This window comes from Colius striatus, chromosome 4, assembly GCF_028858725.1.
Source record: "Colius striatus isolate bColStr4 chromosome 4, bColStr4.1.hap1, whole genome shotgun sequence".
Taxonomy (NCBI): Eukaryota; Metazoa; Chordata; class Aves; order Coliiformes; family Coliidae; genus Colius; species Colius striatus.
The window spans coordinates 23431448-23503536 of record NC_084762.1 but is presented as its reverse complement, the minus strand read 5'-3'; the positions used below and the strand labels follow the sequence as shown (position 1 = coordinate 23503536).

General features: G+C 40.5%; 2 protein-coding genes across 2 annotated transcripts; one reads left to right on the top strand and one right to left on the bottom strand.

Annotated features, from left to right (window-relative positions):
- Positions 1–18404: 18404 nt before the first annotated feature.
- On the bottom strand, positions 18405–32503 carry UPP1 (uridine phosphorylase 1). The gene is made up of 8 exons (XM_061995850.1): positions 32417–32503; positions 28335–28399; positions 25436–25553; positions 24776–24934; positions 23663–23777; positions 22977–23186; positions 21415–21561; positions 18405–18889 (listed from the first exon to the last, which is right to left on the bottom strand). The coding sequence occupies exons 2-8, from the start codon at positions 28385–28387 to the stop codon at positions 18750–18752; spliced, it is 942 nt and encodes a 313-aa protein (XP_061851834.1). The 5' UTR covers positions 28388–28399; positions 32417–32503; the 3' UTR covers positions 18405–18749.
- On the top strand, positions 28665–53744 carry LOC133625300 (sterile alpha motif domain-containing protein 1-like). The gene is made up of 3 exons (XM_061994946.1): positions 28665–28688; positions 32090–32611; positions 53412–53744. Exons 1-3 carry the CDS (start codon positions 28665–28667, stop codon positions 53430–53432), a joined length of 567 nt encoding a protein of 188 aa, XP_061850930.1. The 3' UTR covers positions 53433–53744.
- The last annotated feature ends 18345 nt before the right edge of the window (positions 53745–72089 follow it).

Here is a 72089-nt window from a genome sequence, read left to right as displayed (position 1 = left end):
CCTTAGTCAACTAAAGTTCAGTTGGCTGTTTGCCATTTCCACCATGCAAGTTTTTACAGTATTAATTTTCTCTCTATTTCTTTTACTTTTATAGGTTATTTAGATTATATGATACTACAAACTGGTCCATTGTTCTTTGCCTATGCATGCCAACAAAAACAGTATTATCTCATTTTTTACTTTCAGCTGCTTCTTCTGATAATCTGAAGAAACACTAAAATTCTTAATTTATCTACCTTCATTCTTTAAGTCACCTTTAAAAGAAAATCACTGGAACTGAATGGATTTTTTCCACCTTGTAAATTATATGAGTTCAAGTCAGTACAAACATAGTATACAAGTCCAGTGCTGGTTAAAAATATAACTCTGTTGTGGTTTAGCCCAATGTCCACCAATGTCATAAAATCACTCCCCCTCTGTCCTTGTGAGTTAAAGACAGAGAGACCACTCGGCAATTAGCGTCATGGGCAAAACAGACTCACTTTAGGGAGAAAAAGGTTTGATTTATTAAAGAAACAATAAGAGTAGGGAAATGATAAATAAAATTGTCTTAAAAACACCTCCCCCACCCCTCCCTCTTCCCTGGACTCCCCTTCCTTCCCACCCAACAGCACAAGGAATGGTCAGTTCATTACAGGTGGACTTAGCCACTGCTTCTTGTCAGGGGGAGGCCTCATCACCCTTCCCACTGCTACACTGTGGGATCCCTCCTATGGGAGACAATCCCTCACAAACTTCTCCAGTGTGGGTTCTTCCCATGGGCTGCAGCTCCTCATGAACTGCTCTGGCATGGGACCTCCCAGAGGGGCAGCTCCTCACACCCTGCCCCAACCGTGGGTCATCCACCAGAACAGTCCTTCAGGGACAGACTGCTCCAGCCTGAGTCCCTCACAGGATCACAAGTCCTAAAAGCAAACCTGCTCTGTCGTGGGCATCTTCCCCAAGAACTCTCAAGTCCTGCCAGGAACTTCCTCCAGGATAAACTTCTTATGGAGTCACAGCCTCCTTCAGGCATCCACCGCTCCAGTGTGGGGTCCTCCACAGGTTACGAGTGGGTCTTTGCTTCCCGGTGGTCCTCCAGGGACTGCAGGGGGACAACCTGCTTTACCATGGTCCTCACCACATATCACAGGGAGTCTTTTCAGTGCCTAAGCAACCTCCTCCCCCCTCCTTCTCCACTGACCTTGGTGTCTGCGGAAATGTTTTCACAGTCTCCCTCCCTGTTGCTGCTGCAGTTTTGCAACTGTGCAACAGCTTCTTTTATGGTCAATAAGCTGAGAATTTGTATCACAGTAACATGACAATTTGCAATGACAAACGTACCTAAATCAATGAATTATTCTGCCCTATACCAGATTGGTATGTTCTAACTTTATACCCTACATGTGGGGATGCCTATTTGGCATAATGTTCACTTTGAGCCAGGTCACATTTCTCAGTTCATCACTCTTTTGAAGTGATATTATTTAATAGTGGATGAAGGGACAAAAGTCTACGCAGACCTTGCACAAGACTATAATAAAGTCCCCTTGAATGGTTTCTTTCTTCCTACAAAAATCTGACTTCAAAAGACAAATGCTTGCAGCTCAGATACCTCAGGAGTTCTTAGCTACCCTTTCTCCTGAAATGCCTGAAAGAAATCAAACATCAGCAAGTCCTGAAAATTACAAGTTTTGAGCCTGAAGGAACCAAAATACATATTCAGGGCTCCACTGTCCTTAGGACCAAAAATTAAGGGTAAGTGCAATAAGCACAAACAACTTGCAGGCTTACTCTTACCATTCCATAGGCAAGCACAGAGGGAAGTAATATACAATCACAGAAATACAAGACTTCAATGAGTCTGCAGCTATCATTAGGGTTATCAAACAGTGGCTCTATATGCCATAAACATAATGAGCATGCCTAAACTGAAGCTTTAAAAAGTAGTTGTGTATTTGCATAATCGCTAAGAGACTCAGTCTTTAATGATCCAGTTGTAGTGGAGAAGAATTTAAGCACTTAAGTGAAAAAAAAAATATATAGCTATGTAAATGTGAGATATGTACATGTGTCTAAATTCTACATAAGATTTTGGAAAAAATTAAGGAAAGTTGTTTGAAAATTCAGTCAATGAGCATAACTATTCCAAAAGGTGCACTGAAATCCATTCAACTAAATCGCTTCCAGGTGATTTCTCTCATTACCATTTATTAGCAAGCTAACAATAAAGGGAGTTAACACTACCAAAGAAGCAGAATAATAAATAATCTATAAGTAGTTATGATGGTCCGAAATGCCTGTGTTTATAGTCACACTTTTCATGAACATCTTGTAAACGTTTCTACAAGTGGAACATTAGTGACACCTAGTGGCCTCTTGGTTGACCTGACTATCTCAACTGTACCCCCCACACTTTTCAGTCATAAAAACATTAACAGAAGAGAGAATCTATAAATTTGTCATGATTTCTACTAACCACTGGTATTATAGGAAACTCAGAAAAATTTCACAATCCATCCATTAGACAATACTCAAGAGATAACAAATAAACTGGAGGAAAGTTACTGTGCCTGTAAGAAAACATAATCTGCGAGGAGCACGTGAATCAACAGATCAGACAACTCCATACTACAAGGACCAAAGGTGGGAAGATACAGAGTGATTTCTCTAGGAATCCTCACCGTTTCTACAGTAGCAAGACAGCAAAGCTCAAAATCTATATCAGCACAAGGAGATAAAACACCATTGAAAATAATGAAGCAGAACTATTTAGACCAGAAGGCTGGTGATACTACAAATTGATCTCTTAATACTTCATACTGATATTTTTGAAGTCCTAAACCTTTAACACCATTGAAGCTTGAGATCAGTGGAATTACTGAGTTAATGTAAATGACAATCAACTTAATAAAACGATTAATGGATTTTCTGCCAAAATAAAGGAACAGTGACCACTTGATGTGTTCAGAAAGAAACTCGAGGCTGCAATATCCTTCCTAGCACAGTTCGCAACCACTCTAATGTTTTCCTGCGTCTCCCAGGAGCCAAGCTTCCAAGCATTCTGAGCAGTAGAGTACCAGAGAGGTATGTACCAGGAAGCAATCTGAGAAGTAGCAGAAAATGCTTGGATGTGGGAAGACAAAAAGGGAGAATGGGCTTTTACAATCCTAGGTTGTTGCCTATTCTTGGCCTATTCCATGCCTACCCTTCCAACTACCTTTCTGTTTATGGTTTTGGAAAATTGTTGTAACTGGGGGGTACTCAAAAGCAAAACCCAAGGTTTTAACCTTTTAATCTTTCCGGTTACTGGTTATAATACCTTACTCCAGGCTGGTACCAGTCTAGATCTTTATGTTTTAAAAGATATAAAAAAGTAGGAATTATCCTGTGGTAGTTTGACCCTGGCTGGATGCCAGGTGCCCACCACACCGCTCTATCACCCACCTCCTCAGCAAGTCATGGAAGGGAAGAAAATAAGATGAGTCTCGTGTGTTGAGATAAAAGCAGTTTAATAAAGAAGCAGCAAAGCCGCGTGCGTGAGAAGGAAAGCAAAAGCAAATAAAGCTGATACTCTCTACTTCCCATCAGCAGCAATGTCCGGCCACCTCCTGAGAAGCAGGGCTTTAGTACGCGTAGTGGTTACTTTTGGAAGGCCAAAATTGAATCTCGCCTCCCCTTCCTGCTCCACTACCCCAGTTTATATTACTGAGCTGACGTCATATGGTATGGAATATCTCCTTGGTCAGCCTGGGTCAACTATTCTGGCTGTGGTCCCTCCCAAGATCATGCCCACCCACAGCTATTGGTGAAGGTGGGGGAAGGAATGCTGGAGGGACAGCCCTGATGCTGTGCAAGCAGTAGTCATAATATTGATACCAACAGTAAGCACAAGCACTGTAAGAGCTGCTGTGGAAAATCATTACCATCCCAGACCTACTAGATATGCTTCTGGGAAAGGAAACTGTACACAATATGATTTTAAAATATAGCAGTTACAGAGACATAAATGTTCCTCTTTGGTTTAAATGATATCCCTACCCAAAGCCCTCCTTTATTTTGCACAAAACACTTACATGGTTGCACTCAGCACTAACTGAGGAGTTAAGCTTCCCCCCTCCTGCACAGTCACTGGAAAAGGCTTTTCAAGACCAGTCAGAAATATATCAGTCTCTTTACACCAGCAAAAGCATGACCCTATCCACTTTCACAGTTATATCAGAATAGCTCCAATAACTTCAGAAAGCTTTCATAATTTTCAGGGAAGGAAATTGAGGTCCTGTGTGTGCTTCTAACTATGAATGCTGTAAATACATCTTACACTGTCTCCATAAGCAACTGTCGATTTAGACAGGTTGGGATGAAGTAGAAATAGGTTGGAGGATTCAATGAACCATCAACATGTGCAGATACTGAGCAAGTTTTTCCTGGAAGTGAGAAGTAATACTACTATATAAAGCATATTCATGTTCAAATAAGGAAGCCACCAACAGAAGGTCTAAAGGAAGAGTATTCAAAAGTATGAGGACCAAGGAGAATACAGAATGAAGATTAATGTAACCAACGGTATTCCTCCACCCTAAAATGTCTTTCATAATAAAAATACATCACTTGAAATCATTGGAGAAGACATTCTCTCTCTAAAACACAATTTTATTTAAGTGAAATATTTCTGAAATGAAAAGCTGTATGATTATTGCATTGAGATAATCCTATCCAAAGCAGCCAACATGCCTCATTGCAAATCCTCAGATCATGACAGACAAGGTAAATCAATGAGAAACTATTAATTGAAGTGACTTTTTTTCCATAAAAATGTTATCTCACTTGAAAAAATTCACTTCCTTCTATATTAAACTAAAAAAATTACATCAACCACAGTAAAACAAACAATGACATCTCATCTCATATTTGAGTGTGATTTTAATTTTGACTGCTGTTGAAGTAGCTGCCACAATCTTCTGTATATTAGAATTGGAGAGTCTAAATTGTAGAATGGATAAAAAGGAAAATTTAGAAGTATATAAAATTTTAAAATACAATCCTTGCATTCCTGACATCTCAGTTTTGATCCCAATTATGCAAATTTTTTTACATTACCAGTGAGTACCTGTAATGTCAAGAAAATCAATTTTCATCCTTGTCACTGCTACAAGCACTCATAGTATCTAACGATAATTAAAAGATAAGTTGTGGCCCTTCAAAACTTTTATGGGACTTACTGTCTTATTTGCAACTTGGGGAGCATAGCTATATTCAGCCACTTTATAATTAAAACATATTGCTATTTTCTACTTATGTTTTCAATAATGAGGAGACCAAATAACCAGCCTATCTTTAACAATCTGCAGTGAAAAAGGAAAAGAAGTAGATATACTATTTCCAACAGATAGTAAACCCATGTTTTTAAAAAGAATATATTTTAAATCTCAGAGTAGAATCACAAAATGATGATTTCGTGACATTTAAAATACACTTTTTTTGTCATTTCCAAAAACTCACATGGCAGAGCCAATTCTTCCAAAATAGAGCCTTGAACTGGTATACAGCATGCCACATATCATCTTTTCTTTCCTTCATCCACTTGCAGAGTGGCTTCTTAAGGACATTCTGTTTTTGGTTTGACCCTGGCTGGATGCCAGGTACCCACCACACCGCTCTATCACCCACCGCCTCAGTAAGCCAGGGAACGGGAGAAAATAAGATGAGAGTTTCATGGGTTGAGATAAAAGCAGATTAATAAAGAAGCAGAAAAGACGTGCGCATGAGAAACAAAGCAAAAGCAAATAAATCTGTTACTCTGCTTCCCATCAGCCGCGATGTCTGGCCACCTCCCGAGAAGCAGGGCTTCAGTACGCGTAGTGGTTGCTTTTGGAAGGCCAAAATTGAATCTTGCTTCCCCTTCCTGCTCCTCTCCCTCAGTTTATATTACTGAGCTGATGTCACATGGTATGGAATATCTTCTTGGTCAGCCTGGGTCAGCTGTTCTGGCCATGGTCCCTCCCAAGAATGTGACAACCCACAGCTATTGGTAAAGGAGGGGGAAGGAATGCTGGAGGGATAACCCTGATGCTGTGTGAGCAGTAATCATAATATTGATACCAACAGTAAGCACAGCGCTGCAAGAGCTGCTGTGGAAAATCACTGCCATCCCAGATCCACTGCAGTCTCCACCCCTTATTCCATACCATTTATGTCATGCTCAGACAAACCATCTTAACAACCCATATACAATCTTACATACTCTCATTAACCAGTACCCCTACTCTTCAACAGACAAACACCATTCTTGTATTCCTTCTTGCATCTTGCATAGAACAAACAAACAACATTGTTGTATCTTTCATCCTCTGTAGATGATCACTGGAGCAAGCCGTAACTTAGGTCTCATCCATCAGGATGGATATCCAAGCCAGGGGAAACACTGTGCTCAGTGTTGGGCACCAGCACCGGCCTGGTTTGTCCACTTGTCTGGTTTCATACCTCATCGTCTACAACAGACAACTCACATAGCAGTTTATTTTTCCCCCAAGGTTAAATCTCCTTGAGGTACACACAGAGTTTCCCCATCCTTTCTCATCACTCATCAAGTACACCCAGGCCCCTGGTCAAAGACAATCCCATGAGTGGGTTTGCCCTTTCCCATGGGAGGTGCAACCCATACTGCCTTCCCCATCCACTTCCCTGGGTGCACTACAGGGACCTTATCTCCTCCCACAGTATGTAGGGGTTTGGTTTGGGCAGGACCAGGATGGTTAGTTGAACCTCTGCTGTTAACCAGCTAAGTGGCTTATGGTAAGGTTGTATCCCACTGCTTCCATGCCCTACTGCCCAGTGCTCTCAACATGGTCTTTAATAATCCGTTATATCTTTCAATCTTTCCAGAGGCTTAAGGGTGACAGAGGATGTGGTATATCCAACTCACTGCAGTGTTTCTTTGCCCAGGAGTTTATGAGATTATTTAAAAAATGAGTTCCATTGTCTGATTCAATTCTTTCTGGAGTACCACGTTGCCACAAAACTTGCCTTTCAAGGCAGTGGCATGGTTTACAGGGTATGTTTCTAACCAACCAGTAATTGCTTCCACCATGGTAAGTATATAACACTGGCCTCAGTGTGTTCACAGTAGTGGTCTAACATAGTCAATTTGCCAGGCCTCACCATATTGAAAACTCAGCCATCGGCCTCTGTTCCAGGGAGACTTGATTTGTGTGGCTCGCTTGATTGCAGCACGTTTCACATTCGTGGCTGACCTGTGTAATGGCTTCTTCCATGGTCAAGTCCACCCCTCGATCACGAGTCCATCTATATGTTGCATCTCTCCCCAGATGTCCTGGTGTTTCATTGGCCCGTCGAGTTATAAATAGCTCACCTTTACAGTCCCAGTCTAGGTCTAACTGAGCTACTTCAATTTTGGCAGCTTTGTCTACCTGTACGTTTTTCAAATGTTCTTCAGTGGCACAGGTTTTGGGCTCATGAGCATCTACATAATATACCTTCAGAGTCATGCTTTCCACCCGAATGGCAATGCCTTGCCACAATGCAGCAGCCCAGATGGGTTTACCCCTGCCTTGCCAGTTGATCTTCTTCCATTGCTGTAGCCATCCCCATAGGGCATTAGCCACCATCCAGGAGTCAGTGTAAAGATACAGTACTGGCCACTTCTCTTGTTCTGCAAGAGCTAGTCGGATGGCTTTCACTTCAGCAAACTGACTTGACTCACTTTCTCCTTCAGTGGCCTCAACAACTTGTCATGTAGGACTCCACAAAGCAGCTTTCCACTTATGATGATTTCCTACCACATGGCAGGATCCATCCGCAAACTAAGCATAATGCCTCTCATCTTCTGATGGTTCATTATATGGTGGTGTCTCTTGGTCATGAGCTACTTACTCAGGCAATGCTCCAAAATCTCTGCCTTCTGGCCAGTCCATGATCTCTTCCAGGACTCCAGGTGATTAGGAGGAGATAAGCTTCTGTGCCAATGACTTCTGAAGCAGCTCAAAGTCCCTCATATGCTGCTAGCATTTCTTTTTCAGTTGGGGTGTAGTGGGCTTCTGATCCTCGATATCCTCAGCTCCACAACTCTAATGATTGACCTTTGGTTTCTCCAGATGTTTTCTGCCAGAGGCTCCAGGTGAGACCATGCTCTCCAGCTGCAGTGTAAAGTATATTTTGCACCTTTGGTGCTGTACAGATGGGCCCAAGGACCAGCACGAGCTATTTCCTGTTTAATTTGTTGAAAAGCTTGTTGTTGGTCAAGGCCCCACTAAAACCAGTTCTTTCTGGTTTCTCTAAAAAAAGGGCTCACAAGCTGACTGTAACCTGGGATATGTATCCTCCAAGGCCCAGGAAAGCTTGTGTTTCTTTCTTATTAGTTGGTTGAGACATAGTCGCTATTTTATTCACAATATCCATAGGCACATGCCGATGACCATTCTGCCATTTTACACCCAAAAACTGGATCTCTTGTGCAGATCCCTTTACCTTGCTCCTTTTTATACCAAAACCAGCTTTTAGAAGAATCTGAATTATTCTTTTCCCCTTCTCAAACACTTCTTCTGCCTTGTTGCCCCATACAATTATGTCATTGATGTACTGTAAATATTCAGAAGCATCACCCTTTTCCAGCACAGTTTGGATTAGCCCATGACAAATGGTAGGACTGTGTTTCCACTCCTGAGGAAATCAATTCCTGGTATATTGGACACCTCTCCATGTGAAGGCAAACTGTGGCCTGCACTCTGCTGCCAAAGGAATTGAGGAAAATGCATTGGCAATGTCAATAGTAGCATACCACTTGGCTGCTTTTGACGCCGGTTCATAATGGAGCTCTAACACGTCTGGTGCAGCAATACTCAGTGGTGCTATCACTTTGTTCAGGCCACGATAGTTTACTGTTAATCTCCACCCTCCATCAGATTTTTTTCAAAGGCCACATGGGACTATTAAATGGGGAATGAGTTTTGCTGATTACTCCTTGAGTCTTCAGTTGATGAATCAACTCACAGATGGGAGCTAGAGAGTCTCTGTTTGTGCGATATTGCCTTTGGTGTACTGTCCTGGTAGCAATTGGTACCTGTTGCTCTTGAGCTGGCAGCAATTCCACAATTAAGAATCATCTTGCAAGCAGTCTGAACGTATTATTCAGCCACTAGAGAATAGTGCAAAAGAGTTGTTTGCTTGCTGAGAAAAGATATTCTATTTCTGCCTTTTATCTTGCATTCATTGAAGAATCTCATCTTTCCGCCTGTTTCTCAGTGCAATGAACAGCAAAGATATGGGTTTGTATAAATGCCTTCAGGGTGATTTGCTTCACAGTATATACTCTGCACTCGTGTCTACTTTGCTGGAATAAAAATTAATGCAAACAAGAGGAAAAAGAATATGTAACATGCTTTTTCCATTGTAATGTCTTTTTCCATTGGTTGGTCACTTTCTATCACTATAGTGTTAATGCCATTTTGCATGTGTATGCTTAGATTTCTTTAAAAATTAAAAATAACAGCCCTGTAATTGTCCATACACCTCTAGAACACCCTATTAAGTACATATCTACTGAATCAACATGTGACTGTTTAGTTTTAACTTTTAAAGGGTTTGTGTTTGACATTTCCCACTTTTTTTTTTCAGTATACTTATGTAAAGGTGAAATATTCACACATCAGATTCACATATCAGAAAACTACATTAATTACCACACGCCACTCATGATGAAAATCATGCTTCCGGCATCTTCTTCAACAAAGAGGAGGGAGGACAATTCCTGGAGCTGTGCATTGGGGATCTGCACATACCTGTGGCAGCAGAGCCACTCAGAGACACAGCAGGCTGTGTCAGTGCAGAGCTGGGCTGTTTTACTGAGCAGTGAACATGACTGCCCTACTGATCAGGAATGCCATCTCAAGCAGAGGATTAAACTTTCTGTATGTTTTCTTTTACTCAAATGAATTTCCTACTATAGAATCTGATCCCCAAAAGCTCTCCCTATGGTTAATGGAGACATATAACATAGTGATTATGGAGGGTTATTCAAATCACCTAGAATCTGAATCATGGACAATGCAATGTTTGAAAAAACTTTCTATATTTCTTACTGTTAAGTAAGTCAATGTAGAGGAATTTCTTGCTAATACAGGACATGGAGCATGTTTACACAATCCAAGCTTTGATATAGTTAGCAAGGAAGTTAGGAAGAGGCTGCCTAAAAACAGCGAGAAGCTAAGTAAAAGCAGGATATTTTTAACCACAGCTATGCTGAGATATTGCTTAAACTAAGAGTGTGAGCATTAGCAATTAACCAATTAGCTTGTGCCAAGTAGTGTATGGCTTTGTAGATGTAACCAATTAACATTATGTTGCTATCTCCTGAATTCTGTACTATTGTATAAATATTGATGTGTATTACTAATAAACGAGCATTGACTCTACCTCCATTAGGATACGTCTCTGACTCCGGAAGATCCTGCACATCAAGTCAATTGCATCATTATACTTCCTGCAAAATGTATTACTATTGAAGAAAAGAAACAATATTCACAAGTATTTTTCCACGCTGAGGCAAAAATCTAAAACAATTCCGTACACAGAAGTCACCGACCTCCACTAGAGTTAAGCTAAAGCAACAATCTAAACAACTAGTAAGTTTGATACTTCTGCAATGAACTGCACTTCTGTAGGTTCTGCCACCACGGGCTGGGGTTTACCTGGTGTCCTAAGTCCAATGTCTGAGCTTCCCTTTGCAAGCTTTGGAATCGCATCATCCAGCAGCAGTTTTTGGCCCTCCATAACATATTGTGAAGCTCAGTTACTACATGCTAAACTAACTGATTAATGGGTTAAAATCTTTGTATTTGAAATGGTGCAAGTTTGTGTTCTGATTTTTACATTTCCCATGGGTTCAAGGAGTAGAGAAAAACAGATTATATAGGTGTCATAAATTTTAAAATTTTTACATACTGGTAAAAATTACCTCCCAGCAAAGCAAAAATCATTGATACAGTCATGGAAGAATATGACTAGTTGAATGCCTTTATTCCTCAAATATGGTGGGATCTCCTTTTATTTTCTCTCTATTGAGACTGAAAAATTATCTAAGTTGTAATTTAAATAGAAATATGAAAGCCTTCAGCACATACTAAAAGACTAAGTAGTTCAGTGTTTACCTGAATGGTTTTAATTATGTCTGTACCTCTAAGGCAGGATTAATTATGTATGAAGATGGGTCTGTCAAGCACATCTTCTGTTCTTCCATTACCTCTTGTTTCTCGCTCCACTTCTCCATCATGGTACTGACAAAGCGCATACCTCCAGCTGTCAAAAAGCACGTTACCGTCTTTCTACTTCCTCCAGTGTTGAAGAGCAGCCCTTGTGCTGTGCAGCACATACACGTACCCCATGTCCCACCTCTCCCATCTTCCCCACTCTGGGGCTCTGCTAATGGCATGCCCAATGATGGCACAGTGTAGCTGGGCAAACAATCCAAACAAATCATACTTCACCAAGGAACTCTGCTTCATGGATGGCTGGCACTTGCACAAGAGATGTTTCTGCATTTAGTCAAACAATGCTAAAATTTCTGCTGTTTCAGAGTATGTATAGTAATTTTGATCAGAAGGACCAAACGCCAAATTCTGAGCTAGTCAAGATGAAAATTCTGTGCTCAAAGTGTGCATTTTTAAACAGATATTTGCCAATAATTGAATATTGTGAGTATATGTATGGGTTCACACAGTCATTTTGGAAAGCTGGGGAGCAGACGGGTGTGTGATCTGCAGGAAATGCTAAACTAATCAGTCAATAAAATGAATTAAAAGCAGTTATGTATCAAAGCTGCTGATATGGAAGGCAGTTCCCGACAAGCATGTAAGTAAAAAAACACACATGAACCATTTGCCAAATTATTCTGAACAAGTAATTCTGCTAAATCTCTGCTCATTTGAGTGTGTCATGTGCATAATTGATTATGCTCGATATAATTACATACTCATAAATTTTGTGTCCTACTTTTTAATGCTAAACAGCTTTTCATGGATACAGAAAACAACTATTTTGTATGCAATTAGTATTCAGTAGTAATGAACTACTGGCTCCTCATTTTACTATCTAAGACACTCAACAGACACACAACTTTCATCAGGTTCTGTTAATTTCATTTACCCTCATACTTCATTCTCTTTCGGAAATAAACTAATTCTTGCCAAATATGGTGTTCTCCAGTAGCACACTTGCATTTTCTAGAAAGTAAATGACTTCATAAACGTCCAACCAGACCAATCCTTGAAGTGGCATTCTGGGAAATTACTTCTCAAATTCTGGAAAAAACAAGATGTATAAACTTGATTGCATTATTTGCAAATCCCCTTCCCCCTGCAACAACCCTTTGGCACAAAAGACACCACATTAAGCATGAAGGTGGGAAAAGCAAATCAGTCCAGAATATTTTAGAAAGACGCATCAGCTATATTGCTGCCACCCTGGCAGCTCTTTTGAGTGATCTAGGTTTCATTAGCAATGTGTCAAGCCTGTGGAAGTACCAGCCTTAAATAGCAACTTTGTTTAGGAGTTGCATATACAAAGAGCTTAAAAGGCTTCAAATGCTTCCAGGGCTCCTTAACTTAGTGGCTGTAGCCAACAGCAACAACTTGAATATTGTAGGGCAAATTAGAATGTCATATATTTCATTATGTGCTTCACTCATTCCTTCTGGAGTGGAAAAAAAAAAATGCTCAAAATCAGATCTCCAAGCAAGGACATGCTAGTGATCTGTACTTCTCTGCATCTGCTCAGCTTTAGTAGGCTTTGTCTCAGTTATAACTTAAAACTTTATACTTAGAATATGAAAGATATTCAAAAGCACTGTGGCAGAAAAAGTGAAGAACTTCATCTCTGGTTTTAAAACTTGACTGCTTTATGTTGACACCATCAACATGCCACATCTAGCCTACAGTTTTAATATGGGCTAATTAAAGTAGGTTGGCAAGTACTTCCAAAGAAATATAGTTTTATATGTTAAATAGGTTAAAGCCCAGGAGTCAAAAATTCTTTTTGATAGTCAGGAATGCACACAAATAATGTGATAATATTGCTGGGAAACTTGTATATTTTCCTACCACCATCCACAATTTCTTTCACCACATTTACTGTGTGATCATAAGGCTTTCCTTTTAACATTAGGAGTAGTACTTGTAAACATTTACGTGGCACAGACCTGTTTTGCAGACACAGTGCCTGAGGGATGACATCAATTAGTAGCACCTTGCCCCGGAGACACTTTCTGTGTGCAAAGTTAGGGTATGATGAAAAATGTTAATAGTGGGCAAGGTCAAATAAGAGTGTTGATTAAAATGGAGCTACACAATAAACAAACCAAACAAATCCAATCTCACTAGGAGGCCAGTGGTTTGTTTGAGCTTCTAGGTAGCTCTAGGAATTTTGTTCTTGGAATATGACAGATTGACAGCAAACAAAAATTTTCTTGCAGTTACAGGCTCAGCACCAAAAAGAATCATCTGGAATCAGGTTCCTGTGTCACGTAAAATCGACTCTGTCTTTCTGCTGCTGTGTTTTGTTTGCAGTCCGAGCAAAAGATTTGCCCTTGTCAGCACTACTCTTTCTTCTACTATTGTACCACAGGGTTTCAAATTTAATGCTGCTCTGTTCAGTGACTTCCTTTCTTTTCAGTCAGAATACTATTTAAATTGTAATTTAATTAATAGTCTGGACTTTAATATTAAAAGCTAACTATTTTAGAAAAAGAAAGCATGTATCTAAGTCACCCTGAATTAAAACTGGAGAAACTTTCATGGAAAGCAAACCTCAACGTCTCATAACAAACTGTAATAGTGTCATCAAATAATAGTACTATGGCTTTTTGTATTCGATTATAGCACACGTATTCAACTCCCAAATCTCAGTTTGCTTCTCACATTACTGAGCACTGCATTCAGAATAGAAGTGACTGCCAATGGGAAAATCTATAAACAGTCAAGCTTCAGTTTCTTTTACCTAACTTGTCAATGGAAATGAGATAGATCTCATATAATAAATAAATATTTATTTAATAAATAAATAAATAAACTGTGTATTTATTTAGGAATATATTGAGATCCAAACTTGAGTAGAAAAAACAGTTTTGTTACATAATGCACTGAAAATCCTTTGGAAAGACTTAGGAAGAATGGTAAAAAAAATATATATGTCATATTAAATGTATATATTTTCAAGAAATACTAAATTACTGAATGGCTTGGTTTTTAAAGAATGGATAAAATCATTTACACTGCAAGCGGTTCTGGAAATAGGTCGTTCCAAAATGTTCATTTTCAGGATTTCTTATACCTTTCATTAAATCAAATCCTGCTCTGAAGTATACTAAGATGCTGGAAAAAAAAAAAAATCCACTCCTTCAAGTCACTGATCAAGCTATTGCACATTTTTTGTCTCTTGTTAATGTGAAACATTTATCCTAGTCTACTTCCACTTTGGTCTCAACCTTTTCTTTAACAAGAAGACAGGAATAGGCCAGAACACCACCATGAATCACAGAAGAAATCATGGTAGAAACATCCATTTTCTCTGTTCGTACTTCCATTCTATCCATATCTTCTGTCTCCTTACTTTGCTTTTATTCCTTCTGATCTCTGGAGTAAACTGATTCTGCAGAGGATTGCTAAGAGCAGGACGGCATACAGAACAAAAGTAGGACTTTGATTGGAATTGAGGATTGGGGGATTTCATGGTTTGGCCCAGCAGCACCATGACAGTCTCTTCCTTGGTGCCCCCATTCATCCCCACCCTCGTTAGGATGGTAGAGGCCCCAGCAAAATGGGAGGAAAAAGATAAGCAAGGTTGTTGTGGATTAAGACAAGGGCAGGGAGGGCTCACTGCCAATTACAGACTCCAGTACATGACTTAGAAAGTAGGAAAGTTTATTCTACAAGAAACAGAATGGAATAAAAGCAAAAAGGGAGTAGGATGATGAGAAAATTACAACCAGTACTTTAAGATCTCCCTCCCTCATCCCTCCTTTCTTCCTGGGCCCAGCTCACTGCTCCTGATATCTCTACCTCCTCCTGCCTCAACAGCTCAGGAAGGCAGGGAGTGGGGAATGCGGTCAGTCTCTCACAGATGGGCTCTGCTTCTTCTGTCTTCTCAGATCAGGAAGACTCCTGGCATTCTTCCCCTACTCCAACATGGGGTTCCTCCCTCATGCCACAGTCCTTAATGAACTTCTCTGGTGTGGGTTGTTCCCAACAGCTGTGGCTTCTGCCGATACAGGGTCCCTCACACGGGACACAATCCTTAGTGAATATCTCTGGCGTGAATTCTTTGCCACAGTTGCAGTTTCTGCAGTTTTAGGGTCCCTCTCTCGGGACAAGGCCTCTTCTGGCCATAGTTTCAATGAAGAAAACCACTGCCCCTGACTCAGGGTCTGTAGTGAAGTGATTGGGCCACTCCCACAGGACACAGCCTCCTCTGGCCATAGTTGCCATCCCTGGTACAGGACCTTTAACGAGGTGAATTGCTGCCCCTGGTCTGGGGTCAGCTTTAGCAAAATGAGTCTCTACCATTGATGCGGGGTCTTTAAAGAAATGCAAACAAATTACTGCTTCATCAGTTCTCTCTGTAGAATGCAAGGGAGTCTCTGCTCCAGCACATCTCCTCCTCTCTTTCCTCACTGACCTTGGAGTCCACGTGCTTGTTTCTGTCACTCTTCCTACTCCTTGCACCACCACTAGCCAGAAGAAGAAGAGGCAGAAAAAGGAACAAACAGGAAGAAGAAGGAGGAAGAAGCCTCCTCTTCTGGCTTCTTCTTAAAAAGTGATGGTGGAGTCATCTAATTGGCTCAGCCCCAGAAGAGGCTGAGTTTCGAGCAACTACTTACAGGAGTCATCTTTACAGACCCTTCCCCCTTACCAGAAACAGCTGTCATGTCAAACCATGACACGGGATTGGCAGGATTTGTAGATCTACTAGGAAACACTGCACTATGTAAAATCAAACAAGTATGTAATACCATATATGTTTTTAAAACTATTGCCACTCCAAATCTAGAATCATGTTCTACAGCTTACATATGCTGCATTTCTGTATGATACAGAAAAAAATGTAAATGACTAATATTCAAGAACTGATTTGCATATAAATCCCTGTTAAATGTTTTATAATTCTTTGTGGACATCTTTGTAAAATCTACAGGAAGGTTAGTTCACTGCCGGATGCACACAGCTGAGTCATTTCTTTATCTCTCTGTCCACTTGCAGTCGCAAGGGAAAACACAATTGTTCTTATCAGGGTAACATTCTGGCAAGTTTCCTCTGAAGCTAAAACAGTATTTCACTGCTCCTGAGGTGTATCTACAGAGCATCCCTCTTGCATTAGCAATACAGCATTACAGGATTGCTGCAAGTGAAAAACAGCAGGATACTCGGTCTCCTTTGAATTCTAATTTTAAATTGTTATATGTTCCTTTAGTCCCTTTATTAGGAAGCACAGAAGAAAGTATTTTAGCAGACAGAAAAGTACAATTCTTAAGGAACAGTAGGAAAGAGAAAGGACATACTGGTAAAAGTGAATTCTTAAAGTCTTACAGGGGCTTCTGCTAGGGTCCTGTGTATTGATTTAACACAATAGCTGCATCACTCCACAAACATTTGAACCTCAGCTCCAACTCAGGCCACAATGCTAGTTATATTTTATAACAGTTTAGCACATGAGAGCTTTAACATTAGTTAAAGAAAATAGACATGTCTACTTTATATGACAGTTAATACAAAAGCTTTGTAGTTTCAGTTAAGGAATATTTTCTTTTCAACTGGTTTCCAGCTTCTTGTTTTCCTTTCTTTGAAAAGACAAAATTCACCATTTCAGATTTATATCTCCAAGGTAACAGCAATAATATGTTTCCCTAAAGCTTCACATTGCCACATTAGGTGTTTGTTTTCTTGAAGAAGTATTTTATCTTCTCTTTGGGTAATTTGTAGTAACTATTTCTTTAACAACAGCAAATTGTCTCCTCCAAACCCACAGTGATCAATTCCTCACAAGCTTTTCTTCAGCCTAGAATGTAGCACACTGCTTTTAAAATTATGTCCTTCTTAACTCCTTGCTCCTGGGAACAGGAGGTTGCAGAGCAAGGATGTGCTTTGTTGCATGTTTTCTTGGGGAACTCATGGCACTTTGTGCAGTGCCCAGGGAAGCACTAGGCATAGTTAATGCAGAGATTTATTTGTTTTAAGTAAGAAAGAAACAGTTCAAACAAAATGTGGAGCAATTCCCACCTGATCCCTTCCCTTACATTTTGGGAGGAAAAAAGGCTTTTTCAGAAAACTTACATTTATTGTATATTCCATGCATAAAGTGGGAAAATTGGATTTAAAATTACACAAAGACAAAATTAGTAAATTAAAAGGTATTTAAACCCTCCAGCTTTTAAACAAATGATATTTTAATCTTTTCTGCTACGTATCCCCACTACGTTCCTCATTGAAAATTCACCAAATTTAAGACTAATCCTCATTGAAAGTTTCCTCTTCACAAGTCATCCCTTCTTTTTTTTAATGCTCTCATCACAGTGCTTCCAGTTTCTTGAATGTGTTACTACTGAATGCGCCACCACTATATCACTCCCTCGTGGATGTAACTCTTATGCTTGTTAACAGAGTGCCACATCCACAAAAGGAAAAATCTCATTTAGTTAGATGAATGACAGTTGTTCTGAGAGTTTATTTAGACGCTTCTACCTGTTACTCCTTTGTCCAGACATTTTTCTTTAGTTGGCTAGTTTAGTTATGTTCTAACCACAGCAGCAAGACAACGAGTATGACTTTAAAAAAGAAACAAACACTAGGCCAATGATAGTGGAGAAATTGCAGAAATGGTTTTGATCGCATGTACAGGTGATAGGTATTCTCCACTTCTTCAGAAGAACTGGGAACCATGCAAGAGTGAATGTTACATCCTGAAGACATGGAGATGAAAACCAAGTTAAAAATAAATAAAATGAAAAAAATTAGCTACCATAATGCAGTTCTCCAAACATGATGTGCATTTTCTGAATGCCTTTGGTTCCTCTTCAGTAAGCAGTAAAAGATTTCAAGTTCTTCAGTGCAAAACTGTGTAATGTATAAATGTTTTCTGGGTATTGATTCAATCATGCAGTTAAAATGGAATATGAATTGCTGTTCGATCAACATTTAGGAACTATAGATATTCAATAGCTCAGTGTCAAGTCTCTAATGCTTAGAAAAGTCAGTCCACACTTTGAAATTTCATGAAAATTTAATATATGAAAATCGTATCATTTGTCAAAGTTTGCAAAAAAAAAAACTGCATTCAAGTTTTCTTTACAAGTGAAGCAACAGAGGCAATTATAATTATTATAATTTTTTATAACAATAAGAAAGATACTTTTAATTCTTAAGATAATTTGGCTGTTTGCAAGTATTTAGCAAGAAAGTTTTATTTTCTTCCTAGTTTTTCTCTTACAGCAGGAATAAAGAAAGCTTTTTCATATTTTATAATAGGCTTGTCCTTTACAAAAGAGCCACTTTCCAATTCACAGAAAAGTAAGTCTTAAATCCAACAATGTATAACTAAGCAAAACTTAACTGAAGTCCATTCAGCACACAATTCCCAAAGCACATAAATGATTTAACACAGAATGCCATAAGCTATTCTGAGGCAAATGACCTTCAATGCACAGAAATCATGACCATGGCTTGAGTTGTGCAAAAGCCTTCTGCTTCTATAAAATAAAGATGGGTATTTTACACTTTCTCAAGACTTTTCTTAATGAAGTATCCCACTAACTTCTGTGGTCGCTGCTGATACTCCACAAGTACATCATGTGAGCAACTAATCTGATCCCCTTCAAACCGATTCAGAAGAGTGACACACACTACAGCAGCTAGAAATTAAAAGACAGCATTGAGTTAGAAATTATATTCTGGCACTTTTACAGTCCAAAGTCATAAACATTTGAATGAAGAGTTAGAGAGTATGGGAGAAAACAAATCCCTAAAAAAGAGTGCAGATAAGACACTAGGAGAGCAGAATGCTGTGGATGATATAAAAACAAAAGCTACAGTTTAAGACAAGTGATCATTACATTAATAAAGCAAGAGCTCTCATGCATCTGCAGATACTTACTGTTAGGAATTCTTATGTTTTTTTTGGATAGGATTTGTATTTCATAGGTACCCAGGACTTGACTGGCAGGAACTGATCAGTGATGCAGTTACAGCCCTTCACCATCTACCTTCTCCCCAACTCAAATTTCTGTGCTGAAGTCTCATCCCTCGGGAACTTGCAGGTTCAACATTCAGGGATGGGGAGGATGGCTAATATATGAGGACTCCATAGATCATCTCAGGCCTATCTGCTGCCTTTTGGTAATCAGAGACCCAAAGGTAAAATCCTGCCTTTCACTCAAGGTGAGCTGTACCATCACTTCTCTGTACCTGTGACAATTTGCAGAGTACAAGTAGTAATACACATTACAGACCTACAATGTACAGACAGCAAAAGAGACCAGGCTCAGTGACAGTGTAGGTTAGGTTTTAATCACTTTCAAGTCAGTAAGAACTGAGGGGGTTTGATATGACTGTTGGTCTTTTTGCTTATTTTTCATCATTGTGTCCTCCTTGAGCTTAAGGAAGTTTGAGAAATTTCAGTGTTTTACACTGTCAAATTCCTTGCCAAGGAAAGTGAGATATTACAGTTTACATGGTAAGTAGAAAGGCATTATATTACTTTATCAGTACTCATTATCTTTGTTTCTAATCTTTACTGAAAATTAGCTTGTGTAAAAAAAATAGAAACTCCTTTTATGATTAAGAATGGTTTATTCATTATGCTACTAAAAAATTTTAATGGTTAAAGAATTAAAGCTGCAAGTTTACAAAAATGCATCTATTTTCAATTTCATATGGAAGTATAGAAAGTTATGGTAGTTTTATGTAGATAAGAATCACCTGATTGATTAAATTAACCAGTTTCTTTCTGTAAACTTCAAAAACTAATTGAAAAAAACCATATAGGGTACTTTCGTGATTTATGTGCTCAACACAGGCTGGAATAGCAAATGACAGGACTAAACTGTGTAAGAACTATGTGACAAAGTTTGCATAAATTTTGAATATATATATAATGCAAATCAAACAATCATAGCAATAAAACTATAGCCTTCTCCATTGTGGTGGGTTTGTGTGGCCAGGCTTTGGTAGTGGGAGGCTACAGGGGTGGCTTCTTTAAAAAAGAGCTGCCAGAATCTTCCCCTGTATCTGACAGGGCCAGTGCCAGGCAGTTCTAAGATGGACTTGTCACTGACTGAGGCCAAGCAAATTAGCAACAGCAATTAGCCTTTGTGAATAACAGATTTGAGATGGGGAAGAAGTTGCTGGGCACATGCTAAACTGCAGCAGCCACAGAAGGGAGAATGTGAGAGTAATATCTCCGCAGACATCAAGGTCAGTGGAGAAGGAGAAAGAGGTGCCCAAGCACTGGAAGAGAGATACTTCTGTGAACTGTGGTAAAGACCATGGTGAGAAAGGCCCTGCTTCTGCAGCCCAGGGAGGTCCACAGTGGAGCTGACATCCACCTGCAGCTTGTGAAGGACCCCACGCCAGAGCAGGTGGATGCCTGCTGTGACCCTGTAGGAATCCCACCCTGGAGGAAGTTCCTGGCAGGATCTGGGAACCTGTGGAGAGAGAAGGCCACGCCGCACCAAGTTTGCTGTCAGGACTTGTGACCTCGTGGATGCGACCCACAATGGGGCAATTTGTTGAAGAGCTGCACCCCATGAGAAGGACCTATGCTGGTGAAGTTCATGAAGAACTATAGCCCATGAGAAGGACCCATGTTGGAGAAGTTCATGAAGGACTATCTCCCATGAGAGGGACCCCACAGTGTAGCAGTGGGAAGTGTGAGGAGGCCCCCTCCTGACAGGAAGCAGCAGCAAAGTCCGTCTGTAATGAACTGACCACAACCACCATTTCCTGTCTTCCTGTGCTGCTGGATTGGAGGAGGTAGACACTCAAGAAAAAGGGAGGGGTGAGGGTAGATGTTTTAAAATTTGGGGATTTATTTCTCTTGTTCCTACTCTGTTTTGATTGTTCATTAATAAATCAAACCAGTTCTCCGCAAGTTGAGTCTGTTTTGCACCTGATGCTGAATGCTGAGCAATCTCCATGTCCTTATCTCAAACTCCTGAGCTCTTTCTTTGTTATATGTCTCTCTCCTGTCCAGTTGAGAAGGGGGAGTGATAAAATTACTTGGTGGGCACTTGGGACCCAGCCAGGGCTAAACGACCCCCATGTTAGAAAACATAACAGTTCTGGTACGTTAAAACCTCATTTGCAGCTTTTACCACAACCCCCCTACAAAGTAGAAAACTTCACATAGTTTGATTAAAGTAGCTTTAAGTTATTTTACCTTTGACACCACTGAGGTTACACATTGCAGCAAATACGGAAGACTCCATCTCTATGTTTCTGACACCAGAATCATAAGCTTCCTTCAAATATTTCAGTTTCTCTTCTTCATTATATAAGCAGATTGCACCATCCAACCTGCCCTGTCCTACAAAGACATTTTGCAGAAATTTTCAGTGATGAAGTCACAGAAAAAATTGTTTTCTAAAAATAGTTTTTCTAATCTATTTTTCCTAAAATTACTGTAGTTTCCTCTATACAGTGTCCAGATTTTACTACTACTCTTTATTTTCATGCACAAGACAAACAGGACAAAAGTGATCCTTAGCTATTGCTAGAACATGTTATTTGGATTGTTTATAACATGAATCATGGTTATTTAATTGGCCTTTTCCATCCCAAATTCTCAAATTCATAAATGGGAAAAGGTAAGTAGTAGTTTCCCGGATGTGGGATATGTGTTGAAATTCAGCAGCAAACTTTAAGCTCTATTCGAGTGCTGAATTTTTTCTATGTTTAATCACTGTCTAGAAAAACTGACAGGCTTGAAAATGGCTTCCCAATACTACCTTAAAAGGATAAACATTTTATTACTTACAGACTGTCTAAGGCAAGAGATGAAGAGTCTCTTAAGCTAACTAGGTAATATTATTACCTTTTTTTTTAGAAAATTAGTTTATTCAAATTATTCAAGACTAACACCTTCAGATATAGCAGCAGCAGGTTATGTACAGTAAAGTTAAATTAGTGTTTTACTTAGTATCTTTTTGTGTTCAGGAGATGTACTTTTAGCCTAGCTTGTGATAGGTGTCTGAGGAGACAGACAAACTGACAGTGTCTGCTTCTGACAAAGCTTGAGCACTCTAAGGAAGACCAAGAGGTCTCATTTGCATTGCACCCTTTGCCACCAGTAACAGCTAGGGAAAGTAGTATCAGGTGCCACCTACACTGTTCTCATAGGGCTTGTGACTTGGAAGATCAGAAATACACCTGAATGTCTAGACATTTATCCATTTATCCATTTATCTAAGCTTTGGAGGTTTGCCTCTCCTACTTAGCAGCATTGATACACCTTAGCAAAATATTGTCTTCAGTTGCCTGGTCACTACTTTGCTCAAAATGTGCATGGAAAACAAGTTCCAACATTTCTTTTAGAAGAGATTTATTTTACATACTTAACCAGTGGGGCAAAAGAAAATATCCAAACCAGCCACAAATAATTCTTACTCCTCTAATCCTCTAGCATGCCTTAGCAAATCACAGAAATTTAGTGACAAACATACCTAATGACAAGTACTTCAAAAGTGTATATAGTAGACTGTATGTATTTCAAAAAGATCCATTAGAGTTGGAGAGAAAGAAACCTCCACAAAATCAAAAGTTCAATAGAGAAAACTGCTAAGCACAATGCTTGATTTTACACGGATGAAAAACAGGTTAATTAGGGTTGACAACTCAACTTAGGGAATGCATTTTGTTCAGTTAACCTTAATGTTAAAATATTACTCAGTATTTATCTGTTCCTGCTTACAGATATACTTGTTAGTCTGTCACCAGCCTTACCTTCATAGAAATCCAAAGTGCACATAGTGTTTCCAATGACTGTATTGAATTGATCAATTTCTTTACTGCACTGCATCAGTTCCTTAGCAAGCTGTTCATCCAGGTTTGTACTGCGAATTACAGTCTTTCCCAGAACAATCTGCTCAAACTGAGGTTTGAAGGTGGCATCTACAGACTGCCTAGTTATAACCACTGAGCCTGGCGGCAGACCTGCAGGAAAAAAACCACAACACACAAAAAAATTCTAAAATACAGCTTCAGAATATGGTTAATGATTTGTTTCCACACAAAGACGACATACATCTTGACTTAATCCTGCTTCTTTTAAAAGTGGCCATTTTACCCCTGAATTCACCAAGAGATTTTTTTTTTGCACACCTCACTGCTTCAGTTTATTATTACAAATAATTTTTGAACCAATGAAATATTTATTTCTTCACTACATATTCTTTCAATATAGAGGACAAAAATGTCCTTCTCTTTACTTAGTCAAATCTCCTTGGTTCATTTTATCTAACCAGAGAGGCAGATACTGGCTTTTCTTTCAAAATCATGCAAGCAACATGATTCATCTCCTGTGCAAAACTGTTCTGACAATCAATCATTTACCTGAAGAAATGCTTTAGTCTCTTGCAAAGAGAACTTTGGTTTGAAGGAAAAAAAAAAAAAATCAAGAGAGGAAATACCTATTCCACCAGAGGTGCCAATGCGAAAAATGGTTATGTTGGAACACTTGGCATGATACAACAGTTTGATCAGCTCGTGCAACATAATTGAAATAGAAGGAATGCCCATGCCATGCTGGAATGAAAGCAGAAATTCATATTTAACATTCACATAGAAAATGCAAAATATACACAACAGCAGTTGGACAGTATTTCCTTTCTGACATTTTCTTTCAAAATGTCCATAAACTCACTCACACAAAAACTTTACCTATGGGCCTACTGAAAGGCTAGTGCACGTAAACAGAAAGATTCCCACTGACTTTGGTGGACTAGCAATGCGAAATACATATATCTCTAAATCATGAATTATAAAATGTTAACGTTCTCAGAAGTATAAGCAGTGTTCTTTCCTAACAGTTGACAAATGCACTTCAGTAGAGAACTTTTCTTAAAAACCAGAAAAAACATCACTCTGATTTTTCATCTAACTACAGTGCTAGTGTATTCAAGGCACAGACATTGTGGTTCAGTCACAAACTTCAGCAAATGTAAGTCCAATTATGACTATGTGATAATTACAACTCAAAATAAAAGGAGGCAAAGTAATACTACAGTTGTGCAATTGAAGTAGGTAATCACATGTACATGTGAAAAGTATGAAGTTCTAAAACGCATACATGAGTTTGCAGCACAAGTCTCATGGAATATTTCTCTTAAGCTATGTCAGCACATTTGACAATTCCATTGCAGATACTTAGCTATGGATGTGATAAGGACATTTTTCCTGTATCCTACATACATTGGGTGACTTTTTTCCCCCCATTATTCAGGATACAGAACAGGGACGAAGCAACAGTAAGTCTGTTCAAAAAATGTATAAAGCAATTCTTGTGACACCTCAGACACTGAGGAAAAAGGAGGCAAGAAAATGTCTCATAGAGATTTACCCTCAACAAAAAAGGGCTAAAAAGTATTTCTTAATTCACCAATTGCAATACTGTGAGCATGGCTGAATCAAACTTTAAAAACTGACCTCATCTATTAAGTGTGTAAAAGAAATATGCATTCACATTTTCTGCTTTGAACAGCATCACTGAACTGTGTCCACATCTGATTAAGGGACATACTTACACTGACTGACAAAACAGGTCCCACTTTGTACATTGCATAACGGTCAGTTCCCGCACAGATGTTAGGGTAGTCACAACTAGGGCTCCCAAGTCCCAGTTCTTCAGCTATGTAGGCAATAAAAGCTTTCATCCGTGAAGGACTTCCTCCAACACATACAAACTGGACAGTAGTCAACAAAACAAAAAATAACTGCATGATTCAGTACATTAAAGAACATGCAAATATCAAAGGATTGAAAAACACCTTCAGTTAACACAAAGCTATTTCCAGATGTGTTCTTCTCATAAACATTCTGAAGTTCACAAAAGAAAATTATAAGAAAAAAAAAAAAATCAAACCCTTCTATGTAGCACTCTATTGTCTTTACCCTGTTTAAACTAGTAAAAGACATATCTTGGCTTGAAGGCTACCCTAAAGGAAGTTCTATCTGAACAGATGGCAGCATTTGCCTTTTTTCCTGGATAAGAGAGACAGTTTGAAGAAATTATCCACAATTTTGCTTGATATTGAAAATGACAAGAACCTCAAAAATCTTATCCCTTTTCCATTCATTCCTCTATTGGCAATATGCTGACACATTTTAGTCTGATTTTTAAGACAGCTACACTTCCATCTTCTTAAGAAAAGCTTAGGCTTGTTAAATAAAATGAAGCGTCTTACCTTTACATCTCCAAACAATGCTGGAAAATCATGGGTACCAGTCCCAAGAGCAAAATGGTACAGGATATCTTCTTTCATTTTCTCCATGTGAGGGTTGCAGAGATGGATAAAATTCTCTCTGCCAGGATAGCAGCATTGTGAAACATATGTACAAACCTTAGATTGAACAGAGGCTAATTTTGCAAAGTCAAGCAGTAAATTTGAGAAATGCCACACCTAAATATGTCTGCACTACCTTATTTTGTTTTTTCATGTATTACATTAAGGAAATCCTAAGTTTCATGACCACCTTACATCTCATAATAAACCACATACGATATTCAACATTCCGTCCATTGCATGGGATGTAATTGCTGAAGGAAAACCTAGATGGTAGAATGTAATTTGCAACAGTGCAACCTTTATCTTAAACAAAATTAAAGCTGTAAACCAGGGTGGGTCTTTAGCATGAACAGAACCATGAGAGTAGGATCTGGGAATATTCCATAGACCTCTTTACTTACATAGACAATGAATAGCGAAGCTGAAAAGCAAAATTCATCCCTGTGTTTTGCCTGATCTTCCTAGCTACTTGAGAGGCATGGAAAGATCTGAGCTTTACAGATCGGCCCTAAGGGGCTTTCTAGCAATTTGTCTCACTGTAACTCTGTGCCATTCAGACAGGAGGAAAAAAACTATATGGCATGAGACCGGTAACAACAGTACAGAGAGAGGAAAGAAGCAAATGGAAATCTCAAGTGAAGGAAAAAACCAAGAGAGATAAAAAAAATGCATGGAAAAGGAAAAGAGAGGAAGAGGTAAAAAAAAAATAACTTCCTCTAAAGTTGCTTCATGCAAGGAAGTGATACAGCTTAAAAACCAAACCCAAATATTTCTGAAGAACCAGGAAACTACAAGGCAAGGAGGGTAAACTGAACTACTTAAAACTTGGTAGGGGACTAACTAAGCAAATTGAATGATTCATAAAACATCTGCCTTCTCTGCTTGATGTTTTAAGTTCAATTGAAACAGGTAGGAAAGATCAGTCAACAATCACAAGCAAAATACAGGCCAATACTTCAGTGTAATTTCTGAGATATGAAATCAAGCAATATATGTTTTCCAGACACAAGAAGATTACTTAATAGCTTAATGAAAGCTTACTGCAGTCACAGAGTGGCTCAGCAAATTCAAACTGCTTTTTGCCTGGAATCTACGAAAAAAATTAAGGTTTTGCAGGAACAACTCTGAAACCTAAACATAGAAAATTAGCACTATTTTAGATATTTTAGGTTATCTTGTCTGTTTTCTAAATCCTCTCCTGAAGAGCAGTGCTTTTCTACAAGTCCTATGTCTTATCTGCCAGTCCTATGCAAGATGTCACCTTAAGAAGTCTGAAGTGGGCTAGATGCCCATATTGAGGTCAATGATCTGTTCCCCAAAAAGCAAAGAAAATAGTTACAGCTCCAATATTCTGGGTATATCAATCACTTCTGTTCTTGAAATTATTTCTCTAATGTCACTAACTATCCAGTAGCAGCTGCACATCCAAAATTAGAAGTATTATCCCCTTCTACCGTATTTGTCCTGCCCACCACAGACTACCACCTTCAGCAACTGAAAAAGCAGTCCAACAAAGCAGATCGTTTGTTCATCCCTTCAGCAGTAATTCCTTTCCATCTCCTATGTGTCCCATTTGCCTCTCACAAATCCTGCCTGAGGTGAAACTAAGGCTTTGGTTGCCTTTCTTCTTCCCTCTGAGAGACCCATTTGACTCAAGGAGAAATAAAAAGCAGGTTTAGGGCTCTTCAGAAAGGCACAGCCAGCCCAGGAGTTTTTCAGCTCAAGTAAGCAGAGTTCCCAGGCTGCCGCCTCTGAATTATTCCTGTTCAGTTTTGTGGCACTCTACCTGTATTTAAAGGGTGGCTCACTAATGCAGATCAAATAGCTGACTGTGCTGACATTTACTGGAATTGCTTTTACATACAAATAGGATATAATTTGAAATCACTTTACAATTTGTTCTCAAGCAAGTAAAAAAATATTTCCTTCTTTATGAGAATATCAGCAATAAATGCTTCTCTCCAGGAAACAAATTAGGAAAAGACGAGGTCTCTTTTAAAAGTACAAGGAAATTCGTGTGGTATGTGCCAACACCACTGCCCTCATGCCTGGCACAAGTACAGCTTCCTTCCTCAGCAGATTCTCCGTTTCATCTCATACTCCACTGGCAACACACTTCAACTCACTATCTCACTACAGTTGGGGGATGTTAGTAACTTGTACTGATTATCTGCCCATCCAGATCTAATTGTAGACTTGGACCTCGGGGTAAAACGGGCAGCTCAAGTAAGCATATTACTCTGTGTACATAGGACCAATGCCACGGATTTACAGTAGAGACAAAGTTTGCCTGATAATAATATTTGGCCTGTAACTCTAAGGAACAGGTAATTTATTCCCCTCATAGAGCTGTAAAGCACTTACAGCTTCTGGGGGTTTAAACAAAACATTAATATCTGAGGACTAAACATGCATGTATGGTTAAATAAAGTATGGATTAGAGAAACAGATTGCAACATTTGTTCAAGCTCCTGAAGCAGGTAGATCTGGCCACATGCAGCAACCACAGCAAACATTTCCACATCTCACTGGATTAAAAAGAAAATACAAAAACATCACTTATGCTTGGAAAAATCCACTGTCATGATAAATGAAAATGGCTATCCAGTAAAGCTCTCTGTGTAGTTGTGGTTAAAGAAGATAAAGTCTCAATTTCTCAAAACAGCTTCTGCTACATATTGATGTTATAATCAATAGTTGTATCATAAACTTTATCTTAAATTATTCAAGCGCAAAACAACTTTGGGGAAGAACGTATGTGTAAATTTCAATGAGATAATTAAATTCTGAACCTTACTTTGAAGTCTGTGCATCATCAGTTTTCTTCTCATTTGGGACACCAGGAGCCATGTATGCTTCTACCTAGCATTATATTTTTAAAAATAGATATTAGTGCATTAATATAGTTCCATCTGTAAAGTTTGCATTATTAACAGTTACCGAAACTTTCTATACAGATGATTTCATCATGTATATTAAACTCCCAAAATAATCAAGACACATTACAGCTTTTATAACTGTAGCAAAATTAGCATCTCCAATTTTTACTGGTGAACACCAGTACTCTTAAACCACTGAAGCCCAAACTGATCCCTTGTTAACACTCATCTTGCCACTACCTCTACACATGGCTCATGGGTCAGAGAGAGAGGTATGTCTCAGAGCCAACTACTCTTCTTTCTTCTATACCCCTCTCACAGCAACAGTGACTTACTGAACTAGCTTTTACTCCCTTTCACATCTGGCACTAGAAAGTTCCCAAAGCTCATTTCTTTACTGCCATATGCCTGAAACCTGAGTCCAGGGAGCATCTAACTCATTACATACTCTTCATTAAACTCCTCCTACTGACCTTAAGAGCATTTCTATCTGCCCCAGCCAAAGCATGAGGAAGACTAAACTAAACATGACTCCAAAAAGTCCCAGCACTCTAGTTTATCATCCGAGTATCTTTTTTCTTAAGTCATTACTCTAACCTACACCAAAAAATATCTGCTTTCTGCATTCTCCTTTATCTTTAAACAGGAAAATGTATCACGGGGGCTTTGGTGACAATATGATGACAGGATTATAATTATAGAACGATTCATTTGCTATTACTTTCAGAAGTGACTAAGGCTATGTGCCACAGAATGCCCTTACAGGAAGTATTGAATCAGCCCTTACAGGAAGTATTGAATCACAAAGTTTTGCTCTACCCTTCCTTATAAAGATTCTGACAGCATACAAATTATAAGAGACAGGAATGTAATCCTTAAAAACCTCAGGATTACACTGTGAGGATATCAAAGAAAAATCAAACTTGCAATAGAATTACCAGGAAAGCAGAGAAAGACCAGGGAGAGCCTCCATCCCCTATTAGATCCAGAAGGAAATTTGGTTATAAAAGACAATAATGCTGAGGTGTTTAATACCTTCTTTGCCTCAGTCTTTAGTAATTGCAGCATTTGCACTGGGGAAAGTCAGCCCCCAAGCCAAGAGACAGGGGCAAGGAACAAAATGTCCCTCCTACAATTCAGGAGGAGATGGTCAGTGACCTGCTGCTGCACATTGATGTACATAAATCTATGAGGGAAGTGGCAGGGGTGCTCACCAAGCCACTGTCCATCATTTATGAGAAGTCCTGGCTGTCTGGGGAGGTCCCATCTGATTGGAAGTCAGCTAATATAACACTCATATACAAGAAAGGATGGAAGGGAAATTACAGGCCTGTCAGCTTGACTTCAGTGCCTGGGAAGCTGATGGAGCAGATCACCCTAAGTACTATTATGCAGCACATGCAGGACAACCAGGTGACCAGGCCCAATCAGCATGGTTTATGAAGGGCAGGTCCTGTTTAATAAACCTGATCTCCTTCTATGACAGGGTGACCCGCTTGTTGGATGAAGGAAAGGCTGTGGATGTTGTGTACCTTGACTTTAGTAAGGCATTTGACACTGTTTCCCACAGTGTCCTCTTAGAGAAATTAGCTGCTCTTGGCTTGGATAGGCATACGTTTTCCTGAGTGAAAAACTGGTTAGATGGTTGAGTCCAGAGTTGTGGTCAATGGTGTTAAATCCAGTTGGCAGCCAGTCACAAGTGGTGTCCCCCAGGGCTCAGTACTGGGGCCACTCATGTTTAACATCTTTATTAATGATCTGGATGAGGGGATAGAGTACACCCTTATCAAGTTTGCAGATGACACCAAGCTGGGTGGAAGTGTCAATCTGCTCCAGGGTAGGGAAGCTCTACAGAGAGCTCTAGATAGGCTGGATGACTGGGGTCATGATTTTTAATAAGGCCAAGTGTCAGGTCCTGTACTTGGGCCACAACAACCCCAGCAGCGCTACAGGCTTGGGGAGGAGGGGAGGGACCTGGGAGTGTTGATGCCAGGCAGAGAGGGACCTGGGAGTGTTGACTGACAGACAGCTGAACATGAGCCCAGGTGGCCAAAAAGGCCAATGGCATCCAGCTTGTATCAGAAATAGTGCGACCAGCAGGCCCAAGAAAGTCAATGTCCCCCTGTACTCAGCGCTCATCAGGCTACACCTTGAATACTGTGTCCAGTTTTGGGCCCCTCTCTACAAGGACATGGAGCCGCTGGAGAGGATCCAGAGGCAGGCTACCAAAGCAGTAAAGGATTTGGAGTACCTCTCATATGAGGAACGGCTGAGGGATCTGGGGCTGTTTAGCCTGGAGAAAATAAGGCTCGGGGGAGACCTTATTGCTCTCTACAACTGAAAGGAAGTTGTAGTGATGCAGGAGTCAGTCTTTTCTCCCTAGTAAGAATTAATAGAACAAAAGGAAACAGCCTCAAGTTGCACCAGTGGAGGTTCAGCCTGGATATTAGGAGGAATTTCTTTACTGAAAGGGTTGTCAGGCATTGGAACAGCTGCTCAGGGAGGTGGTGGAGTCACTGTCCCTGCAGGTGTTTAAGAGACGGGTAGATATTGCACTTAGGGAAATGGTCTAGTGGTTGATAGGGCTGGGACAAAAACTGGATGTGATGATCTTAAAGGTCTCTTCCAGCTGAAATGATTCTGTGATTCTACCTAACATATGAATTTTGAAAGAAGAACCAAATAAAATTAACCCAAAGTCTGCCTTTTAAAAGCCATTAAATATGGGAAATGTATTAAAATTTGTAAGGATTGTTTTCTTAATTTAAAATATTAACCTTTATTAAATAGACCTAAACTTAGTACTAGTTTAGTACTAGATGTACTAAACATGTACTAGAATCTATGCTCAAGGACGTAAAGCATGAAAGTCACGTTTAGAATCAATTATGCACCCTTAGAGTTACTACAGGGTATTGCTGTTACATTATGTCGATTACAGGAAAACCACATAACTGGCTACAAGAAGCATACAGTGCCATGATCCTAATAGCAAGCAGTTAGGGGATAAGAAGACACAGGAAAGTGATTCTTACGTATCTAGACAGTAAACAGCTGCAGTTGAATGAATATCCTGGGTTTATTTGCTGTTCACAGTATCAAGCAACCTTACGACTTTTAACAGCATTCTGGGTTCTCTGATCCCTCAAATAATGATGTACTTCAAAAAAAGTTCTGACAGTCCAAAGGTCCAGAATACTCTCTCCAACAACAGAAGAAAGGAGCAAGCAGAAAGTAGTTTTCCCATGGCAGACCCTTCCAGCAATCAAATAGTTGGTACCAGCAGTTAATGTAAAGCCATAGAATTCGCACACTATCTAAACAAATGGAAATTTTTATAGTCGTGTCAAAAGTTTTAACAGTCTTCCTCAGCCAAAGTTAAAACTAATGTTCAAGAGTAATATGTTCCCTGCTGGACTCAGATCAAGAAAGGGCACAGTCACTTTAACACGTTTGCAGACCCTCTCACTAAGGTTTAAAACTTTGCAAAATCTATTATCATACCTGTCTCTCATTCCCTCCCTCGCCTTTTTTTTTTTTTTAAAGGAAAACTTCAGCATTATCTTTAAGGAAAAGCTGTAGTTCGATGTGGATCGATCATAAGAAAAACTGAAGTCACGATAAACTTGACTTTTATACTGTGGCTTCCCCCTTGAGACTGTACTGTAAACAGCTTTCTGGCGATGTGCATCGCTCCCAGCCGCCTCTCCCGAGCCCGCAGCCGGCGGAGCCCGTACTAGCTGGCACACGACGGCAGCCCCGGAACGCCCCTCCAGCCCCACCTCTGCATCCGCTGGCCCTCGACCCCCCTGCCCCACCCAGCGGCACCCGCGTCTCTGCCGCGCCCCCCTGCCTGGCGCCTGGAGCTGTGGTTGCTGGAAGGCGCTGCAGGATCCGGGCAGCCCGCCCGCCGGCCGAGGGAGTTGCGGGGGCTGCGAGGAGGGCTCTGCCTTGCGCCTCGCTCCGCGCCTCCCGTGCGACGGCGGACGCCGACTCTCACCTGGAACAGCCGTTGAGAACCGAACAGAGCGTCTCGCTGCAGCAGATGGCCTGCGGGCCGAGGCAAACCGGCGTGCTGGTGGGCACCGCCCCGCCTCGGGCGGCGACCGCGGTACCAGCTGTAGTTAACTCCCTGCGCGCCGGGGAGGCAGCAAGGGTCTCGGGTTCCAGCGGCGGCGGAGCTACGGGTGGGCAGGTGAGTGGGCGGCGGAGCTGCGGGGCAGCGGCACGGGCACCGGCCGCTCGGCAAGCGGCTGGGGCGCGGGGCCCGCGGCACGGGCGCGAGTCCGTGTGCGCCGACACGGGCATTGGCCGTTTGGCAGGCGGGGGCCGGGGCGCCAGCGGCGCGGGCACCGTTCGGCGCGAGGTACGTGCCCGAAGCTCGGGGCGGGAGGAGCAGCGGAGCGGGCGTGGGGTCCTGTCCCGGGTCCAAGGCGCCCTTGGGACTACGGAGTCAGGTCAGGCTGCATGGACAGATCTCTAAATGTATATTTGCACAGTCTGGAAGTGCATTTCTTTTGCTATCACTTCGGTGCGGAAAAAAAAAAAGGTGGTGAGAAAAGAAGACTTCGAGTAGAATAGAAAAGTTCAGCTGGAAGGGACCTGCAGTGATCATCTAGTCAAAGTGTTTGACCAACTCAGGGCTGACCGAAAGCATCTAAACTGCCTCTTAAACCCTGACAGGCTTGGGGCATTGACCACCTCTCCAGGAAGCATGTGTTTGACCACCCTCTGGGTAAACTAATGTTTCTCAGTGTCCAGTCTAAACCTCCCCTGGCAGAGCTTTGAACCGTTCTCATATGTCCTATCACTGGATACCAGGAAAAAGAGATCATCACCTCCTTTTCCACTTCCCCTCCTCAGGAAGCTTGTAGACAGTAATAAGGTCACTCGTCAGCCTCCTTTTCTCTGAACTAGACAAACCTGAAGTCCTCAGCCACTCCTCATGGGACATTCCATCCAGCCCTTTCACTAGCTTCATTGCCTTCCTCTGGACATGTTTGAGGACCTTCGCATCCTTTTTTATATGGTGGGGCCCAGAACTGCACACAGTGCTCAAGGTGAGGCTGCACCACCATTGAACACAGCGGGATAATTACCTCTTTTGCCCAGCTGGTTATGCTGTGTTTGATGCCTCCAGGATGCAGTTTGCCCTCTTTGCTGCCCGCATACTGCTGACTCATGTTGGGCCTGCTGTCAACCAGCACCCTGAGATCCCTTTCTGCAAGGCTGCTCTCCAGCAACTTCTGTCACAATTATTACTTAGTCTTAGTGTTAACTCTGTCCTAGGTGCAGAGTCTGGCATGTGGACTTGTTAAATTTCATCCTAGTAATCACTGCTCAGTGCTCCAATCTATCTAGATCCCTCTGCAGGTTATCTCAAGAGAGTAAAGAGCACCTCCCAGTCTGGTCACATCAGCAAACTTGCTAATGGTGCATTCAACTCCTGCATCCAGATCATTGATAAATATATTGGACAGCACTGGCCCTAGAACTGAACCCTGAGGAACACCACTGGTGATATGTCACCAGCCAGATGTAGCCCCATTCACTACAACCCTTTGAGCTTTGCCCTTCAGCCATTTCTTCACCCAGCACATCATGATCCTCTCATACCACAGTTCGACAACTTGGCCAGAAGGATGCTGTGAGGGACAATATCAAAAGCCTTCCCAAAATCCAGAAAAACTACATCCACCACTTCTTTCATATTTACTAGGCACGTGACCTTATCATAGAAGGATATCAAATTAGTTAAACAGGACTTTCCCTTTGTGAACCCATCTTGACTGTGCCTGATTCTTTAAATGTCTTTAAAAGTACCCAGTACAATCTTCTCCATAGTTTTTCTACGAACTAAGGTTAGAACGATAAGTCTGTGGTTCACTGCCTCTTTTCCCATACTTTTTTTGTAGATTAGAATAACACGGGCTGCCTTCCATTCCACGGGGACCTCTCCAGAGTTCCAAGATCTTTGGTAGATGATCAAGAGGGGTCCTGCCATAACATCCACTAACTGCTTCAGTACTCTAGGATGATTCCTACCAGACCCTAGGGAGTTGTGAACTTTGAGCTGAACAGCTGGTCCCTTACAATTTCAGTGTCCACAAATGGAAACTCACTCTTCCCCCACTCATAGTTCCTCCAGCTCAGGGGATAGATCAGACTAAGGGATAGCAGTGTTACTAAACACTGAGGCAAAAAATAAAAATTAATGCCTCTGCTTTTTCTTCATCCCTATTAGTAAGATGATCATCTTGCACAAGTATTGGTCCAATATTTTCTTTAGACCTTTTGCTAATAAGATACTTTAAAACACCCTTCTTGTTTGACACAACACTGGCCAGCTTCATCTCTAATTGAGCTTTGGCCTTTCATGTTTTCTCCCTTGTCCTGGTTTGGGCTATGATAGGGTTAACCTTGATGAGGAAGTAGGAAGGGGCACAGCATGGGCAGCTGACCCAAGCTGGCCAACAGGTATTCCATACCATACTCACATCATGCCCAATGGGGCTGTGGAAGCGGGAGCTCGGCTGCCGGTTGGGAGCAGTCGTGTTGGGTCCCGGGTGGAGAGCAGCTGTGGCATGCACCATTCCTTTTGTATATCCTCTCATTTATTGTTAAAACTGTTTTTTCCTGAACTTGTTTCTTCTTCTTGTTGTTCTATTAAACTGTTCTTATTTCAACCTACGGGGGTTTTTTCCCTTTTTCTCTGGTTGCCCTCCCCGCTTCACCGGGAGGGGGAGGAGTGAGCGAGCACCCTCGTGGCTCTTTGCTCCCGGCTGGGCAAAACCACGTCATTATTTGGTGTCCAACGTGGGGCACACAGGGTTGAAATAAGACAGAGTGGGCTGAAACAATTTTCTTGTGTACATTTCTGATATTAGTTAAAAAAGCTGCTGTTAACAATGTTGATTTATATGCTTAAATGGTGTTGGCCAATAATTTCTCATATGCACTATGTATTCTCTGTGATAGTGTTTATTGCCTTTGGAAAAGGGATGAAAGCACTCATTCTGAAATACTGGTTGTTATTGGCTTATGTTATGGTTGTATCACTGGGTATGGAGCTAGGCCAGTACTTGTTGACTTGATTGTCATTTCTGCAACTTGGACATTTCTTCTCAGAATGTAGTGACAATAGTGACACTCAGTTCATGGGAAAAATGAAGGGACGTAATTTTTCCATTTTTTCCATCCTCCCTTACTCATTCAGGTTAACTCCAATAGCTTTTGACAATTCAGAATGCACTTGGGATGTCCCAGCCATTGTGGTTCTATTGTTCTGTCCTCTAGGTAGGGTGTTTTTCTTGGGCAGAGTTGCAAAATTTGTTTTTCAGACTGTTATGAGGTTGGGCAGCTATGGAGGGATTGACATACAGAAGAATATGAACAGGTATTGGATGAGTTTTTTAATTGTACAGATTAGGAACCTCACCCTAGCAACAACTGTGGCTATTCAAACCAAGGCAACTGATGCTGTTGCTGCCCTAACTCCAACAGCAGACACTGATTCTGAATCAGAGACTCAACCTGTGCCAGTGTCAGTTGCTCCTGTCCAGAAAAAGAAATACATAAAAAAATCAGTTTGCCTTGTGAAGGATGAAGATGAACCAGGGTCATCACGGGAGTGGGAGGAAGAGTCAGAGCCAGAGATAATCACCCAGTCCTTTTCCCCAGTGAACCTGTGAGAAGTGCGAAAAGATTACAGCCGCTGCCCAAACAAGCACCTTGTTGCCTGGCTGCTCCGATGCTGGCAGAATGGGGCCCACAGCTTGGACTTGGAGGGCAGGGAAGCCAAGCAACTGTGCTCTCTGTCCCGGGATGGTGGCATTGACAAGGCAATTGGAAGAAAGACAGAAGTCCTCAGCTTCTGGAGAAGACTTTTGTCAGGTGTGAAGGAAAGATACCCCTTCAAAGAAGATATCGTATGCCACCCAGGCAAGTGGACCACAGCGGACAAAGGTATCCAGTACCTGAGGGAGTTAGCTGTGCGGGAAATGATTTATAATGAGCAGTCACTAACAGACCCAGATGAGGTCCAGTGCACACAATCTGTATGGCGAAGATTTCTGCAAAGTGCACCATCATCTTATGCTAATTCATTGGCAGTCATCTCCTGGAAAGAAGGCGAGGGGAAAACAGTGGGGGAAATGGGTGTTCAACTTCGGCAATATGAAGAAAGTCTGTCTTCCTCCCTACAGGCTGTTGTTTTGGTTGTAGATAAAATGTCAAAAGAGTTCCACCAATTCAAAGAAGGCATGTCCCGCCCTCCACCTGCCGATTGCATACTTCAGCTATTAGTAGATGTCCCTCTGTTCAAGAGAAGGAATATAGAGGGCAGACACTACGAGGTGCTTTGTACCTGCAGGACCAGGGAGAGAACATGAACAAGTGGCATGGGCAACCTACTTTGGCCTTAAGGGCACGGGCATGTCAGTTACAGGGAAAAACCGTTACAAGAAGCAATTTCTCCTGGAAAGATGCTGCTCCAGTTTCCAGTGAGCAACTCCCTAGACAAAATAGAAGGGTTGACCATTATTCTAGTCCCCTCGAGGGGACTTCTAGCTCTTTTTGTGCAAAAGTATCCAATGACTGCCATGGCCAGTACTAGGGAGGCCCTGCCTCCAGCCAGGTGGAGGAGAGGGACAACCGAGTTTATTGGACAGTGCGGATCCGATGGCCTGGCACGTCAACCCCACAAGAGTACAAGGCTTTAGTGGATACTGGAGCACAATGCACTCTGATGCCATCAAGCTGTAAAGGGACAGAATCCGTTTGTATTTCTGGAGTGACAGGGGGATCTCAACAGCTAACCTTGTTAGAAGCTGAAGTGAGTTTAACTGGGGATGAGTGTGTCGTGGTTTAGGCCCATCAGGGAACAAAGACCACGATTAGCCTCAGAACCGAAGAGGCTGAGAATTGCTCAAGGGCAGGGAGAGCTTAATTGCCGCTTAAGGTTCAGGACAAAACAGACCAGGCCACTCGGTTTGGGGAAGAAAACAGAAAAGTAATTTAATGCAACATCAACTAAAACATACCCCCAAAAACCCAAAACATAACCAACATGAAACAACACAGAGTAATACATCAATGAAGAGTCCAACCAGCCTTTTTAAGAACACCTTCTTGCCACACCTCCCCTCTTCCCGGGCTCAGAGCCCTGATCCCGGTGTTTTTACCCTTGAACGGTTCGGGGGGGCAGGCAGTGGGGGTTTCAGTTAGTCTGTTCCCGATAGCTTCTGCCGTTTGTCCCTCCTCAGGACGGGTGAACTCCACACCAGTCCTCCCTGCAAGTCCGTGGGGTACCTCACACACATGGCAGACCTGCACGGGCTGCTCCGACGCGCACTTGTTCCAAAGGCTGCAGCTCCTCTGCCTCTCGTGTGGGGCTGCTCTGCGACGTGCAGGCTCTCCAACGCGGCCTGGGCCATGGCCGTCTCCCCACACAGTCCCTCGCCCGTCTGGGCTCACTCACATGGAGCTGCTGGTAACTCTCGGTCCTGCCATGGATCTCCATAGGTTGCAGGGGCACAGCTTGCATTCTCGCCACGGCTTGCAGAGGAGTCTCTGGTCTACTGCTTCTCCTTCCTTCCTCCTTCTCTGGCTGAAGGGTCCGCGTGGTCGCCACCATCTTGTATCACTCTTACACCTCCCGCCTCGCATTTCAAATTCCCTTTCCCTAAATAGTGATGGCAGAGGCGCCAGATTGGCCCAGCCGGGCCAGAGGTGGGTGTGAACCGAGGAGCCGGGGGAGAGTCCGCAAACTCTTTACCGGGTCTTCACTGCAACCCGCTCCCCCTGTTACTAAGCCAAAAGCTGCTCCTTGCTAAACCAGAACAGAGTGGCACAAACACCCATTGTAACAGGCCCACAAGCTCTGTGTACCTTAAGAGAGGGTATTTTAAGGACCCAAAAGGGTACCGGTGGGCCTTTGGTGTGGCTGCAGTGGAGGCAGAGGAAACTGAACAACTGTCCAGCATGCCTGGCCTCTCAGAGGACCCTTCTGTTGTGGGGTTGCTGATGGCTGAAGAACAACAGGTGCCAATTGCGACCACAACAGTGCGCTGGCGGTAATACCAGCAGAGATTCAGTGATTCCCATTCATAAGTTGATTCGCCAACTGGAGAGCCAAGGGGTGATCAGCAAAACTCACTCACCCTTTAACAGTCCCATATGGCCAGTGAGAAAGTCTGGTGGGGAGTGGAGACTGGCAGTGGACTATCGTGGCCTGAATGAAGTCACGCCGCCGCTGAGCACCGCTGTGCTGGACATGCTGGAACTCCAATATAAACTGGAATCCACAGCAGTCAAATGGTATGCCACCATTGATATTGCCAATGCATTCTTCCCAATTCCTTTGGCAGTAGAGTGCAGGTCCCAGTTCGCTTTCACTTGGAGAGGGGTTCAGTATACCTGGAATCGACTGCCCCAGGGGTGGAAACACAGCCCCACCATCTGCCATGGACTGATCCAGGCCACATTGGAGAAGGGCGAGGCCCCAGAACACCTGCAATACATTGATGACATTGTTGTGTGGGGCAACTCAGCAGAGGAAGTTCTTGAGAAAGGGAAGAAGATAATTCAAATTCTTCTGAAGGCTGGTTTTGCCATTAAATTAAGTAAGGTCAGAGGGCCTGTGCAGGAGATCCAGTTTTTAGGAATAAAATGGCAGGATGGATGTCACCATATCCCAATAGATGTGATCAACAAAATTGCAGTCATGTCTCCCCCAACTAGCAAAAAGGAAATACAAGCTTTCCTAGGTGTTGTGGGGTTTTTTTGAGAATGCACATTCCAAATTACAGTGTGATTGAGAGCCCTCTCTACCATGTGACACAGAAGAAAAATTATTTTGAATGGGGTCCTGAACAGCAACAAAGTTTTTAACAAATTAAACAGGAGATTGTTCATGCAATGGTGCTTGGGTCAATCTGAACAGGACTAGATGTTAAAAATGTGCTCTACACCACAGCTGGGGAGAATGGCCCTACTTGGAGTCTTTGGCAGAGAGCACCTGGGGAGACTCAAGGCCGACCCCTTGGATTCTGGAGTCAGGGATACAGAGGATCTGAGGCCCGATACACTCCAACAGAGAAGGAGATACTGGCAGCATATGAAGGGGTTCAAGCTGCGTCAGAAGTGATTGGCAGAGAAACGCAACTTCTCCTAGCACCCCAACTGCCAGTACTGGTCTGGATGTTCAAAGGGAGGGCCTCCTCCACACATCATGCAACTGATGCTACATGGAGTAAGTGGATTGTACTGATCACACAATGAGCTCGTGTAGGAAATTCTAGCCGCCCTGGAATTCTGGAATTGATCACAAACTGGCCAGAATGTGAAGACAGTGAAGTATCACCAGAAAAGCAGGCAACACGTGCTGAAGAGGCCCCATCATACAAGGAACTTCCAGAAGATGAGAAGCAGTATGCCCTGTTCACCGATGAGTCCTGTTGTCTTGTGGGGAAGCATCAGAGGTGGAAGGCAGCTGTGTGGAGTCCCCTACGCAAAGTTTCAGAAGCTGCAGAAGGAAAGGGTGAATTGAGCCAGTTTGCAGAAGTAAAAGCCATCCAGTTGGCTTTAGACATTGCTGAACGAGAAAACTGGCCACGGCTTTACCTCTACACTGACTCGTAGGTGGCAGCAAATGCTGTGTGGAGTGGTTACAGCAATGGAGGCAAAACAACTGGCGATGACGGGGCAAACCCATCTGGGCTGCCCCAATATGGTAAGACATTGCTGTTCGGCTGGAGAAGCTAGTTGTGAAAGTGCGCCATGCAGATGCCCACATACCTAAGAACAGGGCCACTGAAGAACATCTGCATAACCAGCAAGTGGACAAGACTGCAAAGATTGGAGTAGCTCAGAGAGATTTGGATTGGCAACATACGGGGGAGTTATTTTTAGCTCGGTCAGCCCATGACACCTCAGGTCATCAAGGCAGAGATGCCACCTATAAATGGGCTCGTGATCGAGGGGTGGATCTAACCTTGGATGCCATTGCACAGGTTGTCCATGAGTGTGAGACGTGTGCTACAATCAAACAAGCCAAACGGTGGAAGCCCATATTGTATGGAGGATGATGGCAGAAATATAAATACGGAGAGGCCTGGCAGATTGATTACATCACACTGCCACAGACTCGCCAAGGCAAACACCGTGTGCTCACAATAGTGCAGGTGGCCACTGGCTGATTGGAAACGTATCCCGTGGCTCATGCCACCGCCCAGAGCACCATCCAGGGCCTTGAAAAGAAAATCCTCTGGCGACATGGCACTCTGGAAAGAATTGAATCAGACAATGGGGCACGCTTCTGGAACAACCTCATAGATGCCTGGGCCAAAGAGCATGGCATTGAATGGGTTTATCATATCCCCTACTATGCACCAGCCTCTGGAAAAATTGAGTAACACGATGGACTATTGAAGACCACACTAAGAGCAATGGGGGGTGGGACATTCAAACATTGGGATACAAATTTAGAAAAGGCCACCTGGCTAGTCAGCTCCAGAGGATCTGTGAACAGAGCTGGTTCTGCGCAATTGGAACTTTTACATACTGTAGAAGGGGATAAAGTCCCTGTGGTGCATGTAAAATATCTGTTAGGGAAAGCAGTCTGAGTGAGTCCTACCTTGGGTAAAGGCACACCCATTTTTGCTCAGGGACCTGGGTGTACTTGATGGGTGATGTGCAAGGATGGGGAAATTCAGTGTGTACCTCAAGGAAATTTGGTTTTGGGTGAGAATAGCCTGTGAATTCCATGAATTTAATTGTATTATGTTAGTTGTTAAATAACTTTGCTGTTGTATGCCACAATTACCATAGCTACTCTATGCCATATCACTAACACTACAGTAAGAACCACCCAGATCACTGAAGGATGGATCTGGATGAGCAAGATACAGAATGGCCGAATGTGAATTGGCACCCAGTGACATCCTCAAGATCAATGCCTTCAACTTAGAGAAAAAACACACTGAATAGACCAGCTGCAAGTTCCTGATACTGCATGCAGTTACCTATCTCACACACACCCTATCTGCCCTGCTGCGAAAGATTTATGCAGAATAAGACCTGACGTTATCAAGTAAATGGACTCAACGGGAATGTTAGGGGGATGGCCTATAAACTGAGGGAATGATATACTTCTCTCTGTGTACCCATATTTGGTTGGGGGTTTTTTGTTTGTTTTTTTTTTTTTTCTCTCAGGGATAGGAAGTGTGGTGTTTAGATGTTGAATATTGTGAAACTAGGCATGACGTAGATGGTATAGAATATGGGGTGGGATGTCCTGGTTTGGGCTAGGATAGGGTTAACTTTGATGAGGAAGTAGGAAGGGGTACAGCATGGACAGCTGACCCAGGCTGGCCAACAGGTATTTGATACCATACTGATACCATGCCCAGTACATATAGGCAGGGAGCTAGTCAGGGGCAGGACTTCAGGAGTGCGGGCTGGGCTGCCGGTTGGGAGCAGTCGTGTTGGGTCCCGGGTGGTGAGCAACTGCGGCACGCACCATTCCTTTTGTATATCCTCTCATTTAGTGTTTAGTGGTTTTCCCCTTTTTCTCTGGTTCCCCTCCCCACTCCGCCGGGAGGAGGAGGAGTGAGCGAGCACCCTCGTGGCTCTTTGTTCCCGGCTGCACAAAACCTCGACATCCCTGCATATATGAACCACAGCTTTGTAATCTTCTTGCAAAGCCTGACCTTGCTTCCAGACATCATACATTTCCTTTTTCCTCTTGAATTTCATGAGGAGCTCCCTATTCAGCCCAGCTGGTCTTCTGCCCCACTTGCTTGAGTGGAATTGCTTGCTTCCCTGCTTCTGAAAGATAATTCTTAAAAACTGACCAGCACTCATGGACTCCTGAGCCCTCACAAGCAGATTCCCAGGGTACTGCTAAATAGCTCACTGAGTAGCTTAAAGTTTGTTCACTTTAAGTACAGGGTAGCAACTCTGCTGTCCTCTTTTTTCCTCATTACACTGAAAATTTTTTAGTCAACCATTTTATGTTCACTGTGGCCAAGACAGCCATCTACCATCACATTTCATGAGTCCTTCTCTGTTCACAAAGGACAAGTGGAGGAGCGTATCTTTCCTATTTAGCTCACTGAGTATTTATGACAAGAAGTTACCTCCTATGAACTTCAAGAATTTCCAAGACTTGTTCATCACAGTTTGATATTCCCAGTTGATGTCTACCTATGCAGAAATTTCCCAAGTTGCCTATAAAGTAACTCATCAGTGTTTATATCCTGGATGGGCAATTGGTAGTAGACATCCACTACCTGTCATTTGGGATTTTTATCCCCTAATTCCCACCCAGAGGTTTGCAACCATATCATCACTAACTGTAATGACTGTACAATCAAACCTCTTATATCCAGGGCAACTACTCCATCTCGCCTACCCTGCCTATGCCTCCTGAACAGACAATAAGTCTCCATCCCAGTGTTTCAATCGTGGGACTCATTCCACCAAGTCTTACTATTACCAATGGTATTGTAGCTCTGGGAGCTGGCAAGTGCTTCCAGTTCATCCTGATGTTTCTCATACTGTGTGCATTAGTGTACAATCATCTCAGATATGCTCCTAGCATTCCCATCCTCAGGCAATGCCATGCCAACTCTTGGCTACCCTTCAGCAATCCTCTCAGTATCACCATCAATTCTAGTCTAAAGCCCACTCAATTAGTCCCACCACCTTACATCCAAAAATGCATTTTCTCCATCAAGATAGGTGGATACTGTCAGGTCCCAGCACAGCAACATTTTCCTCTGCTTTACTTGAGAAGTACTAACTCAGCTCTACCTAACCCAGCAAGGTGTATGTGCTTAAGGTGTATGTCAGGAGGTTGGGGCCACACCTTTTTCTGTAGTGATAGGACTAGGGCTAGTGGACAAAAGGTGGAACACAAAAAGTTCCACTTAAGGAAGAGCTTTTATACTGTAAGGGTGAGGGAGCCTTGGCACAGGCTTCCATGGAAATTTGTGTAGTCTCCTTCTCTGGAGGTTTTCGAAACTCGCCTGGATGCGTTCCTGAGTGACCTGATGTAGGTGGACATGCTGGAGCAGAGAAGTTGTACTAGATGATCTTTAGAGGTCCCTTCCAACCCCTACCTTTCTGTGATTCCATTATCCTATCACATATGGGGCCATGAGAGAGAGAAAAATGTCACATGTTCATCTTCTTTAAGTCCCTAATAGGTAAAATAGAAGCACAGCCTCCTAATGTATTTTCCATTTTTCCCTTCTTAGAGTATCTGTCAACACTTGAAAGCTATGAAAGCTATGGTACTGGACAATCCAAAATAAACACCTTAGAATCATAGAATCATTACTGTTGGAAAAGACCTTTAAGATTAATTATGTGGAAGAAGCTTTTCCTTTAATTAGGAATTTTACTTACCCTTTAATCTTTGGATTCACTGAAAAACCTGTTTTGGCTTTTGTCATTCATCTATACATTAAGAGAATAATAATTTTAAATTTCTTCTTTTGTAAATAAAGAAAAACCAGGTTAGCGTAGTCACCTTATCTGAAGCGTTTAATAAATAATGGATCTCTATGAGTCTAATAATTGGTAGTGACCTAATCATCTCTAGAAAACTTTTTAAAACTTAAATTCATTTTGAGCTTCATGATTTTGTAATCTTTGAGAATTTTCATTCCATTTAATTCCATTTTGGTATTTATTACTTAGGTAAAGATGCAAAATATATTCCTAAATGCTATGTTAGAAGGGTGAAAAATATACAAGTATATACTGGAATTATTACAACAATAAGTTACAAAACCAGCACTGGTCTCACTTTTCAAATTTTTATATTTCATGGATTAAATATATCACGTCTATGGAAAGTAAGGCTGTCTGTTCTTTTATAATCAAGAGTATATGCTTTCCTGCTCACCATATGCCATTTTTATAGTCAATTGGCCAAATAATTCAGTGCAGCTGTTCACACACTTAGCTAGTGCATTTTGATTGTTCAGTCATTTTGGATGTTTTAGTATCATTAAAACTATTAATAGGAGTATGGAGAGTGCTAAAACTGAACTTCATATTTGTATTTCTAGCTTTTTTCTCCAGTCTATATCTTCGTATGTAGCTCCATTCTGAAAAATAATCCACAGAGAACTGCAAAAACAGAATATTAAACTATTTGTTTATGGATTGAGCTTCATACTACATCTTTAACAACTAATTCTGTGTATCTAGTACCAATAGAAGTGTTTAAGAAACAGATAATGCTGTGACCTACTGTAGGTAGCCTGCTCTGGCAGGGGGTTTGGACTAGAGGTCCCTTTCAGCCCTTGAGATTCTGTGATTCTATGAAGTCAATGAATTTTTAGATGCTTAAGAAAACCATGTGCCAATTCAATTATTGTTTGCATTGCTACACAAAGAAAGTTAATGTATATATACCCTTGATCTCTGAAAACATATTTCTACTTTAGTCCAGTCAGAATGACTAGCAAAAGACAGAATGAAGTATATATTTGGTAACAGTAAAATGAAAAGAGATATTAGACTTTGCTACAGTTAAATAGCTGCATGTAAAAGGAAAACTACTTTCAGTACCTAAAATGCTAAGTTATTTTAAAATCTGAATCTGGAATTCTCATTTTAAAATAGTCACATATTTAGTATATTTGGATGTAATCCATAAAAGGTATCTGCATTTGTGTTTTATTTTTGGTCTTGCAAAGCAATCAGTATTCAAAAAAAGAAATTATCTCACTACTTAAAGGCATTCAGGTCAGAGATGGAGCACAATACAACTAAATAAATGTTTCAGCATTTAAAACAATAAGGCTTTTGACTTCATCATCTGTTTTAAAAACAAACATTGAAAATGCTTTGGGACCCAGAAAGCTTCCACTGCTTTTACAGGGAACTGCTGATGAGTTTGAACACTGCCAGTTGTCATGACTGTATTGACTCAGAAATAAATAGACCAACATAATTACTGGGGTAAGATGAACTTGAGCAACACATTTCCATCCTTGTGTTCAGTTGGGAGATTTTTTATTTTGTTACACTACTTCAATTTCATATCTGTTGGAGAGCTAACAAGTTATAATTCTGCTGCAGCTTTCTATTATTTTGAATGTGCAAACACAAATACCAGGATTCTCCACCTGCTGTTATAAAGACAAATCGCAGTCTGTTAATATGCTAACTTGTGGTAGTCAAAGTATGATTCTTGAAGACTCAGTTGACCGACAGTGCAGATCAAACATTTCCTTGCCTTGACTAAGGAAAGCTGAGTATACATTAGTTGCACATTAGCAAACTTTTAAGAGTTTGAGGAGTGTCATGTGGATATTAACTAATGGCAACCAAGGTAAAAGGAGACTGTTTTTACAGTAGAACATGGTGTACACTTTCAAAATGTGTGAAAATCAGTGCTATAAACACTTCTAAGAACACAACTACAACAAAGCAGAACAGCAGTGCTAAGTGACTAGATTAGAATCTCAGTTGTCTTTCTATCTCTGCCTCTTACAACTGCCTAAAAATTTGACAGTTTAGGACTTCGATGCTAAGGAAAAAGTGTTAAGAAATGAAGAAGACTCAGACATTGAAAAACTCAAAGTAATAAAGTAGTTACTTTGGGAAGCTTTGTACAGATCTTAGCAAGAAAAGTAGACAATAATACAGAAAGCAATTCTTATCAGCAGTATTGCAGCTACACAGGAACTTATTTCATGGAATAGATTTTGAGGACTTGGCACAACAAATATAGTCAAGTCTATGTGAGCAAGTGATCGGTAAATTTGTAAATACTTTTAAATACCCATGCTGGTTGGTTGGTTGTAGATTTCTGGTCATAACATTAGTGTATCTAAATTTTTCAGTAAATTTATACTAAACAGTTTTCAGAAAACTTTCAACAACTACTGGTCTCAGGCCAGCCAGGATCAGGGCGATGCGCTGAAACATACCAAACCCACTCAGGCTTGCTGAAGGGGGAGCATTGCCATGAACAAGTACTACCATACTGTATGCAAGCTCCCAGTTTATTGTAAAGAATTACATCGTCTCAGTTTCTGTTTTTACATCCTGCTGACCTTTAGATTTTGCCTATTTTCCACTCTCACCCTGCTACTTCTCATACTCGCAAAGGGGCATTCCATAATATTACCTGATTTGCCCACAATCAGTCTCATAATCTGAAGGTCAGTTTACATTTTTTGCTAATTACTAGTTCTTTATTCACACAAACAACAACAAAAACAGATGGAAATGGATTCAGTTTAAGGGCAAAAAACCTTCTTACTCAACTATGAGCATTAAAAAATACCAAACACTTGACTGCCTTATGATTACTCTAGAGTTTCATCATCATCTCATATTTCCCCTTTCATTTATGTTTTGGCCAGTAAAGCCTGTAACTGCAAATGGTATTCGCAAAATAAGTTTTTCCTGCCATAATAGGAGTCAGAAGAACAAAGTGAGACTGAAAAGTTGTATCATTGCTGATGGTTTTACTCTTAAAGTATGCTACAAAGGCTAACATACACAGAACTTAGTTTACTGTTGCACTTTACTATTGTTGGGCTCAACAAACCCTTTATTACACTTTTCTACAGATGCTAAAAATACAAATTATAACCTTTTCAAAAGAGTCTATCAAATGAAGATAGCTGAATTCCCAGATATGGCATGTTCACATGACTGAAAAATTCTAAAAAAATCATAAAATTATATTCTTTTGAGACCATTATGCAACTACTGGTGATTAGTACATTAACTATAAAATTTTGTGGTTTCAGTTCTAAGGGTTTCAAAAATTTGTCTGTTCTTCACACAAGCTTATTTACAATGCTTCTCTATCATGAGAGATGCCAATTTTTTCTACTAGACTTTTTTTAATAGTAACAGCTCTAGCTCTGGTATCCCCTGGTACTCTAGCCTAGAAAAATAGATTTCATGGAAAGATCTGCTTTCACAGCAAAATTAATGGTCTCAGTGTATCTGAACATAATCTACAATACAATGTAAGTGAAAACGGTAGTAATTTCCCACCGCCTCCACCACCAGCTTTTTTATATTTGGATTTTTTTTCTGACTAACCAATAACTGCACATTTAAATATTTTCACGTTTTAGCGTTTTATGTTTGCAGATACAACTTAGCTGAATTGTTGGTTAAAATGAACAGCAAAAATGGATTTAGATGCTGGGTCTAACAACATCTACTACAAAACTTTCACAAACTTTCACAGAAAATTTTGAGGGATCAGTTTTCCAGTCAGAGTTCTAAAGAAAAGCACTGTTAATCCAAACCTTGAAACATTCTGTTCAAAGAAATGTATATTCAGTAATACATTTTTAAAGCTTCAGCTCTTGAATTCAACAGTGTACAATGTACTGAGTGTACTCTGAAAAGGAAACTAAAAATTACCATTAAAAAGTTCACTTTTCATATTATTAGCAAAAAAAGATCTTATTGAAATTGCATTCACATTCTAACAGGTTTTATAGTAAATATGCAATTACTTATAAGATTTCAGGGATATATCCTAATTCAAGTAGGTAACAGAGCAAGTGTTAAAATATCAATGTAGCTAAATTTTTCACAGTATTAAAATAATTAATATACATTGCTGTTTCAAAGTAGAACCTGTTTTGCTGGTGCTAATAAACATGGAGATCTAGCATATAATATTTTTGTTGCAGTCAGATCTTCAGGATATATAAGTTTTTTTTAACAGCTGAAAGCACAGACATCATATACAGCTTAGTCCACCCCACTGTTACCTAGTGATTCATCTATATTCTATATAGAGGAAGACTATAATAGGAAATGCCACAAGATGTTAATTTAATTATGTTTCGAAACACTATGACTGATCCTCCAGTTCTTGTGCAGCAGGCATAGTAATAGAATTGTTCTAGATAGCTGACTATCTAGTCTAAATAAATTTGCTTCTGGGACTAAAAGGCCAAGTTTCCAGTGAAGGTTTGACTTTTTCACTGCAAATATTCATACCAGTTCAATTCTTTCAATTTAAATTTCACCTCACACCATACAGTTCCACTTCACTTTTCTTTATGGCATAGGTTATAACTGTAATTAAATAGAAAAAACTTGCTGTTTTGGACACATTGATATCGTGCCTGTATCTAGTCAAATCAGCAGTAATATGATAACCCTATTTAACGACATCAAAGGAGCACTAACCTGCTGTATGAGAGAACTTCAGGTTTGCTTTGTTTATTATGTTAACAAAAAGTCTAAGAATACATACTGACAGCCTGATCTTTAAATTTTGCAGTAATGAAACAAAATTAAGTTCATCTATTTTATAAATAAAATGAACTTCTCTGTCAGGGATGTGTTCACGTATAAAAAGTAATCTAACAGGCATGTAAACAGTGGACTATAAAAGCCATAGTCTCTTAAATTACTTATAAGAGCCAAGGAACAGTTGCTTTGGTTCATTGCTCGCAGGTGCTGATTAAGACCATGATGGCTCTGAGTCTGCAATAAAAAGAAAGATTAAAGTTCTTAGGATAACTTGAACCATAAGAGTAAAAAGGTCAGCTAAAATTTTCAGTCTGTACCACAGCAATCACATCAAAATGCATTCAAATTCCAGTACTTTTAATTTTTAACTTGCAAGCTATAAAAGCTACCTCAGAGCTTGCACTATGATGCAAATCTGTAACCAAATGCAAGTAGCTTTTAGATTTACATATGAAAAGGGTTACATCTGTTGTCTGATGTGTCTTGGATTCCTCCCGTGCAAGAAGTGAAAGAGAAAGATCCATCTCAAGAGGGAACTTCAAGATGCTCATGCTGTCAATTGCTTTGTATAAGCAGGAAAAAGTCACCAAGTGGTAAGAAAATACAGGCACTAAAGAGGACAAGGTCAAAACTGAATAAAGGTGCGAGTCTAGATTAAACTATGCTGATAAGAGCTTTAAAATAAAAAAAGTCATTTTCCATTGAGATACAGAATCAATCTCAATCAGAATAGATATGATTGACAAAGTGGGTAATACAAGTAAAGCAGGTGTCATGTTATCTAAGAATTTCTGAAAGAAAAGCATCTCAAATATAAGATGTATCTATATATCAAACTATGCACCATACTGACTTTTCAGCAGCCTTTACAGTTTTAAGATCACTCTGAAAAATATATATCCCAAATTTACATTTATATCCCAAATGTCTCATTTATATCCCAAATGTCTCATTAAAGACACACTTCACAGTAAAAAATAAAAAAAATCAGCTATCACCAAAGGAATGAATTTGAGGTTTCAAAGTCCCACATTATTTCAACTTTCTTACAGTAATGGCAAAGCAAAATGTCAGTGCACAGAAAAGATAAATAGACTCTGAAAACAGAATAATAATATTCAAGGTATAATAATATTCAATATTTCATTCTAAGGAAGAACACTTTCAGACTCCATGGTTGAACTGTTAGGCCACTGGACCTCCCAAGGCAGCATCCTCTGCAGGATCAGAGTTTGGATACTTAAGTTGCCTCTGAAGAGTAGCTCCTCAGGGTATGTACTTAATTCAGGTCCAGATTATCACTTAGTTTTATACAATTTTCCTACTGAATAATAGCACACAACTTCTAGTTTTCTGTTTACCTGTTTTCTTCTGATGTCACCTGGTGGAACAGATTCTGTACACATCCACAAAATATTAATACAAATGGGACACACACAGATTAATTCAGGAAGTGCTAAGTGTCATAGAAACTAAGTTAACTGGCCTTTAAGACTTACATGCCTTGATATATCAAGGTCAAGGGAATCATAGCTGTATTGTAAATCTGCTGGGGAAGAAAAACTTATCTATACAAAAGTTAGGTAAGCAGAGACATCCTTTATTTGACCAGGGACATAGGATCATTCCCAAAGAATTTCAAACAAAGTGTAAGAAACTATGAACTAAGGTATTGTTTCTTGAGATTTATGTTAAGCTCAATGTAAAAGTTAGACAACAAAAGACAGGAAAATTGCTTATGCGAACAGCTGCCGGACATCACTTGTGTGAGATAAGATAACCGTAATTGCCTTTACATACCAATACCACCTATGCAAGCAGAAGAGATATTGCTCAAAGATAACTACAGGATGTTCTGAGGAACAAAGGAGGAAGACTTCTCACTCAACAACCACCGGAAGGCAGAAAACGACCCCCTTCACATCAACTGAAGCATGCACAGAGTACCTACAGTGCTTCATGGCCACGGACTAAAATGTATAAAAAAGGGACTGTTTGAACTGATCAGCACGGCAGTTGGCGGAGCGCAGACTCCCCTGCCGTCCAGCGCTGTCTTTGCTCTTATTCTACTTGCTACAATTAATAAAATTATAATTGGATTATGATCCGTTGTGGTCTCAATTTATGACACAAAGCATCAAAACTAACAGATATTTATATTCAACATTCTTTTGTTCTTTTCCACTATACATAAAAGCCTGCTTATAATTGTTCATTTAATTTATCTTTTACCTTCACTTCAAATAACATTTGTTACTTTTACCCATACATCACTTATTGATTGGTCCCTTAATACACAAAATACACATATACACATATGTATTTCAAAATCACTTGGCCAACTAGCTGATTTATGCTACTGATTATTTGGTGTTCTGAACCAGAATGGTACCAATTATCTTGCACTCTGGATCAGAATGTTATGTGGCACTCAGGACCAGAAAGTTATGGGGGTTCAGGACAGCAAACAGCCTAATGGTTAATATAACAAACTCTTTCCTTCCTCTGAAGCAGTCACTCCCAACATTGCTCTTAGATGTTTTATGGCTTGCAGGTGCATGGATTTAAACAATCCCCCTTGTTATCACTCTTATTTCCATTGTGCCTTCTTCTCTTTGGGAGCAGCTTTACCAAGGAGGCCTAGTTTTGCTTAGTTATGCTAACTTGCTTATGAATTTTACTTAAAAATAACTATTCAATAACATTACTTGATTTTTTATACCTCGTATAACAGCTTTATATTCAATATTTACAGAAAATCTCATGGCCAGAGGTCAGTGTTCACAACAGAGACAGAGAAGGCTTGTAAAAGTTCATTTTATTCAAATAAAGGGAGAGTCCACTGGGACATTGCCCTGTGGGGTCTCTCAACTTGCTGGAGGGCGCAGCGTACTTTTATCCTAATTTCTGACCACTTACGGCTTTCTTCCTTTCTCCATTGGCTGAGATACTCAGAAAGTATAGACTACCCAATTGGCCTATTACAAGTTCACTCTAACATGTACTACTACTGCTTTGCTTTTAGTCTCATCAGGCCTATAAAGCTAAATATATTAAGGAAAACAATGGCATAATAAAAAATTGATTAGGTGAGAAAATGTTGATTTGCACAGAAAGGGCAGTATTCTTATAGTATAATTTATGTCTGAATAACTAAACATATATTCTACACCTAAGAAAAAAAAAAAAAAACAAAAAAAAAAACCAAAAAAAAACCCCTCCCAACAACCATACAACCACTCCTGATTCAGTAATGTATCATTTTACTTGAGAAGAGTAATCCATTATATTAGAATTTTTCATGTATAATACTTACACAGGTATGGTCCTAGAGATGAAAAGGTGAAAAGGGAAAGCACAAAAAGAAAGTGTAAGTAAAACAGGTTGACAATACCATTCTGTACTGCGCAAAAGTGAAATTTTGTCACAAATTTACTCTCATCTTCATCAGAATGAAATGGAGCCATTGAATTATTTAAATATTTCAATTTAGTTTCTTAAGACCAATACCACTGAATTTTTATATATCATTTCTTAAGATTTCTAAAGTTTCTAAAGGCCTTTTGGGACCTGCCTATTGTTAAAGTTTCTTAAGGCTGTTAAGGTTTCTCAAGGCCTCAAAGTATTGTCTAGAAAGAGAATGCCCAAGATAAGACCAGCAGATGTGCAAGATGTAAATTAACTGAGTTAGTAGAGTGTTGCCAAACCAGTGATAGCACTTAAGCAAATCTAGAGGACAAGCAATGAATGGAGTATTTATTTCCTGGGTGTCGTGGTTTTGCCCAGCCGGGAACAAAGAGCCACGAGGGTGCTCGCTCACTCCTCCCCTCCCGGTGGAGCGGGAAGGGGAACCAGAGAAAAAGGGGAAAAACCCGCGTAGGTTGAAATAAGAGCGGTTTAATAGAACAACAATAAGAATGAACAGGTTCAGGGGGAAAAAGGAACAGTTTTAACAGTACACGAGGGGAATATACAAAAGGAATGGCGCGTGCCGCGGCTGCTCACCACCCGGGACCCGACGCGACTCCCCCTCCGACCGGCAGCCCCGCCTGTGCTCCCCAAGCCCCGCCCCCGACTGGCTCCCTGCTTCTAGGTACTGGGCATGATGTCAGTATGGTATCGAATACCTGTTGGCCAGCCCAGGTCAGCTGCCCATGCTGTGCCCCTTCCTACTTCCTCATCAAAGTTAACTCTATCCTAGCCAAAACCAGGACACTGGGATAGGTGTGTTTATGGCAAATAACCTCATGAAAAGCATTGAATATTCATATTTGTAGTGGTTTTGCCTGGGCTAAGGTTTGGGGTTTTTTTTGGGGTAGAAAGGAATAGCCAAAGATAAAGCAGCACCTTCATTAGTTTTTCTAGATGAGATCATCTGTTCATTATGTCAGTAATGCAAAATGTGTTCTCCATAACCTTTTCCCTCACAATAGACTTCTACCCAAAGTTAAGCTTCAAATTGAAACTTGTGCATTTTGACTTCTCATCTTCGTTCATTTCTCTGTATGAAGCATGTGAAAACATTCCAGTCTTACTAAAGTCAGTGGACCAGAAAATAATTTCCAGTTAAATTATTACTTTTTTTTTTTAATAAAAAGCATAAAGCATGCCATGTAATAAAAAATGATGGTACATTAATCAGAGGTTTGAAATTTGAACAAATACAGCTATACTGGGTGAAGCCTACAACAGAAAATTGCATTTTACTTTTATCACCTTTCATTTCCTATTGACAGGTAAACACGAATGTGGACTGAAACACAGAAAGATAAGATGACACGTAGAGCACCAGTGAAACAACATAACAAACTCTGGGACTGGAAGTTGGAAAACTGAGAACTAATGGAGGAAAATTAGCAACACATTATCAAAGCTGTTTATTATAACTTTGATCAAAATCATCAGCTGACAAAGGGTCAACTTGCCTCATAAAAGCATTAAATTAAATAGTTCCAACAGCTAGATATTTTCACTAATAGCTGCTAAAAAATTCAGATGTTAAAAAAACAACTCTTTAAAGACTATTCACATCTCCCTTCTTTACAAGAAGAAAAGAAGTGGGCAGGGGCATGGAGGGAGGGGAAATCTTGAAGATACAACAAAGTTTTCAAAGCTTATTAATAAAGGTTTCATGTAATACTAATATATCCTTTTAATTAGAACCTATGTATTATTTTACCTTTTTCTCCTTAAACATGCAACACAAGAGAGCACTGTGAAGGATATTTTTAAAAATAAGGACAGAGTAACTAGAAGTGAAATATATTGCTGTGCATATTTAGAAGTATATTAAGGATACTTTCCAGCTAGATGGACATATCTACTGAAATACAGTTAACGGAGCAAAAAATTATGAACAGAGTGCAAAAATTACATGCATCAGCAGCAGTTGCACTAGGATTGCAGACACTACAAAAAAACACCCATTAAAACACCTATGAGAAGATTCCAAAATAAATGTAAATATAGCACAAATTTCTCAAGAAGCCCATGAACATTTAGTCTGGAAAGAGCAAAGAAAACTAATGGCATCTGAATGCATTTGTATGCAGTAAATGCAGGCCACTAAAGATGTAGACCTGAATGTTCAAACCACATAAGTTTTCATATTTTCTGGGAGAAAGTAAAGCCTTGGATGGACAGTCCAGTTCTGAAACAGGACAATAAATCTCACCAAGTCAGTTAAATGGACTGCTGATTTGATTTTGTGGCAGTTGGAAAGTATTTCATTGACTCTGCATGATACTTCTCTGGGATCCAGTTCAGAAGATGGGACCGGCACTGTATCATTTAAAAAAGTAATTCCTAGGGAGCTGGAGAGTGTTAGGGATGTGAACTTGGGGAGATATCCAAAGCTATCACCTCTGAGCTAGACCTTGTATGCATAGGAGACTAGGTTGGGGGTTTCATCCAGGGGAATTACTCACTTCAGCTACTCCCACTACTAAGGACCCAAGTCCTGAGATGATAGTGCAATTGATGATTGCTACTTTGCTACATTCCCTATCAATACAGAAGCCTACATGTTGATGGTAAGGACTGACATTTCCAAAGGGCAGCATTCACTTAGCATGCTACTACTTTCCATTGTAGGCATCAATCTGCAAGTCACTACTCACAGACAGGCCAGAAGGCTAAATTAATTCTTTTTAATAGATGGAGAGTCCAACTGACCTTACTTTTAGGTGTCTGAAGTATCTTATGCATTGATGTATTTTAAGCACCAGTCATGAGTGGAATTCTGGGGAAATCTCCCATTCCCATTTCCCCAAAAATTCTCCTGTATGATCTCCAAAGAAACCTAATGTTGAGTGGCAACTAGCAATAAATAGATAAAATAGGTAAGGTCTTGTGAAGGAGGTGGTGGTTGGAGGCTGTCTTGGGAACAGTGGCCATGAAATTACTAAGTTCTCTATTCATAGATATATTAGGAGGCAGGGCAGCAAACCTGACAATTTGGACTTTCAAAGGGCAGACTTCGACCTATTTAGGAGGTTACTTGAGAGAAGACCTGGATAGACTGGAAGAGTAAGCTAACAAGAAACTTGAGCAGATCAACAAAGGCAAAGGTCTTACACCTGGGAAAACATAATCCAGGAGTGCAGTACAGGCTGGGATCTACCCAGCTGGGGAGCAGCTCTGCAGAAAGGGACCTGGGAGTCCTGGTGGACAGCAAGGTCAATATGAGTGAACAGTGTGCTGCTGCAGCAAAGCAAGCCAACAGGATGCTGGATTGCATCAACAAGTGTATCACTATCAGAGATTAAACAGGTCATTAACCCACTCTACTCAGCTCTCGTCAGACCACATGTGGAATGCTGTGTTCAGTTTTGGTCCCTGCTATGCAAAAGATATATGGACAGGCTAGAGAGGGTCCAGAGAAGGGCAGTAAAGGTGGTCAAAGGACTGAGAAGCCTATCACGTGAGGAAAGGCTGCACAGGCTTGACATAAGAAGGCTTAGAGGAGACCTTATCACCATGTCATATATTTACAAGTATATAAAACATGAATGTCAGGATGCTGGGACATCTCTTTTTCTATTTTATCTACTGACAGGACAAGGGGTAATGGGATGAAGCTGGATCACAAAAAGTTCCATTTGAATATAAGAAAAAACTATTTTACTGTGACAGGCTGCCCAGGGAGGTTGTGGAGGCTCTTCTCTGAAAGTCTTAAAACCCACTTGGATATGTTCCTATGCGACCTGATCTAGGTGGACCTGCCTCGGCAGGGGGGTTGGACTGGATGATCTTTAAAGGTCCATTCCAACCCTACCATTCTATGATTCTATGTTCCATTATTTAAAGGGTGTTTACAAAGTAGATGGGAGACCAGGTTTTTACAAGCAGTCACAGGGAAAAGACATGGGGTAATGGCTACAAGTTACTCCCGGGGATATTCTTTTTGTATACAAGAGGAAAATTTTTCACAATGGTAACAATCACTTGGAATAATCTCCCCAGGGAAGTGGCAGATCCTCCAGTGTTGGACGCTTTCAAGATTCAGGTGGACGGGGAGCTGGGCCATCTTGTCTAGATTGTGCTTTTGCCTAGAAAGGTTGGAGCAGATGATCCTTGAGGTTCCTTCAAACCTGGAGTTCTATGATATGCACCAGATGCAGTCATGCAGCAATTTGCTTCCAACTGGCAGGGACTCCACTGTATAAATTAACATGTACTTGAAACTTTAAACATTAAAATTACCACAGGAGGTCACTGTTGTGCAGTATATGTGGAGTGATGAACAGAGTCATTTTACTTGAAAAGATCCTGTTAGCAGCTTACAAGACAGCCAGCAACCGAACACTCGGCACAGGGAAGGAGTATAAAATTACATTGCACATAAAATTACCTTGCCAATTCTTAAACCTATGGTTGCTGGTAAATCAGTATCTTTAGGTATAGCATGATAGACCTGTGTATAAAGGTGACTACTGTGTATCACAGAATCACAGAGTGGTAGGGGTTGGAAGAGACCTCTAGACATCATCTAATCCAACTCCCTGCTAAAGCAGATTCACCTTAATCAGGTCACACAGAAATACATCCAGATGGGTTCTGGAAAACTCCAGAGAAGGAAACTCCACAATCCTTCTGGGTAGCCTGTACCAGTGCTCCTTCATTCTTACAGTAAAGGAGATTTTTCTCATGTTCAAGTGGAACTTCCCATGTTCCAACTTGTGCCCATTACCCCTTGTCCTGTCACTGGGCACTACAGAGAAAACACTCACTCTCAACACCTGCCCTTTACGTACTTATAAGAGCTGATAAGGTCCCCCCTCAAGTCTTCTCTTTTCTAGGCTGAATGGTATCAGGTCCCGCAGCCTTTCCTTGTCAGGCAAATGCTGTAGTGCCCTAATCATCTTGGTAGCTCTATACTGGAAGAGATTCACTCCCAGTGAACTCCGAAAGTTCTCTGTCCCTCTTGAGCTGGGGAACCCAGAACTGGACACAGTACTCCAGATGAGGCCTCACCAGGGCAGAGTAGAGGGGGAGAAGAACCTTCCTTGACCTGCTGGCTACACTCTTGATGCAATACAGGATGCCATTGGCCTTCTTGGCCACATGAGCACATTACTGGCTTATGTTTTGTTTGCTGTTCACATAGATGACTTAACTAAGGAGCATATAGTTACTGAAGTTGTGAAGCATATAGAAATGCACGTTGTACACTTTGCTCTTTTATCCAGGATGCCCCTGAATTCAACTCCTGTCAACTGATGGTATCTGCTTTACTGACAGAAGCTGTCACAAAATACAGGGTAAAATGGCAAGAAAGAGCTGCTACTGTATTTGTAGCTGAAGAACTTGTAGTAAGTGATCAAATAAAAGGTTTTGCTCAACTAGCATCGCTCTATGCCATAGTATTAGGTCTTAGAAATGATGTGCAGGCTATATATGCTGTTTCCAATGCTGTATGGTCTAGTGTTACACAACAGTTAGGAATTTGGGCAAATTCCCCATATATCTCAATATACAGGGAGATAAACATTGGGAGCAAATATAAGGTATTGCCAACTATCATCCTATCACTATACGACTTGTAGCAGCACACCAGCAAATGATGGTTTTTACTTAGATATTCAGTAATCATGGCCGTTCTTCTGCTCGGAGTGGTGAATGGCTGCATGAATGGTTTAGACACGCTGGAGCATGCAACTCCCATGAGCATGCCAGAAGGTGAGATCGGACAATTACTAAGAAACAAGCAGATCATATAGTGATAACCAGTGGTTTTGATAATGAAGGATTCTCTCGTCCTAAGTCAACCACAAGCAAGCCTTAGGGAAGGAAGAGTACTTTGGTATACTGGGCAGATAGACTCCATCAGACTCATGACATGTACCTCCAATGGGTGGAAATTTATTAAGACTGCAGTTGAAATAATCAGTAGTTTAGATAATGTTTACCTTGTGCACACTGTATCCAGATTGCAAACAGTGGTATGACTAAATCAATGGTTTACTACACAGCCAAAGTCATAGGAGGTACAGTCAGGTAATAGGTCACATTTTAAAAACAATTTACTACAGGAGTGGTATCTTGTGCATGGAGTTAAGCAGACTTTGCACTTACTCCCTTGACCTCAGAGTAATGATCTAGGAGAAAGATGAAGCAGGTTGCTTAAAAAAATTAAATGTTCGGTTGGGGAAGAAACTTATGGGAGGCCATGGAATATTTAAAATCCTGATGAGCAGGCAACTGCTAGTTCACTGTATAAAAGCTTTGGACAAACTCCTGTGCTGAACTAACACCAGCAAGATGCTTTGCACACCTCAGCATGTCGTCCAAGAGATCAGATGAGAATTCCACACCCATCAGTTGAAAAACTCTGAGTTACTTTGCAGTGTTTTTGAGGGAAAGGGAAAACTGCAGATAGTCTGGAAGTGAAATTTATCATTACTGAGGCTTGGATATAGTCAAGTCTTCTTTGTTACTCCCTAGGAAACACTGACCTCCTAAACAAATGGGTGAAAAATGTCATTTGACCTGTATGTTATAGAAAGTGTCCATCTACAAGTACACTAAATATTCCCTGGAACTTTTTTAACACTCTTAGTGGTGTGTTATCACTGTAGGGAATGTTGACAACATCTAGAAAGTCAGAATGGTTCATATATCAAACAACCCTGACTCTTATGTTAGGAACCCTATAATCTTATTAAAGAAATGTTCATGCACTATGCAATAATCAAGTAAGTTCACAGATGATGGCAACCTCTTCCATGAGATGTGTGGCCCAACATATTCAAAACCCAACAGTGCAGTAGGAAAAATCAGGGTATCCACCTGACTGACTGCCAATACCAGCCTTAAATTTGCTTAAAGGTCTGTAACTGGGAATCTGAGCTGGGGTCGACAAACTAACTCATTACAAAGAGACATAACCCCCCAAAATGATCACAACACTACTAAAGGTCCTGTCCAGTTTTCCCTCTTACACAAATGTAAAAAACCCCAACAAAACAGGCTCAAAAATAGCAGATAACACAACACGGGATGGTGATGTCTGCTGGGAATGGAACCATTAGGATTCATTGTAGGAGTCTGCAGGCATATTAACCATGAGTCGTGGCATGTGCACCATAGTACACAGAATGCAATTTGAAACTTCCCTTATTCCCACTACGACTACTACACCAGTAACAGTTATCCAAAAATTTCCTCTGAAGTATTGGAATGTACTCTTTGTATTTGATGGCACAACATTAGCATATGTATATTCAAATTGCTCACAAGGGATCATACTTGTGTATGAAAATTGGTACAAGTCCCACTGGAAAACCTGCACAGTTAGGGATCTTACCAAGTGACTGGGAACAGTTGGATTGGGCAACAGGACCATTGGATTCTATAAACTTAGGAATCAGTAGTAATAAAGCATCCAGCCTAGAGCCATTAAGGAAACAAGATGTTATTGGTCAAACTGTAGATATAATAAATGGAAAGAATGCAACTACCAATACCTCAACTATTAGCCTAAACCCTTGGAAAAAGCTCCAGAAGATTTTCAAGTAAATATATGGCGGTGTTCACAAATTTGCTTGTAATACCATCAGTGACATTGCTTGCGTTACCATGCAAACCTTTATTCTAAATTAATATGAACAGCAAACCAATCGGATCCATAGTGAGAATCCTGCTATGTTAGAGACCCTATTATTAGATTGTTGACAGTAAAACTCCATTGTAAACTCCATTTTACTAAAGCTTAAGGGTAGCATGCAAAAGTAGTCTGTTGAGTGGATCTGTTTATTACCACACCATAAATATGGAAAGCAAAGAATCTATGTATGTGTATGCATCACTCCCCATTATTGCAACTATTGGAATATGTCTGACAGTTGAAGGGACCAAATGCCTGGATAGCATAATTGATACTGATGGATGTGAAATGGGGAAACTGTGAATAGTACTCCCCTGAACACTTAGCAAGCCTTGTATGAATAATATGACCTCAAATACCTGTTCTTTAGACTAAGTGTATGATAGCTGCATGGTTGTACTTAAGTGAAAACTGGGTTACATGTGTACTAGTTCTGTTTTGTGATGTTCTGTATAATGATAGAATTACTTTCTAGAAACCAAAAGGCTAATTCACATTGATGCTGGTGGAATATTGGCCTAGAACTTGGACAAGACCTTTAGGACCGATATGGGACATGGTACATTCTCAAACTGAAGACTGAAAGTTTCAGTCACCAAACATGAAAAAGCAACTGTATGTCATAACCAGATGACTATTCCTATTAGGTATTATACTGACCAGTTTAGCAGATTACGAGAAGAATTGAAGAAACTGCTAGACATCATTGGTATGACATTTTTATGGGTTATCCATCACCTGCAACCAGCATATTACATCTTATGTTGCATCTTCTGATCATTGTATTGTTGTTCTATATTTTATTTCTTTTCTATTAGTATGCTTATATATCTAGATTTATTTCCAACATCACCATGCTAAAAGTATGTTACCCGTGGATACAAATATGACTTGGACCAACCAGATACTTCCTCAGTTTGAATAAAGATGATAGGGACAAGTTCATGCAGCTGGCAAGCTGCTTCCAATTATCAGAAACAGATGCTGCAGGTTAATCAATTGAGCCCTGGGTGATCACATAGGCAGAAGCAGCATATAAGGAAGTAGCTAGCAAATGAAGGGTAGCTTTGAGTTGACCTTGCTGGTTGTGCTATGTTGTCTGTGTGTTGTACATTTCCTAGCTTTTTTTACGTCTTTAAATGAGCATCACTCACATTCATCACAACAAGTGGTGACCCTGACATGATATGCCAAACCTGTCAGACCAAGCCTTCTGGAAGAAATGCTCAGATCCCTGTGATACAAACATCTGAAAAGGCAAGTGAGTAGTTGAGATGGGGAAAAAAATTGGGAATGACTTTAAGCAGAGAAGAAATGTCTCCTGCAGCATATCCTCTCTGAGAGAGGATTAAATTACAACAAAGAGACGTTACAGAGGCTTGTAAAATGGGGGCAGGATATAGGCTTTGTCTCCTCCCCACAAAATACACTTCAAACAGAATATTGGGAAAGATTAGGGAATACTTTGTGGGACTCCACTGAATTATGTAAACTGATACTTGAAGCAACTACAAGATGAGCAGGCCGTGACCACACATGCCACAGCTGACATGAATGCAGAAAATGCTAAGCTATCTGCGTTCCCAGTAGATGCTAAAAGATTCTTTGGAGGTGGTGATTTCATAGTGCCATTGGCTCCACCATTAAGGGAAGATGCTGAAAGATTTTTTTTGGCGTGGATGTGAGCCACCCGCCTCCACCCGCCAACAGAACCCCCAAAGCCACCAATACTTCAACCAGAAACACCAGTGAAGGTACCAATATGAGTATCTGAGCCACCGATAGGAGAACCAAATGTGGATACTGTTTCTCCTCCCCTCCCACTTACCCTTCCCTGTCCTGCTCCATTCCTTCCATCCCTCATGCCTAAGGGAGCACCTGACAGTGAACAGAAGGTACACTTTGCTTATGACACTATGGATCTGCCATTGCCCCTGAGATCATGAATTCCTGAGTGTGTTCCTCTTCCTTCATCGCCTCCAACAGCTAGTGAAGGAGAAGATCAACAAAGAAAGTTGTTCCAGGAAGAATTAATAAGACACAGAGAAGATATGAAACGGACTTTGGCCCCCTTGGAGGAACTGATAGAAAACCCAAAAGCAACAGCTAACCAACTACTCAATCAGCTTCACGAATTAATTGAACCTGATGTTAAGGTTTCAGCTCTGCCAATAGTCACAGACCACCAGCCGGGTGTGCAATATGGTTTGACCAACCCATATGTTCAAACATTATTAGACTATATCTTCTCTGGTGGATTAATGACTGTGTCTGACTGCTAGAAGCTAGGGGAAACCTTCTTGAATCCCACTCAAGTATTACTATGGGAATCTGAATGCAGCAGCACTAGTACAAAATCTAGAGTTACGGGGGGGATCCACAATGGGTTGTCACAGCTGACATGATGTTGGGCAAAGGACAATTTGCTGACCCCGAAGTTCAGGCTCATCTACGTGAAGCCATTTTACGACAAACACAAACATTGGCTCGGCAGGCATTTAAGGCTGTCCCTGACATGAGGGTAGCAGTTGCCCCGTGTACTACCATCATACAAAAGTCCAATCAACCTTTTATGACATTCTTAGACCGTTTAAGAGCAGCACTGGATTGCATACCAGGTATGTTGGCTGAAGTAAAATCTGAATTGGGACTGTACATAGCAGTCATTAATGCTAACCGTGATTGTAAAAGGATCCTGTAGACTCACCCATGCACTGCAACCTTAATAGATGTGATAGAGGCCTGCTCTCGAGTAGGATCATCAGAATACAAAGCAGCACATCTGGCTGAAGCTATGGCAAACGGCGTTAAAACCATTAGTTCAACAAGGCAGAGGACATTGGAGGCCAAAATGCTTCAATTGCAGAAAAATGCGACATATGAAAAAACAATGTCCAGATCATTGGTATGGACAAATAGCTCCATCAGACCATTGGGGTCCAACGGCAGATTTAATGGCAATTGTTACAAATGTGGTAAATCTGGACATAGAGCCACTGAGTGCTGCTCTTGAGTGGCCAGACACATAACACCTAAGGGAAATGGATTAGCAAATGCAAAAAGGGTGAGCACGGTGACACAAAAATACCTTTTGTCTCCAGCGGCTGCCTGGATGGCCTCGCCTCAGCCAGTAAAGGAAGCGCAGGAGTGGATTTGGAAATAACAATAGATGTAGCTATCAACAATACAGACATAATGGTTATCATATCCAGTGCTCATGGACCCCTGGGTTACAGCTTAAGTGCTCTGCTTTTAGGATAGTCATCAGCCTCTCGACAAGGTATTTTTGTGCGCCCTGGTGTAATCGATGCTAGTTATCAAGGAAACATTGGAATAATGGTTAAAGTATGGCAGCCACTGGTTTATATACCTAAAGGAACTAGGGTAGCTCAGTTCCCTTGATGGCTAAAGTTTCACTCACAGGTGTTCAAGAGCATTGAGATGGTGGTTTTTGGATCCACTGGTGTACCTGAGGTAAGACTTGCAATGCCACTTTCACAGACGGTTGTATTCCAACATTCAAATGGTGAACAAATGGTTGGGTACAATGCGTTACTGGATATGGGAGCAGATGTAACCATTGTTCCGTTACCCTATTGGCTGGAAAGCTGGCCTTTAGAGAGTTTAGAGCCCCCTGTTGTTGGAGTAGGAGGCATACAGATGACAAATTAGCAGAGACCTAATTTCGGTATAGATACATTGTGAAGAAAATAGGTATATACAAATTAGCATTATGTAATGAATACTTCAGTCTGGCTTTTAGGTAGAGATGCCTTAAGCTAAATGGACTATCATTTGTCAAATGAAAGTTTTTAGTGGCGGCCATTGATGGCCGACCAATCCTGAAGTTAACCTGGTTTACTGATAAAACAGTTTGGATTGAGTAAAGTAAATAAAAGTTTGCCCAGATACATAAGTTAGTAGTTGAACAATTAGAAAAAGGACATATTAAGCCATCCACTAGTCTGTGGAAAATACCAATTTTCACCATCCCTAAAAAATCAGGGAAATGCTGGTTATTACATGTATTAAGAGCTGTTAATGTAGTAATGCAGGATATGGATACTTTGCAACTAGGATTACCCTCTCCTGCTATGATTCCAAAAGAATGGCCCCTATTACTTATCAATTTAAAGGTTTGTTTTTTCACAATTCCTCTACATGAGGATGATACTGAAAATTTGCCTTTACCATCTATTAACAAACAAGAGCCAGCAAAATGGTATCAATGGGCAGTTTTACCTCAGGGAATGGAGAACTCTCCAACTATCTGTCAAACATATGTTGCCTGGGCTGCTGGTACCACTACACAAAAAGTATCCGTCTTATTTTACCATTATATGGATGATATACTAATTGCAGGAAAAGATCTGGATCAGCATCAAATACTGAAAGAAGTGAAGCAACAGTTGAGCATCTCAAGGTTAGTGATCATGCCAAAAAAGGTACAAATGCATACCTCTTGGAAATATTTAGGTAATATTATCACCAATGTGTGCATTTATCCTCAGAAAGTGACAATTAAAACAGAAATTGGTAATTTATCAGATGTCCAAAAGCTAATAGCTGATATCTAATGGGTATGAACTATATGTGGTATCACAAATGAGGATCTTGCGCCACTAATGTCTTTGCTAAAAGGATCAGTAGAGGCTGGCAGTGTGCAAAAACTGTCCCGGAAGCAAATACAAGTGATAAGAAAAATAGGAGACAAAATAGTCAATAACTACAGTCACTAATATGATCCTGACTTGTCTATTAACATTGCTGTGATAAGTCAAAATCAGCATGTAATGGCAGTCTTGATGCAATGGGATTCAGTAGCGAAAGACCCATTGAGGATCCAGGAGTGGATATTTTTACCATGTAGTTTGCAAAAAAACAATCACAACGAGAAGAGGCAATTACAAAAATAATAGTAAAGGTCAGAAAACGTCTGCTGGAAATAGCAGGAATTGAGGCAGACATAATTTTCATTCCTCTAACAGATGTATTTTTGAACTGGGTGCTGCAACAGTTTGATGAATTGCAATGGGCCTTGTCATACCCTGGGGACTATAAATAATCATTATCTGGCCCATAAATTGTTTTCCGTTAAATTTCAAAAGGAAGGCCGGCCAATGAGATCAACAGTACCCATTGAAGGCCTAACTCTATTCACTGATGCAAGTAAGATACAAGCTAAAGCAGGAGAGGTTTGGTGGGAGAATGGACAATGGCAAAATCTAACTCTTCACTCCCCAGGCAGCTCAGTTCAACTGCTGGAGCTAATAGCTGTGGTTACAACTTTTGAGAAATAGCCAGACGTCCCATTAAGCATCATCTTGGACTCCTTATATCTGGTTGATGCCGTCACTTGATTAGAGTGAGCATTACTGAAAGAAATCTATAATCAGAATCTTTATAACTTGTTTGTATGGCTCTGCCTATATATTGGACATGTATATTATAAAGGCAGATGAACTGCCTATATTGTACATATTTGAAGCCATTTGGGTTATCAGTTGGCAATGAAATTGTTGATAAGATAGTTGCAGGTCCTTTATGGTCCTTTATGACCCCTATGTGGCCAATGATTGACAAATTTTCTCAAGCCCGCAGATGACACAACTTTTTTCTACTTTATCATTTCTACGTGCCCTGCTTACCAGAATCAAATTGGTCTAGGAGTAGGAGTCAATCCCAGGGGTCTGGCACCATTAGGAATATGGCAGTCTGTTGTCATAGTCTATGCTACTTTTGGACACTTTAAACAACTACATCTAACCATTGATACCTTTTCAGCGATGGTATGGGCCACAGCTTTAATGAGCAACAGTGCTTGAGAAGTTATAAGACATGGGAGAAGTTGTTTTGCAGTCCTTAGTGTTCCACAAGAGATAAAAACTCATAATGGTTCTGGATATATAGCCAGTAGAACTTGTAAGTTTCTGAATTTGTGGGGTGTCAAACATACTACTGGGATCCCGGGTAATTCTACTGGTCAAGCCATTATGGAACATACTCATCAAACTCTAAAGGGGCTGATGGAAAAACAAAAAAAACAGGGAAAGAGGGGGTGAGCCCTTAAGATAGATTAATGAAGGCCATTTATGCAGTGAATCATTTAAGGATCATGGCAAATCGAAATGAACCACTGGCACTAACACATTTTACTGAGATGAGTCGAGATATGGATTTTACTAATAAACCTAAAGTACGGTATAACAACCCCACTACTGGAGAGTGGCAAGGACCTGAGGATCTGTTAATGTGGGGAAGAGGTTACACTTGTGTTGTTACAGATCAAGGCCTTCAGTAGATTCTGGCTAAGTGGATCAAGCCATATCCACTGAAAGGACTGTACGGCTGCAACAACAGTGGAAAAAATAGCTCTAAGAAAAACGCCAACTGATCCACCCTCAATCAGTTGCTCCCCATCAAATGTAAAACCTGTCAGCTTTGGTGCCACACATTTTGTTTTAAATTCTTCCAGCAATCTGTATCTCATCAGGAGAACTGAAGAACTTAACAAGACTGCCAATGGAAACACGGAAGCAAAAACAGTGTGTTTTCATAGATCAACGAGATCTCTCCGACAGCCTAATAAGCATGCTAAGAAGGATCTGAAACTGCACGTGGGGAAAACAGAAGCATCAGTTGAAGCATGGACAGCTCTTCCTTTCTCACCAGTATGAGTCCCTTCAGACAACACATCAGATTATGTTTATTTTGAATTTATGGATTTTTCTGTTATGTTGTTCAGCAATGTAGCTGTTATTGACCTTTTGTTATAAACTCATGGCCATGGATAAAAATACTTATGTTTTCTTGATGTACCTTTGATTTTGAAATGTGTTGCTGAAGACTGCCTGGTCCAAAAAGAAAAAGGGAGGAACTGTGGATACGAATATGACTTGGACCAGCCAGATACTTCCTCAGTTTGAATAAAGATGGTAAGGACAAGTTCATGCAGCTGGCAAGGTGCTGCAGGCTAATCAGTTGAGCCTTCGGTGATCACACATGCAGAAGCAGCATATAAGGAAGTAGCTAGCAAATGAAGGGTGGCTTCGAGTTGACCTTGCTGGTTGCACTACGTTGCCCGTGTGCATCTTCGTTCGTACATTTCCTAGCTTTTCTACATCTTTGAATGAGCATCACTCACATTCATCACAACAGTTATCTAATAACAAACTGTACTGCTAGACTTCCATGGAAGTGCACAAAGCTTTCCCCTACTCTCACCCTCATTGAGGCAAGAAGAGTAACTACTCCTGCTGCCCAAGGCATGAGATTTACTAGATTTTTGGTCTATACTAGGTGGTGGAATGTGAATCTTCACTTGACTTCTGCAGAAGTTTTGGCCTAATACTTAGCTTTTGCTAAAGCCTGATTTATGGTGGGAGCCACAGCCACTTTAGTCATTAGACTGAAGTGAAAGCAATATATATACTGGATGAGCTGGATGAGAATAAATTTGTGACTTAGTGCCTTTGTGAGTTAATTAATTGTGAGTTAATGGAGGTATGAATAGGGGAATTATTGAATTAGACTAGTCTGTTGCAAGGGAATGTAGCCCTTGTTTGATTTTTACCTAATGAGATAATGAAAGAAAGATTAGTACATAGAGCACATTACCCTTTAAATTTGAGAAATACAATGAACTGTGACATGCATATCATCCAGAATCTGCTATATGACATTGCTGGCACTCCATTTACTGTTCTTTTAGCAAGTGACAGGTTTGCATTCAGTTACTTTCTGTCCCCTAAATATTGCTTACCTGTAATAGGACAAAAGTATTTATAGAGAGCTGACACCTGTAATTGTACTATGAAAATTGTCATTGTCTGTTGAAAATAAAAGAAAACTTATTTCTTGTCAAACTCAAGCTATGGCTTGCTTTTTTTTTTCTATATAATTCCATGACAAGAAACATAATAATTTATTGGTGCAGGGAGAAAAGGAGAGAGAAATAGAAGACCTTTGCATTTCTTAACTTCATTTCCTCTTTTCTGCTGGGTGGTTTACTGAGATATCAGCTTTCACTGAATAAAAAATTTCCTTCCTTTGAGAGACTAGAGTCATACCATACTGCTTCTTGCTTGACAAGTGTATATTTATTTAAGTGGTTTCTTTCATCTGCTCCTTCTGGTGCCTTTGTATACCAAGTAATGATTAAGAAGGGTCTCTGTTCTATTTTCTTCCAGCTTTAGAAATCATGATGACAGACATACTGTATAGGTAATAAGATATATAATTTCTATACATTTTTTTCCCTACCAAAAGAATACGAGAATTAGTCATATGGTAACCAACATACTTCACTTCAGTAGAAACACTACAGAAAAGCATAGTCAAACTTCTAGTTTCCCACACATGTATCTTTTTTTTCTGTGGTAGCCTAAGCCATTTATAATTCATGTTCATTTTTTATATTAATTGTAGTTTTTACACAGTCTGCTGAATGTCAGTTTTCTGTGCAGCATAATTTTCCTGAGAGGAATTATATAATTTCTCAGATTATTTGCAATAAGCATTCTTTTCTTGAAATTAAGTCTACCGTCTTTGGGGTTTGTGCCAGGAAGTGACTGCTACTGAGCCAGTTACTGTACACCAGTTTTTCTTCATATTGTTCATTGCCAGAGTAAACAGCACAGCCTTACTGAACACCACTGTGGGTGAACCATGGTTTGGTATCTCTGCAACCACTTTTATGGCTGCTTTTATTTGAGTAAACTATATCATATAAAAAGTGACCATGGAACCTGTTAACTGTCATTACTTTGGTCCACACACTGTGCTAATTATGACTTATATTATCTCATTATTAACATGTTAATATTTCCCTTCCTACAGCTTGGAGGTTATCATTGGCTGTTCCCAGTTCCTCACAAAGGGAAGGCCACCACATTTCAGCAGCCCTTCAGAATGATGCCAGGAGGTCTCCCATGCCCTCATACCATCCCTGAGCTAATGCCAATCTCACTGCAGCATTTGGCCCTCCTGGGGCAATTTCATTCTTCCCAGGGTCTTTTCATGCAAGAAATCATTAACAGCTAAAAAGGAGCGATGTGTAGACTTGAGGAAATGACTGCCGTCATAGGCACCAATAAGAAGATACCAAGGACTGTGTAATTGTATGTGAATTCAGTACTTCTATTAAATGGAGCCCCATAGTCACAGAATTTTAGTCCAGTGAAACATGCAAAAAAATGGTGAAATATGCTTGGCAAAATGTCCCAGACACAGGTGAGTTATCTAGGGAAGCAACCTCCACCATGGGTTTGGTGACCAGGACACATCAGGGGTCAGTAAAAATGATGGCTTAGTACTCCACACCAGCTCTCCTTCTCTGTTCAGATATAGTCACCTCCCTGTCAGATATAGTTTTCCTTGTCTGAACATTGTGTACATGGATCTGGTCATACGACCAGAAGATGCTTCTGTCCTACTGATATCTCTTTGTAAAGAGAGGGTAGCATATGTCAAGGGTACCTGTACGCTACCTGCTGTGGGCTCAGGTGGCAAGGCCTGGATGTTGGCAGTTCTGAACTATGACTGAGTTTAGGATCTGAGCTGGGCCACGTGGAGCCTACAGGGAGGTAAGATTTTCCTCTGAGGAGTGGTGTTTGATTCAAGCATCAGTAGCAATTGAGTCAGCAGAGAATGACAATATGTTGCATTGTGGGCCCAATGTCAGCTATGGCAGGTGAGAGAGACCTGCAGGAAAATCTGTAACTTGCTGAGGGTGCGCTCAATCCCACTATCATCCCACCCAATCCAATGTTACCAACAAAGATGTTGAAGAAATTAATGATGAACTGTGTTGGTGATCAGGGATTAGGCAATGCTCAACTCTGATGGCCCAGAATGGGAGAACTAAGCTGTTGGGAGCCCTCCACAGTGCCCCATTCTTTCAAGGCAACTTTGTCAAATAGTGTGGATGTTGAAATAAAGCTAATGCACAGCAGATACAGCTTTTGCTGGGTGAGCAGGTGCTTGTAAGGAGGGTGACATCAACAGCTTGGTATCTGTGAAGAAATTGCAGGTGATACCTAAGACACTATCATGCTTATTAGTATTCAGATTGTACATCAATTATGCTTTTTGTGATCCAAGATTAAACATTTTCTGCTTTAGTTTTTACTTTTAAATAAGAGTGTTCAGTAACTCCTTTGTTTCAACTGCTGCAGATTTTAACTGGTGTAATATGTAATCATCTGGAAGAGGTCTACTGTTCTTTTGGTTGAGTGAGATTCAGACAGAAAAGCTTCAGCAATCATAGTAAAATGATCAGGTACAAGGATATGCTTTTTTGTTTGTTTGTTTGCTCAAGAGGAAGAATTCAACTTTCTATTCAGCTTTGAGTTAATACACACAAAAGGAAAAGTTTATGTGTATTAACATTTTTCTATTTTTTCTGTCTATGCAAGTTAGTACAACTAAAAATATATATATACCACTTTCTCTTAGTTCTCAACATTTTAGATCTTTGGCTAACACTCAAGTACCAAATTACCCAGAAACTGTGTCTGAGTTGCACCTACAAAACATATACAGTCTCTTTTTTTGCCAGTTCTAGAAGGCTGGGGAAAATGGATGTAAATGCAAAATTTCATGAGGTTATTTCACATAAAAGTAGAAATTTGGAAGACTGTAAGCCTTGCTTGAAGCTGCTGTTGCCCACTTTTGCTTTGGGTGAAACTGTCTGCCCACACTGAAAGATATGAGCCACGGGATTCTCTCCAGGAAAAAAAATATGAAAATTTTTATGATAACTGCTGAGAGAGTTCTGAAATATTTATAATGAATCATTCAGTGCTACAGATTGGCCTCCTCTTCTTCTGAGTCACAATTTTTCAGTAGGTGTAAGCATGGGCAAAATGAAATCTTATGAGCCCCCTTTTGCCTTTCTCTGATGATTGGTCTACCGAATATCAGAAATAATTAAAAGGCTGCTAGCAAGAATTTAATTTGGTAATGAGAAAGGGCAATTATCATCAACTTCAGTGGTAATTGCAATAATAAGAACATACAGAAGAGATCCTCAGGTCCAGATAAAATATTTAGATAAATCTTAGGTGTGAAGCTTCAACATTACAAATGAAAAGGTGTCTTCTCAGTTGCTAACTGAACTCAAAAATACTTTCAATTCACCAGTCATTTTCCATATAAGCTTGCAGGTTCTATATATGCTACAACTGAAGTTCTATATCTTCAAAAATATCCCCTGGCTAGGTTGAGTTAGGATGCTGAAACTAGAAATAACAGTAGTGAGATCCCAAGCTACGTCCAGTTTTGCCTTAGACGATGGCATCAATATCCGTCCTTCTGTCATGAACCCGTGGCTTGCACAGTTGTTAGAGATGCTGAGGCTTTACTTTGCCCATAAAAGTAACTGCCTTACAGCTACAGGGAGGAGGTATATCCCTTGGGTACAAAAACAGTACCAGAAGATAAAGCCAAATCTGTAGAACCAACAGGACAACAAATATAGCCCTGAGTCTGTGGAACATTGTGACAATTTTATGTTGGACAGATTTAGAGTCAACAGAAAACAGAGAAGCTTTAGCAGAGATCGTAATCCAGAAGTCCCATTACTGGGCAAATAAGTGGTGAGTCCCAGGCCTTCAGCCTTCTTTGTTTCATAATGACTGAAAAAAATGCTCTGTGTCTGTGGAAGACATGTTCAGGAGCAGTGCTGGCACTTTCAGCAATTCTTACAAAAAAGGAGAAGAAAAAAAAGGCATTGCTCTTCTGCAAACTCTCAGGTGCTTTATGCTGTTCATAGAGAAAGACACAGGGTTCATTCTGTTATTAAATTTAAACCAGTACCCTAGTCAACACATTGGAGTTTGGGCTGTTTTATAAAGTACCTAATTCCCCTTATGCTATGCACAGGAGTCATGAATACATAGCTTATATTTATAGGGAGTTTATTGCCTTTAAATACAAATTCATAGTCTCATTCGTTTGCCTCTTTGTAATCCTCAGAGCATGGAATACATCACTGATCTGAGTATACAGCATCCCTGTATTATTTTCTAAATGTTTATTTACTCTCAGGCAAACAAGAATTTTTATCGAAAAAGTAGAGGGAAAAAAACCACTGTTAAGTGTCCAACTGCTTCTAAAATAGCATCCTGTAAGAGCTGGTATAAAAACTGTAGAACAGTGGTGACTCACAATCGGAAAGGTTTTAGAAATTCTTCAGATCTTGTTTCTCTTTCATAATGTTCAAGTACAATTCTTTCAATAATATGGTTACACTAATTCCAAAGAAATGAATAAGTGTACTTCACTTTTTCCATGCAGTTCTGTAGCC

What these genes read in the sequence shown, in the direction of transcription:
- UPP1 (XM_061995850.1), bottom strand. Translation starts at nt 28,387, where the DNA reads ATGGCTCCTGGTGTCCCAAATGAGAAGAAAACTGATGATGCACAGACT. An exon ending in GATGATGCACAGACTTCAAA is followed by an intron (nt 25,554 to 28,334) that starts GTAAGGTTCAGA and finishes CTATCCTGGCAG; the next exon opens with AGAGAATTTTATCCATCTCT. An exon ending in TGGCACCTCTGGTGGAATAG is followed by an intron (nt 23,187 to 23,662) that starts GTATTTCCTCTC and finishes TTTTTCCTGCAG; the next exon opens with GTCTGCCGCCAGGCTCAGTG.
- LOC133625300 (XM_061994946.1), top strand. Translation starts at nt 28,665, where the DNA reads ATGGCTCATGGGTCAGAGAGAGAG. An exon ending in CTCATGGGTCAGAGAGAGAG is followed by an intron (nt 28,689 to 32,089) that starts GTATGTCTCAGA and finishes TACTGTAAACAG; the next exon opens with CTTTCTGGCGATGTGCATCG. An exon ending in GCGGAGCTACGGGTGGGCAG is followed by an intron (nt 32,612 to 53,411) that starts GTGAGTGGGCGG and finishes TCCTATTGACAG; the next exon opens with GTAAACACGAATGTGGACTG.